Source organism: Xenopus tropicalis, chromosome 1, assembly GCF_000004195.4.
Source record: "Xenopus tropicalis strain Nigerian chromosome 1, UCB_Xtro_10.0, whole genome shotgun sequence".
Taxonomy (NCBI): domain Eukaryota; kingdom Metazoa; phylum Chordata; class Amphibia; order Anura; family Pipidae; genus Xenopus; species Xenopus tropicalis.
The window spans coordinates 159283513-159355601 of record NC_030677.2 but is presented as its reverse complement, the minus strand read 5'-3'; positions in this window follow the sequence as shown (position 1 = coordinate 159355601).

The following is a 72089-nucleotide window of genomic DNA, read 5'->3' as shown; positions in this document are numbered from 1 at the left end:
AGCCTAGAGACAGTTACATGTCACAGCCTGGACACAGGCTGGAAGATACCATTGCAGCCTAGAGACAGTTACATGTCTCAGCCTGGGCAGAGGCCGGAAGATACCATTGCAGCCTAGAGACAGTTCCATGTCTCAGCCTGGGCAGAGGCAGGAAGATACCATTGCAGCATAGATACAGTTCCATGTCACAGCCTGGACACAGGCAGGAAGATACCATTGCAGCCTAGAGACATTTAAATGTCTCAGCCTGGGCAGAGGATGGAAGATACCATTGCAGCCTAGAGACAGTTAAATGTCTCAGCCTGGGCAGAGGATGGAAGATACCATTGCAGCCTAGAGACAGTTACATGTCACAGCCTGGACACAGGCTGGAAGATACCATTGCAGCCTAGAGACAGTTCCATGTCTCAGCCTGGACACAGGCAGGAAGATACCATTGCAGCCTAGAGACAGTTACATATCACAGCCTGGACACAGGCTGGAAGATAACATTGCAGCCTAGAGACAGTTCCATGTCTCAGCCTGGGCAGAGGATGGAAGATACCATTGCAGCCTAGAGACAGTTCCATGTCACAGCCTGGACACAGGCAGGAAGATACCATTGCAGCCTAGAGACAGTTACATATCACAGCCTGGACACAGGCTGGAAGATACCATTGCAGCCTAGAGACAGTTCCATGTCTCAGCCTGAAGGCTTGAAGATACCATTGCAGCCTAGAGACAGTTCCATGTCTCAGCCTAGACACAGGCTGGAAGATACCATTGCAGCCTAGAGACAGTTACATGTCTCAGCCTGGACACTGGCTGGAAGATTCCATTGCAGCCTAGAGACAGTTCCATGTCTCAGTCTGGGCACAGGCTGGAAGATACCATTGCAGCCTAGAGACAGTTACATGTACCAGCCTGGACACTGGCTGGAAGATACCATTGCAGCCTAGAGACAGTTCCATGTCTCAGTCTGGGCACAGGCTGGAAGATACCATTGCAGCCTAGAGACAGTTACATGTACCAGCCTGGACACAGGCTGGAAGATTCCATTGCAGCCTAGAGACAGTTACATGTCACAGCCTGGACACAGGCTGGAAGATACCATTGCAGCCTAGAGACAGTTACATGTCTCAGCCTAGACACAGGCTGGAAGATACCATTGCAGCCTAGAGACAGTTTCATGTCTCAGCCTGTACACAGGCTGGAAGATACCATTGCAGCCTAGAGACAGTTTCATGTCTCAGCCTGGACACAGGCTGGAAGATACCATTGCAGCCTAGAGACAGTTACATGTCTCAGCCTAGACACAGGCTGGAAGATACCATTGCAGCCTAGAGACAGTTTCATGTCTCAGCCTGTACACAGGCTGGAAGATACCATTGCAGCCTAGAGACAGTTACATATCTCAGCCTGGACACAGGCTGGAAGATACCATTGCAGCTTAGAGACAGTTACATGTCTCAGCCTAGACACAGGCTGGAAGATACCATTGCAGCCTAGAGACAGTTACATGTCTCAGCCTGGACACAGGCTGGAAGATACCATTGCAGCCTAGAGACAGTTCCATGTCTCAGCCTGTACACAGGCTGGAAGATACCATTGCAGCCTAGAGACAGTTACATGTCACAGCCTGGACACAGGCTGGAAGATACCATTGCAGCCTAGAGACAGTTACATGTCTCAGCCTGAACACAGGCTGGAAGATTACATTGCAGCCTAGAGACAGTTACATATCACAGCCTGGACACAGGCAGGAAGATACCATTGCAGCCTAGAGACAGTTCCATGTCTCAGCCTGGACACAGGCTGGAAGATACCATTGCAGCCTAGGGACAGTTCCATGTCTCAGCCTGGGCAGAGGCAGGAAGATACCATTGCAGCCTAGAGACAGTTCCATGTCTCAGCCTGGACACAAGCTGGAAGATACCATTGCAGCCTAGAGACAGTTTCATGTCTCAGCCTGGACACAGGCTGGAAGATTCCATTGCAGCCTAGAGACAGTTACATGTCTCAGCCTAGACACAAGCTGGAAGATACCATTGCAGCCTAGAGACAGTTTCATGTCTCAGCCTGGACACAGGCTGGAAGATACCATTGCAGCCTAGATACAGTTACATGTCTCAGCCTGGACACAGGCTGGAAGATACCATTGCAGCCTAGAGACAGTTTCATGTCTCAGCCTGTACACAGGCTGGAAGATACCATTGCAGCCTAGAGACAGTTACATGTCTCAGCCTGGACACAGGCTGGAAGATACCATTGCAGCCTAGAGACAGTTCCATGTCTCAGCCTGTACACAGGCTGGAAGATACCATTGCAGCCTAGAGACAGTTCCATGTCTCAGCCTGTACACAGGCTGGAAGATACCATTGCAGCCTAGAGACAGTTACATGTCTCAGCCTAGACACAGGCTGGAAGATACCATTGCAGCCTAGAGACAGTTACATGTCTCAGCCTGGGCAGAGGCTGGAAGATACCATTGCAGCCTAGAGACAGTTCCATGTCTCAGCCTGGACACAGGCTGGAAGATACCATTGCAGCCTAGAGACAGTTCCATGTCTCAGCCTGGGCAGAGGCTGGAAGATACCATTGCAGCCTAGAGACAGTTACATGTCTCAGCCTGGGCAAAGGCTGGAAGATACCATTGCAGCCTAGAGACAGTTACATGTCTCAGCCTGGTCAAAGGCTGGAAGATACCATTGCAGCCTAGAGACAGTTACATGTCTCATCTTGGGCAGAGGCTGGAAGATACCATTGCAGCCTAGAGACAGTTACATGTCTTAGCCTGGGCAAAGGCTGGAAGATACCATTGCAGCCTAGAGACAGTTACATGTCTCAGCCTAGGCAAAAGCTGGAAGATACCATTGCAGCCTAGAGACAGTTACATGTCTCAGCCTAGGCAAAAGCTGGAAGATACCATTGCAGCCTAGAGACAATTACATGTCTCAGCCTAGGCAAAAGCTGGAAGATACCATTGCAGCCTAGAGACAGTTACATGTCTCAGCCTAGGCAAAAGCTGGAAGATACCATTGCAGCCTAGAGACAGTTACATGTCTCAGCCTGGGCAAAGGCTGGAAGATACCATTGCAGCCTAGAGACAGTTACATGTTTTAGCCTTTGCAAAGGCTGGAAGATACCATTGCAGCCTAGAGACAGTTACTGTATGCTATGTGCACTGTGCATAAAGCAGCATGCCTAAAATAAGCCCTTCCTACAACTATAAGCCATACCATCTGTTATAATAAGCTTCACCCACAACCCCTTTCTGGTTTCAACCGCTTTAAAACCAGTTTTGCTATTTCCTTCTATTGAACAGCTTGATGGCCAATATGCATAGATTCACCAACGGATAGGGCCTGTAGGGGACCCTAAAATTACAAATGGTGCATATTAATTTTCTTGGCTGCCAATTCCAATTTTACAGACACAACAACCTGCCTGTGTATTCTGTGTTGTAACAGTGCACAATCCCCGCATATTCTACATTACCATATTTTATAAAAATAGTCTTGCTGTGTACAGTGACATTTTATAAGATGCATTTGAAACTCTTTCAGTCTGGAAGTACTTTATAAATGAATGACCCTTTGTAAATCATCTATTGTCTTGGGTAATTGACAAGCAATACATATCTTCTACCCATACTGCAATACGATTATTTGTGATCTACTGTATTACAATATATACATAAAACTATTCACTTATAGATCTATAAAGTCATTTTTAAGAGACAATGATCATTGACAAAGGGCTGTGGAAAATCTATCAAGCATTTGTGTATGCAATGCTGTCTTTTAAGTCATTAGAATAGGATGGCATTTTGAAGTTAATAGAAGAAGGAAATGAGCCTTAAGATAAGAAATAGTTTTATATTCTGCACTGAGAATTATCCTCCTCTGTGCTCATGAATTTGTACTTTGTTTCTAGCTGGGTTAGAATTTCTTATTTCTGTCAGGTTTCTGTTTATCCCTTGGTATGTTCATTAAAGCTTCTATTTCAGTGATTCTTGACACATGTTAGTTTGAGTTTCTTATTAACTTCTTTTTATTGTTCAACTTTTGCAAAATGATTGCCAGCCACTACCAACAGAATGTTAAATTATTAATGTACTGATTCTGAACACAAAGGTATTCTACATATTGTACCATAAAGCAATCAGCTTCTACGTTTCTAATGAACAGTGTCCTCATTTCAAATTGAAATATTACATCAAGGTTCCACCTGATTCTTTATACACCTTATTGAAGTCTAAGCATTATCTTTTCTGTAATTGCTGAGATGTGCCATTGTGCTTTTTTTCTTGCAATGATGTTCATTGTCAACCAGAAGACTAGAGGTGTCAGTAATATTTTTCATCATGGGGTTCTCATGTGTCAAGACAAATGTTCATATGCCCTGTTTCTATGGGGTACATTTTAGGGCATGCATCAATTTGAATACAAACCACTATGACTGAACAAACAAACCTAATTAATCCAATAAAACACAGTGATAATTTCCTGCCACTCTTTCTTAGTACAAACCTGTTACTTATGCTACAGGCTTACTTTATACATGCTATATATATTAATTTATACATGCTGGGGTTACCTGGGGTAGTAGAAACCTGTATAAAACCCAATAAAAAGGTGTTTTTTGTTTAGCGTCAAGGCAGGTAAGTTAACTCTACAGGCATGTAGATGACTATAGCAAAATAGGGAAAGCTGTGCTTACCACTAAACTTTAAACCATTAGTGTCAGAGTTCGTCTGTGGCCAACGTTCGGCACTTGCGCATTAAATCACATGCGCACAAGCACACTGTCAAGTGCCTATGCATTAGTTCTCGCACACACGTTTTCAATGCAAGCCCATGTTCGAGTGTGCATACCCATGTATTCATACGCGGTTTCGGACGCATGCGCATCTAGCGTAAATAGATGCCGAGGTCTACGCTCCTTCTGAGCGTTCCTGAAAACTTCTGATCTTTGGACTTCTGTCTTCTGTTTGGCTTGTTTCCTAACCTCTCTTCGGTTTATCCTTCAGCTTGATTCCTGAGATTGATCTTCTGGTTCTGACCCCTGCCTGCTTTGTGACTTCTGCTCTCCACATCCAGTTACCTGCTATTGGGTGCCTACCTGTGTTTAAAGGACTCCATATAGTATACAGGTATTTACGGCACTCCTGCTATTTTTCAGCTGAGCCTGTTACTGTTCCTATATCCAGTTTTTGGGTTCAGTGGAAAGTGCAGAGGAAGCTAGTCACCATCGGACTCATCATGGTACCTGACAATTAGCCAGAGACAAGAGGTCCTCTGTACTCACCCATTAGCAATATGCTAAGGACATTGAGACATTTTGTGCATTAAGCTACCAAGAAATGCCCTCCCCGTTTAACAAAGCAGGGATTGTTTGTCCATATATTGTAATATACTTCAAGCTGGCCAACTAAGTCATTCCCAAATTCTACTGTTTCATAATAGATTTTTTACAGGGACTGAAGTTCTACCTTCAACTTTCTTGCTTTTAAGGTTAAAACTCTGAAACAGTTGGTATTTTTATTGGCCCATTGGGATCACCTGACTGTAGCTGAAAAGGGTGGGAGCTACAACATGGATTTGGCCTCTGCTCCTGTATAAACTATAGCAAAAAAGGGGAAGTTAAAAGTGTTAATGTCGAGGTTGGTAAGAAAAAACGTGCTTTTAAAACATTCAAGTTAGCTGGGACAGCAGAAACTTTCATCAGGTACAAGGAAGCAAATAAAGCATGCAAAAAAGCTATCAGGCAAGCTAAAATAGAGATGGAAAGGGATATTGCAGCTAGGAGTAAAAAGAATCCAAAATTATTTTTTAATTATGTGAATAGTAAAAAAATGAAGCAAGAAGGGGTGGGAACCTTATTATCATGGGGGGGTAAGTTGGTTGATGAGAACTGGGAAAAAGCAGAAATTTTGAACTCTTATTTTTCATCTGTCTATACATCTGAGGAGCCAGCTAATGAAGGCTTCCCTTTTAATATGCCCAGTTCTATTAATTTAGCTGCTGATGCATGGGTCACTCAGGAGGAAATTCAAAAGAGACTTGAACATGTAAAGGTAAACTGGATGGGATTCATCCCAGGGTATTAAATGAGCTTAGCGCTGTGATTGCCAAGCCTCTTCAATTAATTTTTCAGGATTCGTTGAGGTCTGGCATGGTGCCGAGAGACTGGCGGATTGCTAATGTGGTGCCGTTATTTAAAAAGGGATCCCGTTCTCAGCCTGAAAACTATAGGCCTGTTAGTCTGACATCAGTAATGGCAAAGATTTTGGAAGGGGTAATAAGGGATAGGGTACTTGAATACATTGCAGTTCACAATACTATAAGTTTGTACCAGCATGGTTTTATGCGTAACAGATCTTGCCAGACTAATTTAGTCGCCTTTTATGAGGAGGTGAGTAGGAACCTCGATGGTGGAATGACAGTTGATGTCATCTACTTGGACTTTGCTAAAGCGTTTGATACAGTACCTCACAGAAGGTTAATGATCAAATTGAGGAATATTGGCCTTGAACATAATATTTGTAATTGGATAGAGAACTGGCTGAAGGATAGATTACAAAGAGTGGTGGTAAATGGAAAATTTTCTAATTGGACCAGTGTGGTGGAGTGGAGTACCGCAGGGGTCAGTCCTTGGTCCTTTGCTTTTTAACTTGTTTATTAATGACCTGGAGGTGGGCATAGAGAGTACTAAATTGTGCAAAACTATAAGTTCCATGCAGGATGCTGCCGCTTTGCAGAACGATTTGACAGATTTGGAAAATTGGGCAGCAAACTGCAAAATTAGGTTCAATGTGGACAAGTTCAAAGTTATGCATTTTGGTAGAAATAATATAAACGCAAACTATCTACTGAATGGTAGTGTGTTGGGGGTATCCTTAATGGAGAAGGATCTAGGGGTTTTTGTAGATAACAAGTTGCCTAATTCCAGGCAGTGTCATTCTGTGGCTACTAAAGCAAATAAGGTGCTGTCTTGTATAAAAAAGGGCATTGACTCAAGGGATGAGAACATAATTTTGCCCCTTTATAGGTCCCTGGTAAGGCCTCACCTTGAGTATGCAGTGCAGTTTTGGGCTCCAGTCCTTAAGAAGGATATTAATGAGCTGGAGAGAGTACAGAGACTGCAACTAAACTGGTAAAGGTGATGGAAGATTTAAGCTATGAGGATAGACTGTCAAGGTTGGGGTTGTTTTCTCTGGAAAAGAGGCGCTTGTGAGGGGACATGATTACTCTGTACAAGTACATTAGAGGGGATTATAGGCAGTTGGGGGATGTTCTTTTCTCCCATAAAAATGATCAACGCACCAGAGACCACCCCTTTAGATTAGAGGAACGGAGCTTCCATTTGAAGCAGTGTAGGTGGTTTTTCACGGTGAGGGCAGTGAGGTTGTGGAATGCCCTTCCTAGTAATGTGGTAATGGCAGATTTTGTTAATGCCTTTAAGAGGGGCCTGGATGAGTTCTTGAACAAGCATAGTATCCAAGGCTATTGTGATACTAATATCTACAGTTAGTATTAGTAGTTGTATATATATGTTATGTATGTGAGTGTATAGATTGGTAAGTATAGGTTCTGTGTGCTATGTTTACTTGGAAGGGTTGAACTTGATGAACTCTGGTATTTTTTCAACCCTATGTAACTATGTAAGTTATGTACACCACTAAACATTTTTAAACCATTACGTGGAGATGCAATGAGGCTGTTACCACATAATTCATACAGACAGCAACAAGATTCTTCTGCACTCACCTATTATCAATATATATAGGACATTAAGACATCTGTGCGTTAAGCTACTAAAAATTGCCCATGGAGATGGCATGTAGATAAAGTAGGATGTGTGGTTTTGCACTTGATTCAGAAAAAAAATATTTTGCAGTTGTACATATATTAGAATGTAATGCAATTTCACAAAGCTACACCCCATAACAAAGTTATGTTAATGTGTATTGACCTTATCATATAAATTTTTTAAAATAATCCTTTTTTTAAATAGCGTTCTTATAAGTGGTTTTCCCTATTCCATCTCTCAGCATCATGCACTGCTCTCGGCAGTATATTATAGCACATTCCAGAAGAGGTGTACAGCTGACATATTGTCTCTCTGAACAGTATACAGAGATCTCTGCTGGCAGGCTACAGACAAAATGTTCATCATTTATAAATGTTTCATCTAATTCAAAGGATTGTACTGATACATAAAATAATACAATACGCATCGAAAAGGCCAAACTGACTCTGTCTCCACTTAGTAATATGTTTTAGGTTATTCAAATCAAATATTACATTTTAACAATTAGTAAAAATTCCATCCTTCATGTTACACTTCCTTGTGTGATAGCTGAGAACTTCCTAATGTAAAAAGAGCCTTATTTGGCAGAACAAAAAGCCAATAAAAAGACTTTGTTTCTTTGCTTGTGGCTTAAGCATGTAATGGGATCCTCTGGTCACATTAATCACCTAACCACAAGCACAGATCAGTAAAATGAGCCAGTTAGTTTGAAAACTCTATTGATTTTGGTTGTTGTTAGCCAATAAAACACATAGTGAATAAGCAGCTAGAAAACTTTATTCACCAAAATTTATAAATCTCCAAAAAAAAACCCAGAATAAAACAGTGTACTCCTGACATACGTATAATAGATAATTTTTGCCTTTGGCCAATTTATTACATGCTAGTGACAGGAGGAGGTGCTGCCTGAATCAAAGTGGTTTATAGTTATATATGGGCCCTCGTCATCTATTGGTTGCTTTGTATAGCTGCTCAGTGCATACACCCATTTATTGTACAGCATGGTGGAATATGTTGCCCATTTATAAATACATAGTAATAATAAACCATCACTCCCTTACATACCAGTTCTCCATAAATATTTTGCCTAAGGCAACATCTTCCATCTATCATTTAGCAGTAGAAAATGTAGTGGAAAAAGTAGTGTAAATGTCCACTAAAGTGTGAGATGCTGATGAATGACTCCATGTCTACTGGTTTATAGCACATTTTTTTTTTTTTAAATATTTAATATAATGTCAATCAGTCTTATTCAGCTGTATATTTGAGAATTATTTGACAGACAATCAGTAAAATGTATAGAATTGTGAAAAAAAATTCTAAGGTGGCATTTACTAATGTTCATGTCTCTTTTTTTAGATAAAAATCTAATTTTTTGTGTAAAAAAGAGTAAAAACCATGAACACTTATACAAAACTTTGCCATCTAAAAGCTGTTGAGGTTAAGTAAAAGTCAATGGGAGCTGTCCTAGGCAAATTGTAACAGTATTTATTTAGTTTGTGTTTTAGAGGTTTTTTTTGGGTCCACAGAGATTTGTTCTCATGCTGCATTTTAATTCATTTGTGCTTTTTCAATTCAGATCTTTCAATCAATGACTAGACATTCGTGGTTTTAGTGGATATATGTTTAGTTGTGGTTTCAAAAACCTCCAAAACCATGAGATTCAGATTTATGTTAATAAATCTGCCTCCACTTGACCAAATTTAATATACTTCAAAAAAGGATTCTACAATAAGTAAACTAAAATAAGCACCACAATGGTGGCTATATTTTGTGCATGTGTAAACTGCTGCTTTTATTCTCTTTCTTTAAGGTTGATCACAGATGGGTGGATCCATTCATTGAATCACTGAGAAAACCTGTAGATCGCTGGCCAAGTTAGCAAGCACTTGTTAGAACAAATTAGAAATAAAAGCCTTGATTTGTTTTTTTTAACAGTTGCCTAAATAAAGTATGCAGCTCTTCTAGCATGGCAAAAGTGTCTGAAACATATTATTTGTTCAATGTTCAAGCAGCCTGCTGCATGACCGAAGAATATAAGCAAGGTGCTCCATACTAATTAAAGGCTTTACATAACAATATATTATTCAGAGACAAAAAGCTGGTGATAAAGATGGATTGTATTTTTTCCCAAAGTAAGTGAAGTTGCATGAAACCGAAACTGTTATTGACTATGTGTCTTTTAAGGTGAAAAACTACATCTGCATAATAGAACAGACTGCATAATAGAATGGAATTGATCATATATTGATGTGTACAATGCAACCAGAGAGGTAGAATTGTATCTTGAATGTTATACAAGTCATAGTTTAGTAATGTTGTAACCAGTTGGCAAGCCATACTGTCTGCTCACAATAAAAGGAACTGAGGCCCCTGATAAAGTGTAAAGAGGACAGAAAACACCATAAACATTGTTTTCATAGATGGACTTCCTACAGAAACCAAAATTTCCAGGTTGTAGTATTTTTAAACAGCTTGTTTCTATTCGTAGCCTCTTTTTTTGTGAGCCTAGGTGAGTATGATCGTTGTTTTCTTTTTTATTCTGTAATTTATGAAACAAATGAGGCTTATCATAACATTGTTCAGTGTTAAATAACTTTATTAGATTTTTCATTAACTGACTTTTGGACACACTATCCAACCATTCTTCACTGTGATAGCTACTGTATTGCAGGTATCCATTTACTGATGCATTCAAAATCATTCAGGAGATAGGGTAAGATCTGAAATGTCTTTTTTAGATTTAAAGTCTCAAATAATTTAATATAACCCTTTGTTATACTTCAAAATATGTAAAAATTGCTGAAGCATATGAACTAACATTATTTTAGACCCTGGATGCAACTGCTTTTTACATTAGCACTAAGTGATACCCTTTTATACCCCTTAGGGCTCCTGAAATTTCATCTGGGAATTTATGCAAGTGCCAAGCAATAGCTGTGACAATAGTTATGTAAAATCAGGGCTTTTGGTTAAGACAATGGGCCTGATTCACTAAAGGGCGATAAAACGTGGCGATTTTTCACACGATTCACTATAAGCATACTTGCGCTTTTTTACGCGCGATATTGCATGCGTTATTTAACTCGCCAATACTATTTCAATGCGGTATTTGCCGGTACATGCGCTAAATGTGGCCACATATGAACGGTAGCATAGAAATAGTGTATAAAAATTGTCGCCGCATATAAATGGTGTATATAAATATTAGCCACATATAAATGGTAGCATATAAATGGTATCATATAAATAGTAGATGCTTATAAATAGTAGCCACTAGTGATGAGAAAATGTGTTCTGGTTATCTTTAGTGAAAAATTAGCAAATCTTTCGAAAGATCCACGAAACGGCAAAAATGTTGTGCGGGCAAAAAAATTGTTGCCCGTGACTATTATTTTTTGACGCTTGTATAAATTTTTGGATGTGCGGTGAATTTTTGCGTGGCAAATTTTTTCATGCGTTTTGCCATTGGCGGATTGTTTTGCGAAACGCATGAAAAAATTCGCTGCGAAAAAATTCAACGCACGTCCAAAAATTCGCTGCGAATCCATGCCTGCCGAAACATTTCATCACTTGTAGCCAAATATAAATAGTCACGCAAATGAACGCACGCCATGTTAGCCATACACGCCAATACTTGCGGAAAATTACTGTATTAAAAATGAACATTCCGCTGCAAACTGGCGGCTGCGTCACTCTAGGGGAAACACATACTTCAATAAATAACACTGCAAAGTCCATATTTTATTGCAAAAAACTCATTTACTGTACTTTTCTATAATTTTTCGCCTGCCTGTAGTAGGTGTTAATTTTGAGTAAAATTGAGTAAAAAGACACATACTTGAATAAATAACACTGTAAGTCCATATTTTATTGCAAAAAACTCATTTACTGCACTTTTCTATAATTTTTCGCCTGCCTGTAGTAGGTGTTAATTTTCGCATAGCCGAATGCGATATTTAGCGCGCTAAAGTTATAGTGAATCATTCGATCGTATTCTTTTCAGCGCGGAAATTAACGCATGCGGTAAAACTAGCGCAAGAAATACCCCATGCGAAAATGGCGATTTTTCGCACTCGATAATACTATGGTGAATCGCGCGCAAATTATCGCGTCTTTTTTACCGCAAAAAAGCGTGCGATAATTTTTATTGTGAATCAGGCCCAATATATGCTACAATATTGTTAAAGTTTTATATATTATGGAACAAACAGTGCTGTAACCATTGCTCTGTATACATCAATAAAGATCTTGTTAAAATACAAAAAATCAGGGCTTTTTTAAAGCTTTTAACAAAAGAGAAATTATGATTGATGTGAAACTGTAGGCCTCATTTGTAAAGCCAAATACAGCTTGCAAAGTACAGAAAAAGCCTGCAATAGGACTTATTTTGGACTTTGTATGTTGCTTCAGCTGTTGTCTTGTCAATTGGATCGAGTGCAGACTGCGATAATCGGTGCAGGATTGCATGAGGTGCATGGGGGAAGGCACATATGTGTCTCCTTGGCTGTCCTCTACCCATCCCTAACTTGAGTGCCATTCGTGCTTAGGGCAGGTGGTAAGGACAAGGTAAGGTAAGGATTGCACTATGGACTGAATAATTTTTGTATTTAAATGGGTTGTTCACCTTCAAATTAACTTTTAGTATTTTGTAGAGTGCTATTATGGGAACATTTGTGATTGGTCTTCATTTTTAATTATTTGTAGTTTTTAAAGTATTTAGCTTTTTTGTAGAGCAACTGTCCAGTTTGGAATTTCAGCACCTATCGGGTTGCTAGGGTTTAATATGCCAATTTACCCTAGGAACGAGACAGTGGTTTGAAAGAGAGACAGGAAATGAATAAAGGAGGGCCTTAATAGTAAGATATGTAACAAAAAGTAACAATGATAATAAACTTGTAGCCTCATGGAGCAATAATTTTTGGCTGCTAGGGTCAGCAACACCCATTTGAAAGCTGGAAAGAGTCAGAAGAGGAAGGAAAATAATTCAAGAACTATAAAAAAATAGCTACAAAACTTATTAGGAAATCCCTCAGGAAGCCGAATTGGGCTATTTGGATGAAGAAACCATGCAAGAGTTTGGGAACTCCCGCGTGGTTTCAAGTGTTCATAAATGTGCCTCTAAGTTTAGTCTTGCAATAAGCATTTATTAATAGTGCCCCTAAGGGGCTTGAGCCTTCCTGGCTTCCTGAAGAGTTCAGGAACTCCCACATGGTTTTGGGATACAAATGCTCAAGCTTAGAGGCTCAAGTCTTCATAAATGTGCCCCATATTGTAATACAATTAAATGCTATCAGTACAGACCTATAAGTTGGATCTTTTAGAAGTGTCCCTGACAGTTTTGAAAAACTTTTAGGGGCACATTTATTAACATTAAAGTTTGTGATTTGTCTGTGATTCAAAACAAAATTTTGACAAAAATTGTAATTTTGAATTTTAATTTTCCAAACTTAAATTTTGGAGATCAATTATCAATTGAAAAAAAGGATCTCAAACGTGAAGAATTTGACAAACAAAACCTGGCAAGCTTCCATATTAGTAAATGTTTATCAACTTTCAAGCTATATTATTTTCAATGAATATTCAATGCATTCAACTTTTTTTCTCAGTTTTTGTGATTCAACATTTTTCATAAATAAACTGGCAATTATAATTGATAATTGAGTTTATTCAAGTTTTTACAATTTGAAAAAAAAAAATCCTTGAATTTTAATAAAAATAAAATAAAATTCTGCCTATAGTTTTTTAAATGTTCAGAAGGTACCTGAGTGTGTTCCTTTGTATAAGTGTTTGAAAGGCACTGGTGGCTATAAATGCTAGGTTCTTTGTAGTAGCAGAAGTAAGAGTAACATTTTGATTTTGCATTCTCTTCTGTTGTGTTTAAGACATTTTTCTAAAGGGAGAACCAATTTCCATTTTTTTCATTCTCTTTTTTTTTCTTTTTCATAAGATCCCATTGTTGCTACTTGAAAAGAAAATGCATTATGTAAAAGCAGAAAAAAATCAAACATTGGCAAAACATGCTTGTCTTTTATTGATTCTGACTTTTATATAACAAATAGTGACGAACAACTACTCTACAACTTTTTTTGACACATACAACTTTTTTTGAGGTGACTGCAACTTTTTTGACTTATTTGATGCAACTGTTAGTTTTTATGCAACTTTTTCATCACTCATCACATTTTTTTGCAATTAATTTTTGTGGCAGTTTAAAAAAAAACAAAAAAAAACCCCAATAGCGAAATGCAGAATTTTGCAGTGAATCCATGCCTGGAAAAAAAATTGCTCATTACCATTAATAAATCATTTTTGTTCAATTTGTTTTTCTTGGACTGAAAGAAATCTCATTTTAATATGATCTCCTAATGGAAAATACTGAAGAAGGGCAATTCAAAATAATCCCAAAATTTTTAATCCAAAAATTTTTTAATCCCAAAATTTTTAAAATGCTCATTTTGAGGAGTCACATTGGTGCAGGTGCCTTACAGTTCCCTCAGCTCCTTTGCTGAATTGTACCATGTTCAGTGACATTCTGAGAATTATAAATATACAGCATTTTTTATGTATATAGGCACCTGTTGCCCATCCCTTGAAGTTGCAACATAAACACAGGTCCTCAGGTACCAATGTAGAAAATTAAATTTTCCCTGTTTATATTCATATCCTTTCAAACTAAAAAGTCGAAAATAATCAAAAAAATCTTTCTATCAGCTGGTAATGTCCCAGTCATTGAAATGGAATAAAAGTGGATTACAGTAAAATATTACAATTTCAGTCAGTCTGTGATACTTTATACAGAGATTAGTGACGAGCAAGTCTGTTCCATTTCGCTTTGACAAAAAATTTGTGAAACTGCTGAAAAATTTTTGAGCATGGGCATTTTTTCTCAAGCTTATTCACACTCCAAATGCAATAATGTTAATGGGCATTTTAGCTCATTCCAAATGCATTGAAATACACCTGCCGGGAGTGTTTTTCTCACTCCAAATGCATGGAGGCCAATGGCTGTTTTTTCTCTCACTCCAAATGCATTACAGTGAATGGGTGGTTTCTCTTTGTTTATTTTTGCTGTGTTTTATAGGCAATTTTTTCAGTGGTTGCACGAAAAAAAAATTCTTCAATGAAAAATTTTTTCAATGAAAAAATGTTGCTGTAAAATGTGTTTATCAGCAAAAACATCTGAACAGTCACCTACAAATTAGAAATCAAAAGCAAAGACCTAATTGGTTGCTACAGGCAACATCACCGGTGATATTTATCTCCAGTCTTATTAAACACACCCCAAATCTGTAGTTTAGAATCAGACCCTAAATTCTCCAAAGCCCAAAGCAAATACAGTAATTTGGGCAGTGTCGGACTGGCCCACAGGGATACCAGGAAAACTCCCGGTGGGCCCAGGTATCAGTGGGCCTCCTGCTTCTAGCCATTTAGCTTAATTTATAGACATTTCCTACTTCTCTATGGGAACAAATCAACTGAATAAAAAGAAGAATAGATTATAGTTTGAAAAATAGTTTGAAGAGTGGGCCCACCGTCTAAGTTTTTCTGGTGGGCCCTTGGCATCCCACTCCAACATTGAATTTGGGACTTGCTAAACACCTAAATAAAGTGATAAAATGGTTTACTTCATGCACTACATGCTATAGGTGTACTGGGCAATGGAGTTCATACTGGGTATGTAACTTGTCTAATAAAAAGGAGTCTGTATAATATAAAGGAGGACCCAATTATTTTAAAAGCATTTCTAAAAGTGATTTCTTTTAAACATAGAATGGAATTGAGTAGGATGTCTTTTTATTTTAGTCTGTCGTGACTCTCTTTAGCCTGTTACTCTAGAGTGTTGAAGTGATTTTGTCCTGCGGTAATCTTGTGCGTCATTGACCCCAAGAGATTGAGATGAAAGGAGAAAGTCTTTTAATCCTTCTACATGCAAGTCTATCTTAATCTTCTATTTTGCCCAGCAAATCTCTTGCAAATATGCTTTTAAGTTGAGCTGCCCCTCAACATTTGAATGCCTGGTCTTACAAAGATATATTTTAATAACAACATTCCAGCTTTCACTTTCACTGATGCATTTTCTGCTCAATTACATTAACATCCTTTTGGTAAAGTACAATGTCCCTGAAATGAATAAATGAATGTAATGAAGAGAATCATTCATCCTCTGAAATGCAAAGTATATGTAACAATCTGTTTATGCCTTTTTCTATTTTTTTTAGGATTTGAAATGACCAACTGCCAACACTGCATGACTTATAGCAACAGGTAAAAGTGTTGATTATTTCTGTTTTAAATCTATAAAATCAATACAAAAAATAAAATCAATACAAAAGCATATATTAATATATAAATAAAACAAGGGAAGTACAAACTGCATAGAAACGAGTATTTGTCTATTCCATTAAAAAAAAAGTTTTCCAATGTAATTAATATCCCAAACTATGGCAAGCAGTCTCCAATATCTATGTTTCTAGAAAATAATAATCATGTTTGTATTCTTTTTTTATATACCCTGTACGTGGTTAGTAGTTTTCTAATGTGTATTAAATATAATGGAAACACTTCTACATGGAAAATAAAGTTCTTTATTGCTAGAAAATTGCTGAACAATCTGCATTTTGTATCTGACAGTTAAAGACAAAATTGTATGTTTAATACCAGGAAAAAGATAAAGAGGGTGAACTAAGGACCATTAGTACCATCTACCCCTTTATATATAAGGGACACTTTTGACTTTTTAAATAAATTGAAACAAGTCAAGCTCTCTTCTACTGATATCTGCCCCCATAGTGTCATTAAGGCAGGGGTGGATACTACTAAACTTGGGGAACATTGCAAGGACCAAAGACATAATGTCTCATCCCTGAGACTCATGGGCATAGAACAGGTCTCACCCATTCTTGAATCTGTTTAAGGAAATTTTTATTGGTCATAATGTAGGTGATTTTTGACCCTAAGAACATACTTGGTTTCCCTTTTCCCTTTCCCTTATAGGTCCCCAGGGTCAGTATTTCATTTATGTGAATTGTTGTGTGGGTGTTACATCTGTCCTTATCCTGGCATTTTCAAGATTGGTATATATAGTACAGTAATTGGTCTTGCAAAATGACATATGGTTTCCCACCTCGATCTCTTTGGGTAGGCATTGTTGTATAGGGTTCTAATAAGGTTTTTAGCTAGGTTAAATGATTGCCAGAACAGGCTTGATATGACCCCACCATATCTTTATTACTATGTTCTCTTCGGTGTAGTTGTGCAAGTTAGTTTTAGCCAACTTATATATATATATATGCACGTATAGAAATACAGTGATAGACAGGTGACAAAATGTTGTTTGGATCCAAGGACATAACTTATCAGCTGGATGTGACATTTTCCTAATGCCTGAGCACTGGAAGATGCACTCCTAGAGGACGATGCAGCAGCCAGAAGTGACACCCCCACATGTCTGCACACTAGGGGGCACATTTACTAATCCACGAATCCAAATCCGAATGGGAAATATTCAGATTGAAAACGAACATTTTGCGACTTTTTTGTATTTTTTGCGATTTTTTTCCCTCGCTGTTATGACTTTTTCGTAGCCGTTACAACTTGCGCAAATTGTCGCGACTTTTTCGTAGCCGTTACGATATTGTCGCGACTTTTTCGTATTGAGCGCTCGTAAACGGTGGGCAAAACTTTCAGACTTTGCATGATTTTGGAAGCCTCCCATAGGACTCAATGGCACTCTGCAGCTCCAACCTGGCCCAAGGAAAGTCACGATACTGAAGCTTGAATGAATCCGAAACTTTCGTACTCGGCACGACGGCTACGAAAAAGTCGTGACAATTCGCGCAAGTCGTAACGCTACAAAAAAGTCGCGACAATTTACGAAAAAAACGTGAAATACCGATCATTATGAAAAAAACGCATTTGCACGCTTTTCGGACGTTCGTGGATTAGTAAATGTGCCCCCAGGACTGAGCAAATTTGGCACGCCCTGGTTTATGTTACTGGAGGGTATATATTTCTTGTTTGTAGACTGATCTAGTTGATTGCACTTTTTCTATTAGCATGTCCCTATCTAAGGCCCATGCTGTATGGTCTGAAGTATGTTTATTCTATATGACTCTTTGAATAAAAGATTTTTTGCTTTTTTGTTGAGGAGTGACCTGTTTTTTGAATTAGTTCCAAACCTCTAGTCCACAGAGACTTGTATAGTCCAGCATAATGATGATCTGCTTGCACTTAATCATGATATGCTTCACAATAACACAAATTATACGTGCAACCATGAATCATTCATATTGCATTCAATCTTGTTCATATAAAGTTTGAAAAATTTTAAAATTTTATGGATGTTTCCTTTTATAAAAAGATTAATTTTGTGTTCTGTGTCCAGATGTTGCCTGTGAGCTATATTTCTGCACACAACCTTTAATATGGATATAACCTTTGATATGGAATTGCCTGCAGTGGAAACACCTTTACAGCTTTTGCTATGGTGATCTATTGTAATTACCTAGTGACAGCATTAGATAGGTAGAGTAATGGATTACTGAGAATTAGTATTGGTAATATGCTGGATTTAAATAATAATTAAAAAAAAAAAAAAGCAAAACATTAAAACTGAAGAAAATATATCAATCCCACCAACCTGTGTAGCTTACTGAATCTAGTACTCTCCTAACTAAAGAGAGAATTCAAAGAAAGGTTCTCAAGCAATGTGCCCTTGTGTATAGCTTGTGAAGTGAATCAGCAGAAAATAAGATGGGGGGCTACTGGGGTATCTTTGGGGGCACCGATCTTCCTTGCTCTTGCTAAAGGGCTGTAGTTGCCTTGGGTTGGTATGGAAGCCCAAAACAACAAAAGGATAACTAAAAGGAAGTAGGAATAATAAAGGAAATAGGGTAGAAATGTTATACATTAAGACACTTTATCATGTCTGCTAAACTAATGGTTAGTAGGTATGAAAACAACAGTTTGAATTTATATAGTAATAGAAGTAAGGGAAAAGAAAATCATAGCATCTGCTTACTGGGGTGTGTTAAATGATTAAAGGAGAAAGAAAGGTAAAAACTAAGGAAGCCTTATCAGAAAGGTTTATGTAAATACAGCCATAAGCACTCACAGAAACGCTGCACTGAGATCCCTGTCAAAAGATTTGTTGTGTTGGTTTTCCTCTGCCAGAGACACGCAGCTCTCTGCTCTCTCCCCTCTGCTGCTCCCCCCTACCTCAAGAATGCAAAGAACACCCTCCACCCCTTAGGAATGTGGATCTGAGCCAATCAGCAGGAAGATGACTCATAGGGGCACATTTACTAACCCACGAACGGGCCGAATGCGTCCGATTGCGTTTTTTTCGTAATGATCGGTATTTTGCGTTTTTTTCGGAAATTATCGCGACTTTTTCGTTACCAATACGATTTGCACGAAAAAACGCAAGTTTTTCGTAGCCATTCCGAAAGTTGCGCAAAATCTGGCGATTTTTTCGTAGCGTTAAAACTTGCGCGAAAAGTCGCAATTTTTTCGTAGCGTTAAAACTTGCGCGAAACATCGCGCCTTTTAAGTTTTAACGCTACGAAAAAGGCGCGACTTTTCGCGCAAGTTTTAACGCTACGAAAAAATTCGCCAGATTGTGCGCAACTTTCGGAATGGCTACGAAAAACTCGCATTTTTGCGCAAGTCGGAATGGCTACGAAAAACTTGCGTTTTTTCGCGCAAATCGTATTGGTAACGAAAAAGTCGCGATAATTTCCGAAAAGTCGTAAAGGCGTCGTTTTCCAATCGGAATTTTTCCAATTCGGATTCGAATTCGTGTCTTAGTAAATCAGCCCCATAGTCTAGCTAACTGAGCATGTACGCTTGGTCTGGATCTTGGTGCAAGAGTGAGGCATTGTGGGAACTTTATTTGCACAGCTCAGCATTTTTTTCTTCCTGTTTGGCATTTGATCATCTGAACAGGTGAAATATGGGGAGACTTAAGGGCACTATTGAGACAACTGAAGGTATGCCTGCAGCTTGAGATTAACTCTTTACTAGCCTTTCCTTCTCCTTTAAAGTAATGACAGGACTTTGGTGACTTCCGCACTCACAGATGACTCACTAACAAAATGGGCAACTGACTCACAAGCATTGATAGCTTTTCATTTTATAGAGGATTTACACCACTTTGCTCATAGCAGGAAATGGGAGGACTTTTAAGTATATGGGGAGTGACCGACAGACATGCTAATATGTATAATGGTAAAGGAGAACGGAACTGTGGCAAAATACATAGCATCAAATTTGGATTTTACTCAGACATTGGTGCTGTTCTTCTTTAGTTGCAGAGTCAATGTGGGCTCAATGCTCTTTATCTCTGTAACTGTGCCAGTTGCACATATCGTATTTGTGATAGTGTATCTTTTAGTCTTCCCATTTTATTCAGTATTCTATTATCTACACTTTATATGAAATTACATTGCACTATTTTGATTTGTGTTTACTTAAATGGTTATTACTTTCATTGCAAGTGCTGTGTCCCTCATTGATTTCTGAGTTTTATTTCATTTGAAATGACCTTTGTATGTACTGAAATGGTTATGCCTCTTGTTGATTTGTGTGTTTATGCATTTTCAAATTATGATTGCTCCTATTGCAAGTGCTGTGCCTTACAGTAAGTTGTTCATTGGATTTTATTGTCCAGTATTGTATTTTTAAGTACCCCGCATTGCTCTGCTTCTTCTACTGTTTTGCTATAGCACTGAAGCTCCCATAAATAAATTGCAGATTAAAGGGGAAAGCTGCAACAAGCCTCAGTTTCTCCAATCAGTTAAAGCAATACTGTTCAGTCCTTGCTACGCTAAGGTGTGTTTGTTCTTGTTTCATTTATACTGATTTAATTGTTCCAGGGTTTCTACACAGGCTACTATGCCACCCAGCATGGACCTGTCAGATGCTTTTTGCTCCACATGCAAGGTACAGATTGTGCACGGGCTGTTCTAAATTATATTTTTTATTATATAATATAGAAGGCATTTCTAAGATGGATTCTTAGGGGTTTGTGTGCTAAAGTGGCTCATAATATTTAAAAGTATTTAAATTTCCGAAAAAAAAGTTCATATTAACTTCAATCTGGCGTAACTATCATACAGCTGACTCTGCTCCACCACCTCCCCTTGTGGTGGAAAAAAGGACTGCACTTTAATTCTGCATCTCCTGTCCCTATGTTTTCCACAGTGGACTCCAGCTGTGCGAGTGTGGGTTGTATGGGGGTTGGTGTTGGAGCTTAAGATACATGGACAGGAAAGCAAGTAAGTGAGGTACCATGACCATTTTCTTTGCCATGGAAACCCAGTCTGACCATGTTTCATCACTCACTATAGCGAGCTGGGATCTCCTAAGATATTATTAGGGGGCGTATTTATTATGCTGTGTAAAACTAATTTGCTAAAAATCGTAAGTGTAAAAAGCTGTGTAAAATAAATGGAAAAGATCGCCGTCTGAACGCCGGATATTACGCTGCTATTTTCCGTATTTAGTTCCGGTGGAAGAGAAACCGTGTAAAAAAATTAAGCTGATTTTATGCCGTTTTTACACGAAGAAGCCTGTCATTGTGTGGCTCCGTTTGTTACACAGCATAATAAATATGCCCCTAAGAATAGGCATCTGTAGATTGCAAGACATTTTATCAGCTTACTAAACAACTGGTAGGTGGACAGGAAGAAGAGCGGGCCACAGCAGACATTGCCCCCACAAAATAATTAGGATTCCCCAGCTTAATTTGAGTCCCCTAAGAAAAGAGATTAAGAAACACTCATATAGTTGCTGTTGTTTAACATTTAATTAATTGATATGCCAATGGGTGTTTAAAGTGCTTAACTAAGCAAGAAATTTACAGTTTAATGCAGCTAATGTGTTTTTTTTTTAATGATTATATTGCAGGTCCGCAGATCTGCTTAATATTTGGTATGCTAGGCAAGTGCAACTTTAAATGTGAACTGAATAAAATTACCATGAGATTGCCCCCAAAGTGGTAACAGGCTATATACCTTTTCATTTATAAACAATGCTGTTGTGCTTACAATTCATTATGCATGAGTGATATGCCAAGCTCGCTCACAGTTCCACACAGTGTGCAAAAGAAATATAAAACACAGTCTGAATGTGCTTTACATTAATTTACCATTGGTAGGATGCGCCTGGTGAAAATAAATTAACCTGTAAGCACTGACAGCTCTTGTGGGTTATGCATATAAAACAATGTTATATATGATTATACTGCAATGCTTGAAGTGCCAAGTGTAAGCAGATTCCTTAATGTATTGTAATTGGAGAATGTTGGTCCCATGCAATTTATATGGGGGATTCTGTGCATATAAATATGCATTAACTGAGCAATTGAAAGATATGAATATGTAAGGACTGTACAATTATGTAAAATAATCTATACTTGCAATAGCATTACATGTGTTATTAAGTGTTATTTATAGTGCACTTGGGACAAAATGACTCATTTGCCAGTCTGGTTCAATTTGCGACGTGTATAAAATTGGTGCAAATTACTTTTTTTTTACCTATGTAAGGTGGACTGGCAGAAATGTTTGCTGTTGATATATTAGGTGCTGAAGTCTGAAGAGTGTGTGGAAACAACATGCAAAGGGAGCGCTTGAAGAAATACTTCCGGAAGGCAGGTGTTAATGACTCCCTTGCATCTTACCCTTTACTTTGAACCCCACACCTCATTTACCAGAATAGGTTGAAGCTGCACATTGGAATAAGGTGCAAGCAATAGACAGTGTATAATGATGAATTCTGATGGAAACATCATAATATATAATTTAACATTACTGAATTCCTTTTATGCATCTCCTAGCACTATACAGGTATTCACTTCTGGATAGTCCTATGAGATTGAATTGCATTCTGCCATCATAACTCTTTTGACTTAAGAACAATGCAGTGTTTTTTCTCGGCTCTAGTGTCTTAATGTAATGTAAATAATGTGTAAGTATTGCTAGATCTTTCTTCATTAAGAATAGTTTAATACTGGCTAACTAAAAATGACTGTGCATAAGTGCAAGGTCAACTGTTCTAAAACAACTTATAATAAAATCCAAGTTAAGATCTATCCATATATCTCTAAGGCAGGCTAAATGATGGTGTCACAAGATAACATAGTTTTTAGAGCCAAGATGAGGAGATGCCTCTCTGGCTTCTCCTACAAAGGAGAAACACCTGAGGATGATAGCAAGACTGTCTTTGTGGAGGAGTGGCAGACGTATTATAACAGCAGCATGCACTTCTGTAGCAAGGAATGCAAAACAAAACAGAATCGGGATACAAGATCGGGTTCAAGTCATGGTTAGAGGTAGCTAGCAGAGAATCCGAACTGATAACAGACAAGTGGTTAGAAGTGATGAGTGAAACCGTCCCATGTCTCTTCACCGGAAACTTTAAAAAAAATCGGTGAAACATTTGCGAAATATGGAAAGGACACGTGGCAAAAAATTTCGTGATTGTAAAAAAAATTGTCACGTGCCACAATTCAATTTGACGTGCACATAATTTTTTCACCACGCGTCATTTTTTAACACGCTCTTTCCGCAAAATGTGGAAATTCGCTGGGATTCATGCCTTCCGAAAAATTTTGCCCATCACTAGTGGTCAGACCAGGAACAACTATACAGACAAAATCCAAAAAGCAGGCTGAATTCAGTAACAATGTAGATAGCAGAGGTAAGGGTTCAGTGTCACATTGGTAGGCTATGATCACTTTCCAAGGATACTGAGGCCTGGACGTCTATTCAAATGCATTTCACATGTATGTTAAGAGTGTATATTGTGATGCAAGAGCACATGAATGCAGAAAATGCTGCAAACTCAACACTGGAGATCAGAGCACATATGCTGCCGCTGCATTCAAGAGCGGTATGAATTAAGCTTGGTTTAGATGTAGACATCTAGACATATTGTAAATACAGTATATTTTAGATATGAACTGGTTGATCTCCCATGTTTTTGATCAAACTCTGTTAATGAACTTTTATTTCTAACTCAGAATAAAGGATGATTAAGCAGCCCTTCAGCTGAACAATAACAGAACAACAACCGCCTTCAACTTTTGATAGAAGCAAGAGCTAGCTGTAACAGCTAGAAAGATCTTCTCACATGAAGGATGTATGTTCTTGTCATTATCCAGTAGCACATATCAGAAGGTGACCATTCAGCTGTCCCTAGACAACAAAAACTTGCAGTGGTGTGTTGAAAATCCAGGGTTAGGCGCAGAGCTTCCATAACCAGGCATCGATACAGAGTTCCTATTTGCCCATGCATCCCTTGATACTCCACTGTCTTCTGTCTTTATAGTAATAAGCAAAATATGCAAGTTCCAGGTTGTGCCTTTTTTAAAGGTGTACTTTGCCCTCTTTGCAAAACCTGAATATTTTTTTTCTGGCACAAATACAAAGTTATCTTTTAATGATAATCTCTCTTTTTTATATACTGTAATGAATTAAGAATATGTAAAGGCATAATATATATCTATATAGACCTTAGTGTTTATTCAGGGTATATTTGTAGCTGGATTTTTATGTAGGTAGCATTATTCTGTATATGCCTAATGTACATGCAGTGAGTGTAAGCAAAAGGAAGTCATAATGGAAAAGTCTCCCAAGAGGTTTGATCTTGAAGCAATAGTACTTTTAATAGTGAATATTTATGGTGTATACTTATGCTAAAAGAACTTGCTCCAGTTTTTCCTTTTATGATCTTATGTTTTTGAATTTATTATAGTCGAGCAAAATGACATGTAAATTTAATTCGCTGTAGTCTTTCACACTTCATACGTTGTGTATTCAAACAAAACTTTACATAAACATTTATTCACACCTCACTTTAGCAGTTAGCCAAGGCAAGCAAATGAATGTGCCTCATGCATTACATGCTACCACCACTGGGATACACACTATTGATCTCTAGTTCCAGGCAGTGATCTATCATTAGGAAATTGAGTAAAATCACAGCAGTTGAAAAGAAGCATTACTAATTAGCTGACATCTCCAAATAGCTTTTGAGCTGAATTAATTCTTGCACTTAGGTTCCATGTTTTATTAATGTTGTGGCCCAATTTGCAATAAAATCAGTGTGTAATGAGGGTTTATGCATTTAATATTGATTGTAATACTGTGCGGTGACAGTTACATTGCGCCTTGGAGACAATAGAACAGATCATAAATAGAACATAGGAGGACAGTATGGATAATATTTATTATCTAACAATTTCTAATACTAAAATGAATTAAAGAATACATAAATTAAAGAATGAATATAGGAATAAATATAAAGATTATTCTGTCATGTTATATAAATGTACCAGTGATGCCCAAGAGGGGGCCCAGGAGCTGAGTCTGGCCCTTCTGTGTTGCTCCATGCTAGTTGCACAAAATACAGATAATGATGTTTCTTCTGTTATTGTGTTACTCTTTAATCAACATGAAATCTAATATATGGCACATGTCAGGCCCCTAATATTTCAAATGATTAAAGGGTTTTTACCTTGTGTTATTCAGAATATATCTTAATGTAAATATTAAATATAATTGGTACCACTCCAGTGAAGAACATACACTATGCATCCAGTCAGTAGAAAAGAAGTAACTGGAGTGTAATATTTACTATATGTATTTATGTATTTAATGTACACTGCACAGGATTTGTCTTCCGGGTGCCCCTGCATCCCCCCCCCCCCCCCCCCGTGTGCATATGCATGGACGCGCAAGCATCCAGCCACCAGCCCCTCCCTGCGCAGCCACGAGAGAAGTCCCCATTGCTCCGTATGGGAGCCAAATTCCTGCTGCCCCTAAATTTGTGCTGCCCGGCCTGAATGTACAATATAGCCCGACATATACTGTACAAATACACTTCACATTAATACAGAAATATTACCAATCAAAACAGATAACAATACAACACAATAACAATAAGACTACACCATTCACATAGAACAGACCGTGATGTTTTAATCTGCAGTTTTAAACTGATTTATACCACCCTTGGGTAACATTTCAGCTGTGGGTCCTGAATATTTAAATGATAAGATTTTGGTGGGAATAAACTTTTCCCTTCAATGAAGGGAAATGTATATGCTATTACAGGGCTAAAATGCCTTCCCCTTCCCATTGACTCAGGTGGTGCTGCTGCCATGAGGCAAGCTGATAAATAAAGCCCCAGGTGGCAGTGCCCCTGAAGGTACAAAGGATGCTAAAAATCCACTCCTGATAACTTCAGGAGATAAAATTCCATGCGGGGGGGGGGGGGGGGGAGGGCAGCATCCCCTAAGCCCCCTCAGGGCTCCAGTGCATTGCAAAACAGCCCAGTTTTACTCATCACTAGCCTTAAAGCCACAGGTCTAAAGAGTTCTGGATTATTTATTTTTATGTTTATCTTTTAAGAAACATTTCAAGCATTTTCTAATGGGAAAGATGAATTTTTACTTTCACTCTGCATAATATTATTAAAAATGTTAGAAATGTAAACTCCCTAGGATGTAACTTAGCAACCTCTTCATTACATTTTAAAAAAAAAATTCTTATGACTTCCCCAAGCCTAACTAAAAGGCAAAAAATGGAAAGTTCTGAAGCAAAATGCATTGCTTTTTTTCTGCATTTGTGTGAGCTAAGAAGGCCCTTGGGGATCCCCAGAAGGTACGTTAGGGGCCAATTTATACATTTTTTACCTGCCTGTAATAATGGTTACTGCTCAGTACAAAAATAACAATAGTTTTAAATGCTAAATTAATGCTTCCAGCACAGAAAATGTCCAAATTGTTATTCCCTACAGAAATTTGCACTGGAGATTAACAATGTGAAGACACACAGCAGCTCACAGCAGTTGAGCACATTCTGAGAAACTCAAAAATTATTTTGTGTTGATAAATGTGTTAAATCATTTGTGTAAACTTTGTTGTAGCAAAAGCACTTGAATTATCCTGTGTACAGGATAGAACATTTTCTCTCAAATGTTTTAAACATGTTACTTTTATAACTGCTAGGCAAGGTTATTGCTTATGTGAAATTAAAGCCATACTTTCAAAGCTGTCAACTTTCTTGTACTAGCACCCGGGGGGGAGGGTTGTGGTGCGCACAGTGCGCCACCAAAAATTTGCAGTAATGTCACGTGCATGCACGTTTTGCTCTCTGAAGCCACTCAATGCATCCTGCACATGCTCACACGCTTCCATATGATGTCACTGAGAGATTACCACACATCCGCAAAAGAAGGAGAAAATAATAGGGGGAGTTTGACAGTCTGCTTCCCCTCCTTATTCAGCCGCTGTCACGTCTATTGCTTCAGTGATGAAGCATATGATCCCATGCCTGTAGTCCAGCGTCACAAATTTAATCTATACTGAAGCACACAATCCGAAAAAAAAAAGAGATCTGTTATCCCTCTGGTGCCAGAAAAATAATTTTCAAATGGCTATAGTAAACTGCAATCATCTTTTATAGAGCTAATGTTCAGTCTGTGCTTGATGTGACATGCACAAAAGGGAAATATCTGTGGGCATCCTCAGTGGCTTCCCTGGTTGCCAGACATCTCATTTGGGGAACAGGGGGTGTATTAAAAAGTGGAGTGAAGCATTACTGGTACCAGTTCAACCAATCAGCAATTAGATTTCAACAGTTAGAGAACCAAAGCAAAGCACCCGATTGGCTGCTATGAGCAAAATCACCGGTAATGTTTCACTCCACGTTTTACACAGCATGATAAATATACCCCTTAGTGTTAATTGTTCCACCATGCCAAAAGGCTGCCCAAGTTCTTCTTTGCTACAAAAGTCTGTATGGGAAAAATAGTTTTCTACCCGAAACCCAGCATGAGTTAGCAAACTCACTGGGGTTTCCTTTATGATTGCTTTATGATTGCTGGAGCCAGAAGACTTGAGCAATTATAAATCTACCTGTAGTGATGAGCAAATCTGTTCCACTTTGCCATAAAATGTGTGAAATGCGGATACCACACGTCTTTTTTGCACAACTTTTTTGACACAACCTTTTGGATGCGACCACAACTTTTTTCTTACATGCCAAATTTTTGTTGTTGCAAATTTTTGCACCAGTTACCAGCGAATCCATGCCTGCCAGTATACCTTAGTATTCCTCAAATATCACTTTAAAGCTTAGGGGAACCAGCCATTCAGAATGACCTCTGTTTTACTTGGTAGACATCATTATAACTCTAATTTTATAGATTGACTGTAATCCAGTTACTGTAAATCCCATAAAAACTGCAATTTTGCCACCAGTATCATCTGGCTTGCTGAGGGAAATTATTTTAAAAATAAAAATCCCACTGCATGGTGTTTAAGCAAACCCTTTATTCTGTTAGTTTTAAAAGTAGTTACAGGAGTAACGCATCCTCTCCCCACTGCTACGTATGCAAGCTTAGTGGTACACATGTGCACACCCGGGGGAAGGGGGGCTATTCTTAAATCCAGCCCTGACCAAACACATCCATAAAAAATGACCCACCATAAAAATACAGTATTTTGGAAAGCAACCAGAGACTCTTTCATTACATAGTACATGTATGGGATCTGTTCGGAAACACGTTATCCATAAAACTGAATTATGGGAAGGCCATCTACCTTAGACTGTATTTTAATCAAATAATTCCAAATTTTCTGTAATAGTAAAACAGAACCTTGTACTTGGTCCTAACTAAGATATAATTATTGGAGGCAAAACAGTCCTATTGGATTTATTTGATGTTTAAATTATATTTTAGTAGACTGGAGATCTAAATTACAGAAAGATCCCTTACCTGGAAAAACCCAAAGTCCCAAACTCTCTGAAAACAGGCCCCCTATATGTTGCATTCTCCATTTAGTCGACTGATTGTTTAATGATAAACACCAAAGGAAAGTCTGAAGATTCTCATACTCATAGGAAAGACAGTTTAACTACATGACGACAATACATAACAATTGCTCATTCATATCTAAATGTCCAGTCCATGCTACTATATTTTTACAGTACCAACAAGTAATAGCAAAGAAAATGAAAGAAGTTTAAAATATCAATTTTTATTGCTAAAAGAATCCTTCTAGAACAGTTTTCCTATTTCACATTATTTACTGACTTCATTTTAATGCTACTTTGCACACTTATATTAAGAACTGAGCTTTAATTTGAATCTACTTTTCTGATTTATATTGTTTATGCAGCTCTTGATTAGTTTTTACAGTTGCTGTGTCGTGCAATCTTCTTATATATGCAAATATATTCAAATGACTGACATCCTGCTAAACTGTACAATACTCATTACAGTCATTCATATATGACAAAACTGCTATGCCTCACCATCACTGAACTCACGAGCAGGAGAGTCATGGCACTTGCACAGATGTTGTCTGAATACTAAAACATACTCAGCAAAAGGTATTTTAATGGAAAGTTAAAAAAGGAATATTGGCCCTTGTTCACTAAGTTATGTTACAAATGCTATACAGTACTTAAATAATGTTATTCATCAGAATTTTCAAATGACCAGCTGGGGCTCTAGGCATGATTGCGTAACTTTACTAAACACAGTATTTTCCATACTTATGTAATTAAATATACTGAGAGAGATTCTCTCTGAGGCACCACTAGCCCACTTAGGGGCTGATTTATAAGTCCGAATTTTGGACTTTAAAAGGTACGAGTGGTAAAAAAATCGTATTAAATCCAAAAATTTCCGATCGCATCGTGGTTAGACGAAAGTATCGTGGTACGATCCGAAAGTTCCAAAATTTTTGCATCCAAAAGATCGTAAACGGCGCAAAAAACTTTCTGACTTTGAACCTTCAGTGCATGATTTTGGAAGCCTCCCATAGGAATCAATGGCACTCTGCAGCTCCAACCTGGCCCAAGGAAAGTCTCCCATAGGGCTCAATGGCACTCTGCAGCTCCAACCTGGCCCAAGGAAAGTCTCCCATAGGGCTCAATGGCACTCTGCAGCTCCAACCTGGCCCAAGGAAAGTCTCCCATAGGGCTCAATGGCACTCTGCAGCTCCAACCTGGCCCAAGGAAAGTCTCCCATAGAGCTCAATGGCACTCTGCAGCTCCAACCTGCCCCAAGGAAAGTCTCCCATAGGGCTCAATGGCACTCTGCAGCTCCAACCTGCCCCAAGGAAAGTCTCCCATAGGGCTCAGTGGCACTCTGCAGCTCCAACCTGGCCAAAGGAAAGTCACGATACCGAAGCTTGAATGAATCCGAAACTTTCATACTTGTTGCGACAAATACGATTTTGTTGCACAAATTGTAGCAAAGTACGAAAAAGTTGCGGAAATTAACAAAAAAAAAAAACGCAGAAACACGCACAGTTCTAAAACTTAGAAAAAACACAATTTTTTTTGTAATTACCAAATCGTACATTGATAAATGGGCCCAAGAAGAAAGACATTTAAGGCACTCCTGGGTGATTCTAGGTGACCCCCTCTCAGGTTTGGATTAGTGCTTAGAACCTTTCCTGAGATTTCTGTACTGCACATTCCCCCTCATAGATCTGGTACATGGGACACCTGATAATGATGACAGCATGGCGATCTTTAAGCAGTACCCCAGGCTGATTGGTTTTTGAAAAAGAGATGCACCAGTATGGTGTAACAGGTAAACTACTAAAATCACTGGGGGTGCCTAGTGTCTTGAAACCCCCCAATACTATATACTGTTTATATATAAAATAGCTGCACTCAGTTACTAGAGAGAATGCCTGGGTGCACGCCACAAAAGAGTAGTATAGACTGTCATATAAAGCAGGGCACGCACAGGACTTGATAAAGTATTATTAAAAAAAACAAAGTTTATTTGTTATACCAATGTCCTCTTCCTTGAGAGGACACTTTTTTGTGCGACAATTCAAAAAATTTGCAGATTTCATCAAGTTCAAACTTTTTGGTAAATGTAAGACATTCATGGAAACAAGTTTATTCTAATTTTAAAATTGATAGAGTTTTGGTAAATCTGCCCCTTGGCATTTGTTGGCAGATATCGGCTACATGTGCCTGCACCCAAGCAGATTCAGTGCGTCTGGGTGCAGGCACAACTAGAAAGGTTTTTAAGCGTAGGGGATGGATAGTCAGCACTTATCCACAGGCTGACAATCTGTCCTAACTGATGAGAATGTAAAGATGAAACCAATGAAATTGATCCTTAACATGAAAATTGTCTGATAAACATGAGTAACATGGAACCTCTGGCTGCATTTTGTTCATTGTATTAAAACGAGCTTTACAAAATATTTGCATATTAAAACCAGACCAGTTGGCACTGTTGCAGTCTTACTCACTTTACTTTCTCTGTCATTCCTTTTGATCAGATGCACAGTTTCACAGTTCCCTGTTTGTGCTAGATGCAAGGTTCTGCTTATGGAGTCTCACACTCCATTTGAAAATCCTTGCCCCTGATAGAGGATGGAATTAGAAGAAAATTCACCATTTGGGACAATTAACTTAGGGAAGAGGAAAATAACTCTGTTATGGGGAAATGCCTACCAAACTGATTAACTAAGGGAAAGAGATTTGCTGCAGGTAGAGCAGTCAACCACCCACAATGGTAAGAGCATTTCTGGTGTTTTGTCGCCACATATGTTATTTCCCGTTAGGAGAAACTACCTTTCACTTGATTAACAACAGAGTTCTTGAGGTCCTAGACTACGTTTGTGCATATATGTTTGAACTTTTATAATTTAACCCAAAATTCTGCAGTCAAATTAATTTAGATATCTGACTAACCTTCCCATTTCTAGAGCAGCTGGATACAGAATAAATATTTTTGTATAAAGATTTTATAAGGAGCATAATAATGGGGGGAGATGATGACCTGTATAGGAAACAGAATTTTAACCTTAAACTTGAAACTAAAAGTTGAAAGCTTTTTTTTTTTGGTTGTCTGTGTCTGTGTTTGTCCCTGTAACTACAATTGACATTTTATTTTTCTGTACACATTTATGCTAAAATGTTAAATGGAGCTTTGGTCCTACAGAATAGACATATACTGTACTTATTTATATACCTTAGTTTGGGCCCAAAATTGTAAGCTGAATGCCATGTTAAATGTTCCCCTCAACATATTCAAGCATTCTTAAATAAAATAAAAGGTTATTGAAAGGTCTTATTAATTGACATAATCCAATTTGAATAAATTATACACCTCTTCATGATCACTTAACATGAAGTGCTGACATCTTGTCTTTGTGTGCTGTGAGGTATATAAATCACCCTTCCACAGTAATTTGCTGTTTCTATGAAATGACAAAAAATAGCAAGGTCATGTGGAATAGATGCTTAGCACTGATTTTTTTTTTTTTATTAGCCAGTAATATTCTTTCGGTTATTTATAAACACCCAAAGACCATACATGCATACATCCATAAAGCACAGTCTGTAAATTCAATTTAAGGGATGCTTTTATTAAGCCTTAAGGCATAATGTATATGTTTTTTAAAATGTATGTCAGACATGGACAGCTAGAAGCCTTCCAGAGGTTTCAGCATACCCAGTGTTCTTATCCTTACTTTATAACGTTGTACCAGGATGGCATTACATAACCAGAATATGCTTATGGTCTAAAATGTATTATATATATATGAGTACCAGCATAGTCTTTTCCACTTCTCAGCAAGTACCCGACATGAGCTCATATGATAAACGTAGCCCATATATTGATAGAATAGATGAACGCTTTTGTGGCCCATGTAATGGGGAATGATTTTCTCAGCATACTTCCTATTATCTGCCTATTGACAAGTTTCCTGTCTAAATGTTGGATAAGAGCAGCAGACACAAACAAGACAATTCATCCTTTAATCACTTGTATTAGTCACAAGAAAGCATCCTTTGAAGCAGTTCAACTTGCCCCACCTTACAACTAGACAATGTGATACTATAACAATGAACACAGTATGTGGCTTCAAACCATATTCCAGAACAGGAAAGAATAAAATACATTTCCAGTTTGTATCAATTAAGAGGTAACAAAGCCACAGATTTATTTATTTTTAAGCACAAAGCCTAACAGTAGTTTTAACTAAAACAATGAATTTCTTTAAAAAATGGAATAATCTTGGACTGATTACGGTTCACTATAAGCAGTAAATGTTATATAATGAAAAAATGTATCCCCTATTGTAAAACGGAAGGCTATTATAAGTCACCAAGGAATTCCATGACCATTTAAAAACATGACGCTAAAGGCCTTTATACAAGTTATGGGTGGTGACTTCTAATATTCAGCAGGGCGTACTTTATTTATTATGATACACAAGTTTTAGTGAGTCATGTGACAGAAATTACATCACTAAGCACTGATTATAACTGATGACATCACTAAGCAAGTTTATAAGGATATCATTTACAGGATATATTTGGTTTTTGTGTATTAAAATGAAATAAAATAGCACTTTCCTTTTACCATATACAAAGCTAGTCCCATGCACTTTTTCCAGATAAACACAAATTAATGCTAATGTATTGTTACTTAACACCACTCTCTGTTTTTTTTTTATTGTTCAGTTTTAAAAAATGCCACCCACCTCTACATATATGGTTTTTGTGAGTAATTAGCTGCCCATCCCTCACTCTTTGCATGTCCATAAATCCAAAAAGCTAGTGCTATTAATCACAGCGATATATTATGTGTGTGTACTGTCAATTTAGATGGCCCTGGAGATTTTAGGGAATTATAAATGGAACCTAAACAAGTGATCAGTGTATTAAATCACATTTTTAAAGGACATCAAGGTTTCATTAAATATGTTTTAAAGTAATTATAAGGGGGAACCAGAAGAAAAATGAATGTTGTGAAAACTAGCTTTAATAGCTTAAGGAAGGGTGTGCACCCTCAGATGTTTTTACTTTTGTTTGATGTGGGGTAGATTTTTGTGTGTCCCACTGGTTGGCTATGCAAGTTATATTGGATCTCAATCTGTCCTGTGGCTGTACCCATAGCAGAAACATCAATACTAAATGCATGAAAACTGATCAATACCATTTTTTCTGCATTTAGCATTGATGTCTGCTCCCATGGGTAAAGAATCATAGACTTAGAGCAACTAACACGTGTGTGACCTCGTGGGGCTGTGGATGAAACTCTGCCACATGTCAAACACAGGTAAAAACACCCATGGGTATATTTACCCAAAAAAGAACATTAAATGATATGTGTTTATGTAAAAATAAAACAGACATAATAAGAAAGCTATTCACGAAATGGAGAAAAATGTCTGAAATGCTTCACTACTGCACAACTTTTTTTTTTATGCAAGTGAATCCAGACAGCATGTCACACAGGGAAAACCACCACTATAGTGTCCCCTAACATTTACAATTCATTTAACATTCCTTGCATTACATTGTATTAAACAATGTAACAGCAACATATTTTTTTTTTTTTGTATATTCTTTATTTTCAGTTTTGTATATATACAGTACACATCAGAACTGAACCGCTTTTTACCATGGGCATAATAAACACTTCATATATTGAGATGAGACGGATATGCTTAGATTATTTGCAATCATACATGACATTATACCAGTTTACATAATGTTCTGCTTTAACACGATTATTTACAGTAGCTTTTTAGTATTTATTATACTTAGTTAAGCTGTGACGGTGTTGTCTCCTGTTACTGTCTTTATTACCCAGTTGCTGTCTGATATGGTACTGAAGGAAAAAAGAATGGTAAGAAAAGGAGGGGGGGGAGGGGATAAGAGAGAGAAGGGAATAACTTTTTCCTGAAACCGGAGAATGGAAGAGGAAGAAGAATATCCATAACAAGGGGAACAGAACTTGGAAGTGCTCAGTCGCTCAGCCGCTCCGTTGTTGACCTCATATCGTTTCCGGTAGTTAACGTTAGACCTTTTCATGTTTTTCTTAGTAATGCTCCTAGTCCGGTTTCATTCATTTAAACAGCAACATATTTTAATAAATGAATAAATTTCTAGTATAATTGACTGTTGTACTTTTATTACTCATTGTCTGGCTTGCATGAGAAAATCTCTTTGGTTTTTAGTTGTCCTTTATGTGTATGTTTGTAGGCAAAACAATAAAGATTTCTCTACATTCTGCGTGCAGCTATCTGTGCTGTTACTTTAAATTAGTGATCCCCAGTGGCAGTGGCTAGTAAGCATGTTGTTCACCAACCCCTTGGATGTTGCTCTCAGTGGTCTCAAAGCAGGTGCTTATTTTGAATTCCCTGTTTGGGGTAAATTTTGGTTGCATAAAAACAAGTTGTACTGCCAAACAGAACCCCCTGTAGGTGGCCAGTCCACATAGGGTCTGCCAAATAGCAAATAAAAGCCCATATTTAGCACCCCATTAAGGTTTATCATGCTTGTGTTGCTTCCCAACTGTTTTTACATGTGTGGCTCACAGGCAAAAAAGGTTGCCCCCCCCTCCCCAATTTAAATGCTTGGAAACTGGTGCTTTCTGGATAAAAGTGGCTTTTTCTAATATAGATCACCATGCCTTAAGGCTACTAAAACATTTAAACATTACAAAACCCAGAACAGATATTTTAAAATGATAATGGGTTTATGATGGGTTCATTACAATCAGGTACATGGCATTGTATTACTATTATTAATATTATTATCTATATTATTATTATTATTATCTATATTATTATTACAGGGAAACAGCAAATCAATAAAAATAAAGAATGATTATTTCTATATTGTTGAAAGCAGACTCTATGGGAAACTGCAGTGCCATATTTAGGAGTGTTAGAAATTCCGTGCAGATTTATGATAGCAAAAATCTGTTGCTTGAGTTGAGCTATGCTATGCATTTGCATAGATACATCATCTGGAATAAGAAAATGCTTTCTGAGAAGCACAGATAACAGAAAGAAGGCACAGCGCCTAATCAACTCTGCTTCTGCTAATTAGACTACACCTTCACAAGTGGCACCCTTGCTTACCATTCTTAGAAGAATGCTATCAAGTGCCCTGGAAAATAGTAATCTTGACTCTTTAATGGGTTAGTCAAATGCTCATTAGTGCTCCTTGGCAGATTTATGTGAATAAATAATCATCCCTCATCTCCATGACTGTTTATGTTAACTCTAAAGCAAAAGTTTTCATTTTTTTTGTAGATATCTGGTAATACATCTGTGCAATAGGGAGGAGTAAAGGTGGATACACAGAATATTTATATACCTTAGGGGTTATGAAGTATATTGTTATGTTTTCAAAAAATGCTATTTTATGTCCTCTATCTCTCTGAATAGACCAATGTAATATTAGTACTTTATTTTTCCATAAAGGGATTGGTAATTTGATTCTGGGCTATGCTCCCAAGAAATCTAACGCATTTCCCTGTGACATATATCTTAAAGTGAGATATATAAGAGTTGGAAGATATGAAACCTGCAATGGTAAGTACTGAGCCACAAGTAATACATGTATCCATTTCCATAAGACAAATGAAGGGAAATAATATAAACGTTTAGTATGTTTTAAATCACGCAGCAATATTCATGGTCCTAACTGGCTTTTATATTGATATATCAACTAGAAATGCATACAAAATTATGACAACAGATTAGGTAAGTTTTCTTGGATATAATTAAAAAGAGTTTGTTTTCTGAGTTTTTAAATTGGACAGAGGGCATTTTCATGTAATGAGCACTATAGAGATAGCAGCAGGGTTAGGAAAGATGCAAAAGGGCTCTATTCAAAAAAGCTACCATTATGGATACCAGTGTAAACATTGAATGTATTGAAAAATGTTAAACTATACTATGGGGCTGATTTACTAATCCATGAACAGTCCGAAGGCGTCCGAATGCATTTTTTTTTGTAATGATCGGTATTTTGCGATTTTTTTCATAAATTGTTGCGACTTTTTCGTAGCCGTTATGACTTTTTCGTAGCCGTTATGACTTTTTCGTAGCCGTTACGACTGTTTCGTAGCGTTACGACTTGCACGAATTGTTGCTACTTTTTCGTAGCCTTCGCGCCGAGTACGAAAGTTTCGGATTCATTCAAGCTTCAGTATCGTGACTTTCCTTGGGCCAGGTTGGAGCTGCAGAGTGCCATTGAGTCCTATGGGATGCTTCCAAAATCATGCAAAGTCTGAGTTTTGCCCGCCGTTTACGAGCGCTCAATACGAAAAAGTCGCGACTTTTCGCGCAAGTCGTAACGGCTACGAAAAAGTTGCGACAATTTACGATAAAGTCGTAACGGCGACGAAAAAAAATCGCAAAAAATGCGAAAAAGCCGCAAAATGTTCGTTTCCAATCTGAATTTTTCCCATTCGGATTTGAATTCATGGATTCAGCCCCTATGTATAGTCATGTTACACTATAATATATATTTGCTTGTAGGTATCACTGTCATGTTCAAACATTGAATACATTAATAAAACTGTATTGTTTAAAAAAAAAATAAAAAAGAAAACATTCAAACCATGTTTAAAGAATTATCAACACAGTAAATATATTTCCAGATGGAAAGTTGAAGGCATTCTAGATCCCTTGTTTTTAACCTGTACAGATAGATGAGTAAGTAAACAAGGCAGTTCATTTGTTCTGGGGTTCATGGTAGTTCTTAATGCTTAGAACCCCCAACAATCCACATTCTACATTACTCATGCATTTAGTAATTCTGCTGTCTTCCTGGAGGAGAAACCTGCAAACATGGTTTGTCCCATGAACAGATTGACTGGATTCAAAAAATACTATATGAATTTTGATTAACAAAAGAAGAATGAAGACTTATTCAGTGTGAAAGAAGCAACTGGGCAGTGAATTCCTCCAGAATCTGATTTTTTGAAAATGTGTTTTCTTTAAAATAGTTTTGCATTTTTTTTTACCATAAATGCAGTACTTCCAATATCCTTGGTTACGAATCTAACCATTGGTTAATTTATATTAAGTGGCTTATTAAAGAATCTTACCAAACTGAAATGTATATGTCGGTAAATATTGCCCTTTTCCCTTTTGTGATGGTCTGTGTGCTCCCTCAGAGATCAGCTGACAGGAAATAATGCAGCTCTAACTGTAACAGGAAGGAGTGTGGGGGTAAAAGGCAGAATTTTGCCCATTAGTGCTTAAAATGTAATTTTCTATTTAGGATTACTCAATGGCACATACTACTAAAAACATATTTTTATGAAAATGGTTTCATTAGATGCAGGATTTTATGCAATTTATTTTTATGGAGACCTGCATTGTTTTGGGGAAAAGTTTTCCTTTAAAACAAAAGTGACATACTATTTTCTTGTTAAACTTAAGACACCATATTCAACGTGTGCTAAACTTACTATGGGATGTTTCTTCTCTCAGATCTAATATGCACTGCATTGAAAGATAAAAACATGAGTGGAAGTGAGAGACTGCCTGAAAGACAGTGTGCCTTTATGGCCTTTAAGAAGAGAATAATTTGCAAACTGAAGGAGAAACTGAGAATCAGTTGTTCACTAATTCACATACATGGTTTATATGGGGAGGTATTGAGGGTTAATGTGAAAGCTATTAGTTGCAGCAGGAAAAAAGGTGCTGTCTTTCCAGAGGCACTTTTTTTTAACTTCAGGTTGTAGACGTACTGCAGACAGTATAGATCAGAACATCAGACTAAGAAATTCTGAGCTATATATGCTGGAGATTGGCAGAATAGACATTCCAGCTCTACAACAGCTAGACTACCATCTACAGAAGAGTGACTTCCATTCCATTTATATTAAATGGTACCTACCACAGAGTAAGTACAAAAAGAACAATGATACTTAGCGATACGCCCTAAGTGTCAGGGGAGCAAATAAAAAACATACCGTTATTAATAAAATGTTCTATTTACATTCTTGATATTTAAATTGCTCTCTAGTTTTTTTTGATTTACAAAGCCAACAGTTCTTCTACATATGAAATCTCTAAGGAGACTGTGGAGACTTGTTCCCTCCCATTATCACTCTTGCCCCGTTGCACCTATCTGACAAAAGACGCAATGACACCGTTGTGTGGGTGGAGTTTGGCCACAGCTTTATTATCAAATACAACGTCCAAAATTAGTCCTTTCCATGTATATTCAAACTTTTCCAAACAATAAACCATTTTGTTAATGAATGCCGGCCACTGCAGTGGGCATGTAGAAACCATAAGACAACATCAGAACTTAAATGGCCAAGGACTACCCCCCGCCATTTGCTGTGACAAACCACAAATTTATATTGATATGATGATTTTTTTTTATTTTTTTATTTTTATAAACAGAGTGTGCTTAAACAGGGAGGGTGGGAGGGGGATGCCGCTCGGTGGAATCCAGGAAACAGAGTGGCAGGAATGCAGGCACAGAGGAGGGAGGAGGAGCGAGCAAGGGGGGGCTGCCCTTTCCTGACTGCACTGGTAAGTTAACACCTTACAAGCACGGAGGGAACTGGGCCACAGCTGGCTCCACAGTCCCCCCGCGCTTTCATTATTTATTTCAGCGCTCTCTAAGTAGTATACAGATTTTTGGGTTAAAGCCCTCTTTGCAGTTGAATTATTAATTAGGGCCCCACATACATGCATTACAGTTGCATGAATACATTGCTGAATTCATTACTCTGTTATAGTCCCTAGAGTAGCTATGACAGCAAATCTCATCCAAACTGAATTCTATCAATATCTAGAAGTTCACATAAACATTTTCACCAAACCAAGCCTTTTTACCCTCTAGTGGACCAGTTGCATAGTCTAGAAATGGATGCTTTAAGATTGGACTCCCTTACCTAAGTTTTCTGAAGTAGGGGGCCATGACCTTTTGCATTGCTTTGGCCCTATACAATGGTTTCAGTATATAACATAACCAATAGTTCACAGTAACTATGGATGAAATAATCCATACAAGCTGTTCATAAATGTTCATTATTAGGTTTAAATTCATAAACAAAATACATAAACAGATTAATAATTGTTTTTATAAATATATTTATATATAAAATATTTTTAGAAAATACAAACCTTTGTATAAATGTATACTATAAATGCATAGGCAAATATAGGATAGTCATGCTTTTTGTGATGTAAAATCTTCTGGCCTCTCTAGATTTGAAAATTAATTTTGAAAGCTCCCTGTTGCTAGGAGAAACAGCCCCACCATTTACATGAATCTGACAACATGGAATATGCATCGCTCCAATGAGCACAAACAATTTGCAGAAAACACACGGTCTTCTCTGTTTGAGGTTAATACAGTTGGTTATTAGAAAAAAATCAAAACCCTAGAAACTGAAGCAATTAAATAAGGAGCCATACATCAGCATATGTCAGGATGGCTCTGGGTGTCAACCCGCATGTGTCACTCACAAATAGTGCAAAGCCACAAACCAAACTTTTAGTGCAGTGTTTGAAGCAACTTGTCAGTCAGCATTGGGAACCTACTTGCAGTGAAGCTTGAAATCAGCCTTAAATCAAATGTATTAATCCTTTAGAGTATGCCACTGGAACGTGACTACTTATTCATTGCTATTTCCTAAGTGAATCTCACCATTCGGTACCAGTATCAGAAAAAAAAAAATCAATAAAACAGCTGGATACACCAAGATAATGAGGTAACATATTCTAATTAAAGTTTGGCAGCATTAAGGGAAATGGAGCATATTAGAGAACTAGGATATTAATGGAGCCCCCTGGTGAAATATTAGAAGAGCTTGTATAATCATGACTGCTGCTTGGCATCCATTAACAAGACAAGGCCCAGTGTGTCACTCGGTTAATGGTAAATCTTGAAAGTACTATAAATACCTGTTCGTGGGATTTTGAGTACCTCCACAAGTGACAATTAGCTTTAACTTAATTTATAAATAAATTACAAGAATTTATTTTCATCTTCTGTACCATTATACATGTTTTTAGGAAGAAAAATGTTGCAATTATAAACCCCTACTTGTAGCAGACCTCCATTTCCTGCAACTGTAACTATTGGAGTTATAAATACATAGGGCTCAGTTCCCCAATGGTGTCTTCTGTCCCAAACTCCTTTGTGTTAATTACATGCAGCATACGTGTAGGGGAAAGGTTTAGGGAACTACAAAGTCCAGCACAGGTGCACACTTGTCACATGCATAAGTTAAAGGGCTCAAATGAAGTCAAGCTTTGGAGAGACCTGTATAGCACACTTCACTGCCCCCTGCCCTCTCTGCCCCCTATGCAGGATTGCACGCAAGCTCATCCTTTGTACTTACACCCAGAGCACAGGGGACAGGGCAAAGATCTCTAGCCCCTTCAGGTGCAGCTGGGTGGCATGCTGACTCTTAATTTGTCAGGAGGTGAAATACGTTTAATTTTAAAGGAAAAGGAAAGTCACTTGGGGGTGCCAAAATGTTAGGCACCCCTCAGTGACTTAAATTGCTTACCTTTTACCTTGGGCTGGTGCCCCTGTACGGAGAGAACAGCACCAGCCCGGGGTACCTGCAGTGAGCGTCTCCTCTTCTTTTTCTCCGAACTTTAACAAAAAAGTTGGCTTTTCGCTCTACCACACATGCGCCGATCCAGGGATTTTGACACAGAAGGAAGAGGAAACACTCGCTGCAGCTACCCCGGGCTGGTGTGGTTTTCTCCTAACAGGGGCACCAGCCCAGGGTAAAAGGTAAGCGATTAAAGTCACTGGGGGGTTATGCAACTACAGGGACTGTTAATATGCCATGTTTCAGTCAGGAAGTCTTCAGAATTATGAATTCTGAGGTGTGTAGTCTGTCCTCCACCTAGTTTAAGGGATTTGGAACTCATTTACTATGGAGGGCAAGATCCAAAGAACAAAAATGGTGCAAATCGAAAATATTTTTGGCTCCTACTGTCAGGTACATATTGGCCCCTTTATGTATCCATGTAACATTCTTTCTTTTGTAGGTAACTATAATTCTCTTTCTCGTTTATTTTGTTCATTATGTAAAGTAATTATCTTTTATTTTATACATTTTTTTAATGTATTATCCACTGCATGCACCATGAGCCAAATCTAAGCCTATGGTATAAGCAATTTGCCGTGACAGCTGAAGTTACCAAAAAAAAAAAAAAAGATGACTTGCTTTACTAAAATATACTGAAAGAGCCCATGTGTTAGGGCTACTCTGGACCCTCAACACATTTGAGACCCCAGAGCAGACACAGTGTCTGCTGCATTCATTTTTATCACCATAGCATCCACTTTGGATATATCTAAAAGTATTTTCATTAAATGAAACAGAGCACAAATGAATGCTGAAACACTGTCTATTAGGCCTATGAACTTTGACTGCAAAGAGATTTAGACTTGATTTGGTGATTTGGTTCTTGCTGATGAATAAGTAGCTGTATCCCATGGCCAGTCAATAAGCGCCTCAGTGCTCAGATTTGGCGTGTCAGCTATAAAAAGATCTATGAAATGGCATTTATACAATATGTACCCTCCTCTATTTGATCAATGCTTTCCTTGGTGCACATATCAGACATGCTTAGTGAAATGAGCGAAAATTACATTAGTGTCAACATCATGATAGCTAATCAAGGAAATGACTTTATGATTTCTTCTAATTTACTTTTTTTTCCATCCCCAGTGACAGGATTAGTTCTTCACACAGGCTTAGTCCTGACAACTATCCACCCCCCCAAGGATTAAACATATTTGTTATGCAACTAATGTCCATAGCATAAAGATTTGTAAAGAGCAGGCCTCGAGATGTGAGAGCAATGCCTCATCATTTCTGAAGAATGAAATGCTGGCTTCAGCACTCTCTTTGCTTTAACTCCTTCATCTGCAAAACAGAGGCTTGTAACCTGTTTGAGTGGCACACACACTAGAATGTTGAAGTGCTGAATAAATTATGGAGTATAACTGTTAAAAATTATACAAGTACATCTAATGCTGTTAATTGCATTTTATAAATTACTCTTACAGATGCTAAGCATGGCTTGAGATCTTTCACCGGATATGACTGATGAATGTTAGTATTATAAAGGATAAAAGGGATCTATAGAGAATGACAGTCCCCAAACAAGCAAGAGGCTAAGGTAGGAGAACATTAACCAGGCTTGGAAAGAAGGGAGGGCAGATTCAAGTGTCAGACATATGGGGCAAAGGGGTATATGGTTAGTGTGAGGGAAGACAAGGGGTTTTGGGAGTAATGCCTCTTTGACAGCAGTGCCTCAACCTTTTCCTTTTTTTTTTGTTTGGCATGTTTGGAGTGTGGTTGAGGTTGGGATGAAGGCCCCCAGGCTGGTAGGCTCAGGAGGTAGAGGTTTGAAAGAGACTTACCTTGCCCATTATAGTGGGGCTGCATACAGTGGCCAGCATGGCAAGTGACCCTACATTACTGTGAAATTAGTGGCAAGTATGCATGGGGTAATGTTCATTAATATTAAATTAGTCTTGAGCTGCATTTTGACCTGATCACTGTCTGCAAGGAGTTTGTATGTCTGCTTTGTCTGCATTGGTTTCTTCCTGATGCTTTAGTTTAATTCCACACTCCAAAAACTGACCCTAGTATGTTTGAATGTTATTATGATTCTAGATTGTAAGTTCCAATAGGGTGAGACCTGATATGAATGATGAACATTTTCCAATGAATTACATTTCCACCACATCTTGGGGGCAGGTTTATGACAGTTCACTTCTTAATTCTTTTGATAAATTATTATAGATGAGTGCAGAGGATTTAATTTATGAGTTATGAGTTCATACCTCTCGCTAGGCATGTACCAAATACAGGATTTGGTTCAGAACTTGGCTGAATCCTAGCCTTTTTTGGCAGGGTTCATGTTTGTGCAAGCGAAATTAGAATCTGCTTTAGCAAAGCATATGCAAGTTGAGAGCAAATTTTTATTTTTAATTCATTTCTGATGAGCACTGTGTCAGTTTAGGAGTTAGCGCCTGATGCACAGGACACAAGTCAGTTGGTTGTCAGTGCAACCTTGATTTGGGTGTTATTGCCAGGGCATTACTTTTACATTTATGCTTCTTGTACTTTGTACCTTGTGTGCAACGCAATGGACTGCACTACTAATAAAGTCTGCCGTGGAATCTCGATCACATTAATTGGTTAAGACAACTCTGCCAGTTCAGTTTATTCCTTTCTTGGGCCATGGTTTGCCTGGATTTTCCACTTCTGTACCTATTTTCCTCTTATTTCAGATTTTGCATTGAGCTACTCTCCCGCCATCATAGATGAGAGCATCAGGTCACTGTATCATTTTCCTCTGGACTAAAAGCAATATTCAGTATATTTAGTTATGTAATGATTAAATGAGATTCCATTATTTAGATCTCCTGAAGGTCCCCATAAGAAAGTTGGAAGGTAACATCTTGCCTGGATGTGATGATATATAGACAAGAAAATGCTTGAAGATCTGTGGAATATTTGGTTAGGAGCAGAAGATCAGAAAGAATAAAAACTATAAATGGTCCAACATATTCACAGTTGTCATATTCTCTGTTCCCAGTTTCCTTTATAAATCATTAGAATTCTGAAGGTTTCTGTGAATATGAGTCTCTTATTCTCATATACATTTGTTTACTTTTCATCCTAGATATCAACCCTGGGTTTTAACACCATGTCCATAATTGAAAGCTGAAGACTTTATTCAAAGGTAGTGTAAGTACAGTATATAATGGCAAGGCAAAGTGTATCCTGAAGTAGCAAATCAGAGAACCAATCAGATATTAGATTTTCTTGTCTTGTTGAGTTAGTAGTAGTAGTGTAGTAAAATCACATGCCATTGGTTATGTTGAATTATTAGACCACTGCAGACTTTAGTTCTTCTTACTGCATAATCCCCTAAATCACAATTTGTAACAGTTCATTTAACTGAACAGATTTAACAACTCTATCATATTTATTAATACTCCTATAATTCTTAGCCACAACAGAAACCATTTAGCAACACTTCTAAATCATTTACAATCTGTAAAATGTTTTTTTTTTCCTGTTTTCTGACTGCTTTAATTGCATATTAAAGGAAAGTGTAAAAAATGTAAATGTGAATTGAGCAATTAATTATTTTGTCTTACAACTTTATTGTGTCGCGCTTAAAGGGCTTCTTACATTATATGAGTGTGTATTTAGTTCTTGACTGTTCTTTGTTTTTCATATTTATTAGCAGGCTGGGAAAGCGTGATTGCTTTGATGTCATGAGAGGAAGTGCCTCATAAAAGCATTCAGACATGTTGCTGTGGTCCACTTGTACATAACAAAGGGAGATAAATCCATTGTACAAGTCATTTTCATTCCATTAACATATTAATGTGTAGTGCAAAAACTAGTCTTTTTATGATAAGGACATTCAATGTTGCTACCTAACAAACCCCAAAGTAAAGCTTTTCCACATACTGTAGCTACTTATCCCTAATTAAGAAAACCTGCCCCCACACTACATAATAAGAAGTTTCTTACCTCAAAGTTTAGACTCCAAAGTTCTTGAAAAAAAGATATAACTCAATTTGAGAAGCAGCATACACTCAGCAAGGGTATGTGTAATGTCTATGTAATGTTTTAATCAGTAGTAATGGGTAAATGCATGCTAAAAGTCTTCCTACACTAAAAACAAGTGGGATGCTAAAAGCCACCATTATATCAAAGTGCTATTATGGTTGAACTGGCTGTCTTTTAAATCAGTCAATAACTCTTCAGAGGGTTCAGGCTTACTGCAGCTATACATTACCTTCCATGTTTCACTGATACTAGCACAATATTTGAAAATTATGACCTGCAATGTATTCAAATACAGATCAGTGAATAAATTAATACACATTTTGATTCAGCATAAATGTCAGCAATTCAGCACAGCTTTAACCAGTTTTTAGAAATTTTATTCAATATGCATACACATATAATGTTATTAGATTATCTGAAGAATCATAGAAACCCATAAGAAATACAATTTACTGGGCTGCAACGATTGCATTGAATTCTATTAGTTCTGCCCTGCTACAGGATTTTGTAAAAGTGAAAAATATAGCCGCAGCCTTTCTGAGAAAGTGCTTACTTGCAGGCCTCCTGTTTCAGCTGTGGTTGATAACTATTCCCTGGTATATACAGTATATCTATGGCTTGCCTCTTGTTTGCCACAGTTAGGGCTCTTTCACACAGGCTGAGAACGTAAAAAAACACATAAATTGCATGTATTTGTATTTTTTTTAAACACAATAAAGTGCATTTTTGTTAGTTCCAAATGCAACCCCCTATTCATGGAGTCCCCAGTCTTTCTGTACTTGTGAGCCTCATTCAAATGGGAAAAGAGTTGGGGAACAATACAAGATTAAAAAAGCTTTACTAGCGTGCCAAATAAGGGTTGTGATTGGATATTTGGTAGCCCGTATGTTGACCATGTAAACCAAACCAAACCAGATATTAAAAAATGAGCACCTTTTTGAGGCCACTGGGAGCAATATTCAAGGAGTTGATGTTGCACGCGAGCTACTGATTGGCAATCACTGCTCTAATAGATTGTCTTCTGAAAGCATATCAAGTGCTAGAAAATACAGCATGTGGCATCTAGAAAAATGCAATGGAACTCAAATGCCATAGAATGCAACTCCCAGCAGATTATAATGGATTAAATGATTCATTTAAGTGCACTCCAACCTGTGTCTCAAACACATATGTGAAAGAAGCTTTTGTGATACAGGAGATACAGGAGATACAATAAGGGAAGGCTGCTTGGGAGTACATTTTCTCTTTGAATGACATGCATTATCAACATATATTAGCAAGAGGGAACATCGCTTGAGGTTTATACCACTGTCACAATTAACCAGGCCAAGCTGCAGCTCAGATGGGGCTAAAATTGTCTATAATATTCCCATTTGCAGTGAAAGGTTTTACACTTGTCCGCACTTTAACAGATAAAAGGGGTCAATTATGAAAGCAGGTAAAATGCACAACAATGTTGGGTTATCGATGCTTTTCATTAAATGTGCTTGCGTGCATACATTATATAGTTGCACCAGGAACCATTGCAGCCATCCTGCCATAGCTGCAGTTGGGGTCGGTGCATCTTCCCACATGGCCACAATTACTATGAAATTATGAGAAAAAATGCTACATTATGGAAAAAAAGTTTGCAGTTATTAATGACCCTTAATCCCTATAATTCCTAACAAAATGAATAGTCCCATGCATTTACTAGCAAATCATTGCAGTAGAAGGGTAATTGCCCTTAGATTTCCATATTCCTGGACGCTTTTACATATAATGCAGGCCAAAACATACAAGAAAAAAAATCCAAAAAAACCCTGTTGTTTCATACTAGGCAACCCATAGCTATTTGGTTCTCTTAGGTGGAACTTCAAATTGTGGTTAAGTTACTAAACCTTGCTTAGATGAGTGCATTGTTAAAGGGGAACGCTACCCAAACACAACTTTTTTAAAAGTAAACATAACTTCAAGCAACTTATCAATATACATCAATTTAAAAATATGCAGCCTTTTTATGATTTTTAATGTAACAATATGGTTTGTAACAATTACTAAGCCTGCCCCCTGTTCTGCTGATCTGGCTGACTACTTTGAGACTCAAATAAAATGTAACAAGTCCACTGTCTTTTGCCTGTATCCTCCAGATCCCCACAATTCCCTGAACATGTGATGTCAGTAAGGAAAGACACATCCTAGTGCAATGCATTGTGGGTTATGTAGTTCCTGCATACTTTCTATAAGCTGTGGAGAAGGAACAGGTTACAATGATATCAGGGGGTTCTCTGTTGGTTTGGAAGCCAGAGCTCCCCTTTAAGTAACATGCAAACAAAATAGTATGGTGCTGCTGCAGTTACATTATAATTTATGGCTCCAATTTACTGTAACTTTTTATAGTAGTGGAAGCCACTCTGCCATCCTTATGTGATCAGTTGTCCTGGACCCAGGTCTTAGTGGCCTTCTTAGATACCCAGGCTTAGCAGTGGGGATCTGAACTAAATTCCGTCTATTTTTATCCCAGTTACATGTGCCTGCAGGTTCCATGAGCCATATTAGTCTTTTTCTTGGGCTTTAAAATTCTGTACATGTGCTTGTAATACCATCATTTTTCTTTATATTGCTCATTGCTAAGAGGCAAGTAAAATATGTTGTTCTTCACTGTGAAGTAGCCAGGCTTCTGCTCTTCAGGGCTATGACAATAAATCCATCTTTTTTGAAGAGGATAATGTGTTACTCAATGTAGTTTAATAAATAATAGTTATATCTTTATTCAACAGAACATAAACCATAACTAGAATTTTGTTTAATGGTGCATTCCGCTAATTCGTTATAGTCCCTTCTATTCAGTTAGCTTCCCAATGTAAAATGTCTTTTTTTTTTAAAAAAAAATTGGTGTAATCTATAAAGGGCTTGTTTTATTTCCTCTTGTATTTTTCAAGGTACATTTAGTGGCAGAGAAATAAAGTATAATGCAGGAACAAAAACATAACTTTTTTTGGCAAAAGCAAGGTGTAAAAATTGAATGCTATTTGTTATCTGAGCAACATGTACACTATAAAGCAGGAGTACAGAATGTTTAGCCTTTTGGGTGAAGCTGAACTATGTGAACTCTGTCATGAAAGATGATGACTTTTGTTGTTTAATGGCTACAAATACAGCTGCTCAATCCTGGAACTGAGCTTGTTTCATCCAATATTCCCAGCTACATGAGACCCCAGAAGTTACAAACACACATAGAAAAGCACTGGAAACATTACTATACTATATACTAGCAGTTACAGGTTCATACTACTTACTAATTCCAGAGCATATCTGAGTGGTGTCAGCCTGTTCCTACCAGAAAACTCCGTAGGCAGAGCATTTTCCATACTTTAGAGGCTAGTAGAGTCAGTAACAGACTCTGCATGGCTTAGTCCACCTAATAAATATATATTATCTTACCTTCCAGTGTTAGTGTAGTGTGACTTCAGAGGCTGAAGGTTCCTAGTGTGCATATGTATATAATTAAAAGATAATTTAATGTTGGGTCTGGGTGCTAGGCCCAAATTTAGCTTCTTCTATATACCAAACTCCAACAAACAGGTCACGTAGAAAAGTTTAAAGTCTTTATTCATTTAAACAACATGTCAGTCAAGCATATGCAAATACCCTACATCAACTCAGTGTATTTATTAAAGACTGCTTGCAGTCTAGCCATTATAGCTCAGATCACCCTTTCCTAAGGGTGGGGGGAGTGAATTTTATGAATTCTTAAGGGAGGGGGGAGCAGGAGAGAGGAGCGAACTGAGCAGACTCTGGCCCCAGGAATGAAGGATTTTTCTGCACTCTCTACAACATACTAAAAGTTAATTTAAAGGTGAACACTCCATTTAATAAAATAAAAAAACTAATGTTCTTGAGGGGTATAAGTCCCCATGTAATCGAACAATGTTTTATTGCAAAATGAAGTGATGACAAAATTCCCACTCATTAATAGAAATAACAATAATAATATTTTTACAATTTAAAGTAACAAAAACAAATCTAGCCAGTCCAATAAAGTTTGCTGTAGGATTTTACTCAGTCCAATTTTATCCTTTCAGCAGTCTTTGAAATAAAGCATGTCCTGATAAAGGCTTTTTCTGGTATCCTAGATAAAGGCTTTTTCTGGTATCCTATTTACATGTATGATTCCCGTTTAATAACTTTTAGGAGATGATGGGATATGTAGTTTATAACAGCTGGAATGCCATCACTTTGAATTGCTCTACCCAAAGCCAATTCTGCTGTAACACCATCAATCTAGAACTAAGTTATAGTTGTAGAAGAACGTGGTCATGTTCCCTCTGTGCGTGCAGCCCTCCAGCTTGAGAGAATATACTTACACCTGAAAATCTTCCTCCCCAAAGTCCCATAATGCTAAGAGAGCATTAATCATATTAGACAAGGAGAATAAAAGAGCTGAATCCTATTAAAATCCAGAGCCATAAAGAGATAAAAACAAAGGTGGAAAAGCAATCTAATCCCTAAGGGATGAAGTAAAGCTCATAAACATTGAATTTCATGAAGTGGGAAGGTCCAAGGTCGAGCAGCCATCACACAACAAATTTCCTCTCCTATTGCTGATTGATTTGTGTAGAATGCCAAGAGATTCCCATTAGGAGAGAGAGAGCCATAAGGTTCCAATAGTCGCTTGTGCATAATTGATCTTCATTTATGTGACATATTTGCCTGTTACACAGATGCTGACTGAAGGCCTATTCTGAGTTAAAATATGCATATACAAGTCTGTTTATGTAACTGAACTGTCATTGTCTTCTGAAGGTTGCTGCCAATAATCAGGTTTTAAATGGGTAACAGTTCAGGATCACAGCACCAGATTCAGCATCAGCAAGGTCCTGTAGGATTTGAACTGATCATATGAGAGATAATAGATGAGGCTGGATCGGTGGACACTGAAAGAAGAATTAAATAATGACTGGGAGGGTATTGTATGAAGAATGCATTATGTTCTCCTGTCTTTTTTCCTATGGGAAACATAATCGTAAAGAATATTATATATTATTTGGAAATAAGAGGGCTCATTTATGTTTGCAAGTGCGCTGAACAAAGTGCAATTGCGAATGCAATCACTATTTATACCAAAATGTAGAATTTTCACCCAGAATTCCAGCATCATTGCTATCACAAAGGGGTATTGCCCCGTGCCTGACACAATTCAGCAAATCAGACGTAATTGCAAAAGACCTCCTGGTGTTTGGCGTTCAAGTGATGTCAGGAGCCGATTTTTTAGGTGCAAGTGACCCTGGGCGTTAACCAGACTCCATCACAATTGCATCTGATTTCACAATAATTTTGATGCATCGCAACAATGCTGGAATTTTGGGGAAAAAAACTACAGGGCTCTCTGTGTGCAGATGTGCCTTCAGCTAATGAACTCCGACACACCTTTATTACTGTATATTCATATATGCCAGCAGTGTATTATTTATTTAAATATAAGAAAGTTCTGGGTTCAAAGAGAGCGGTTTCAAATTCATATTACCAAAATCATATAGAATTATAGAGAGGGTCCTTTTTAAGTTTGCAGAAGCAAAAGAATGGTTGCCTTTATAGAATGTGAAACATGTCTGTTGTTTCCAACCTTCTGTGCTGAAAACGTCTTTCCTGGACCCAGCTATGGATTAGCGCTACCTTAAGGGTACACTCTTAATCTTAATTTGACCATACCTATAGAACAGCCTGCATGCCTCTCAAACACACACATATTCAGAGTGCTTGGACCTGGGGTTTTCCGAACGACGGGTTTGGATCAACATACATTAAGGGGCTCATTTACTAAAAATCAATTTTGAATTTTAAACTCAATTCAAAAATACAAAATCAAGATTTATTCTGCGTATAAATTCACCAAATTAAACTTGCCGAGTTCGTGTAGAAGTCAATGCCAGAAGTCCCTTCCCTTTCCTTGAAGTTATTTATTTTGTCTCGAAACTTTAGAGATTTTGCTGGGTTTTTTTGCTGGGTTTTGTGCAAAAATGATTTTGTATAGTCAACAACATTTTGATAAGATCAGGATTTTACCAGCGACAATTCGAAAAAGTCGAATTTTTTACAACTTTTCTCACAGCGATTTTTCCTTGTGACTTTTTTTTTTTTTTTAGTAAATATTAGATGAATTAGTCAAATTTGAAAATAAAAAAAAAATCAGAAATTATGGAGTTTTAGTAAATCCGCCCCTAAGTGTACTAAAAAAATGTAATTGAATTAATAAACCCAATAGGATTGTTTTGCTTACAATATGGATTCATTATATCTTAGTTGGGATCAAGTGCAAAGTACTGTATTATTATCAAAGAGCAAAAGAAAATAATTTTTAATCAATTTGAATTATTTTATGAAAAAAAGGTCTATGGCCTTCCTATAATTTGTAGCTTTGTGGATAATGGGTTTCCGGATAACAGATCCCATACCTGTATAATGTGCTTTATATGTACAATAGACAAACACTTGTCGGGTGATTACATGGAACAACTTACTGGAAAGGATTAGAAGGGCACATAACCTAAATGAAATAAAATATATGGAATATATAAATATATATGGAATAAAAGTCCTTCTGTTCCTTTTCAAAGAAATAACACCTGGGTTTTCAGCTGAAGAAATACTGGTGGCTGTGTGTTCTGCATGTGTTTCACTTTTCCGGCTCTTTGCAGGTTTTATATTCCCTGTGAGACAATTGATAGACTTTGTGCGCAGCATCCAAAAGCAGCGCTTTCTGACACTTGATGCAGCACCTTGGCCACAAAAGACCAGTCATCCTAAAAAGGTTTATGCGTTGGTTTTGATCTTTGCGAAAGGTGCGATGTCTGCCTGTAAACACCATTTCTCAAGCAGTAAATGTATTTCTTCTGCTAAGATGGGAGCTTATTCCATCATTATTCTTTCCCAGTACATGTGCATCAAACATGTAATTGTAGATCTGGATGGACCTGGTTATATAAGTCAGGCTATAAAAAGAAAATTGACGGAACATTTTTATACTCTTGTAATACTTTTGAAATGTGTTCTACTCTTGGGATGGGTATCAGAGCTTTTGTCTAATTACCATGTCAATGTAAAACTGTATTTACTGGAATGACGGTTAGGCTTAAAGGGCAACCAAAGCTTGTCATAGGGTTAAGCTATAAATAATGTTTCAAAGTATATCAGGGATAGGTATAAGAATATTTATGAGTAGTTGCCAAGCCAAGTCAACTACCCTTCCCCCACACTTTGTTATACAGCCTCAATAAACACACTGGACACTGACTTTGGACAAAAAGGCAGCAGAAAATGTATTAAAAGGAACAGAGTTTTAGGGTCTCATTTACTTACCATTGATTTTTAATTTTAACCTTGATTCAAATTTTTTTCAACAAAAGTCGCAGAGAAAAAAACGCTGCAACTTTAATATGTGTCTAAACGACTAAAAATCCGAATTGGACAATTCGCCAGATTGAACTTGCCGAGTTCATGAAGAAGTCAATGGCAAAGGTCCCTTCCCTTTCCTTGAAGTTCTTTCCTTTATCTAGAAACTTTAGAGATATTACTGGGTTTTGTCGCAGCAACAATTCAAAGTAGTGATTTTTGAGGCGACAACTCTAAAAAGTCGAGTTTTTCATGACTTTTCTCGCCGAGACTTTTTCATGCGATTGATTGATATTTGACATTTGGGAAAAAAATTTAGTCGAATTTGAAAATAAAAATGTAAAATATGAGAAATTATGGATTTTTTTTAATTAAATCTGCCCCTAAGTGTAAAACCAGTGTACCATAATCAACAAATGGAACAGAATAAAATATAGCATAATATAAAATTAATGTTTGTAAAGATTAACTCCTGAACAACCCTATAACTGAACAACACAACCAGCACTGCCAGCTGCCACACTAGCCTGGAACCTGCCTCCTCTCCAAAAATATCCAAACCTGAGGTTCCATGCCTTCCATTAAAGGAGAAGGAAAGTAATTTTGGCATTTTACTGCCAATAGATTTGCCACATTAGTGCCACCTAGAACAATATATTTATTCTGCAGAAACCATTCCCATACCTGAGTAAACAGCCCTAGAAGCTTTCTCCCTTTGCTTAAGACAGCAGCTGCCATTTTAAGTAGTTTCCTGCCTGTGGTCTAGCCATTATAGCTGAGATCACAGCTATAGGGAGGGGGGTCTTAGCATTCTTATAGGAGGGGAGCAGGAGAGAGGAGAGAACTGCACAGACTCTGGCCACGATAATTAAGGATTTTTCTGAGAGAGGAAGTCAGACACTGGAACATAATGTTACGAAAAAAGAGACAAGAAATCCTGTTTATTTTGATAGAGTGCAGCGTGTGTGTGAGTGCTTATGACTGTATTTAAATAGACCTTTCTGATAAAGCTTACTCACAAACCAAGCAATGGTTTTTATTTCTTGCGTTAAACAGGGCAAACAGACTATTCCATGTATGGTTTTTGCAAGGTAGACAACTAGATTACTTATTGACAGATACTCCCCCTACATAATGAACCTTTGTTTATCTGTAGACCAAACAGTCAAAACATAGGGGTTGTATACTGATAATTATCTACCATGCAAGGGCCAAACATGGATAAGCTGGTTTAGTTCAAGAAACATAGATACCATAGATTTTTGTGATTAACACGATAGGCAAAAAATATACTTAGCACAAACCCAGTTAATTCCATTCATGTTAAACAAAGGGGAACATTTCCTCTTTAATTCCAGGGATTTGGAACTTGTGAGTTTCAAGTTTCTTCAAAATTGCAACTTCCAGCAGGATGCAGTTTTGCTGCCGTTGGAGGACCACGTGCTCCCTAGCTGTCGGTTAAATCATGTGATGATATTTTCTGTTTTGCACTCCACACTAGCATTCGATGGGTTAAATCAAATATACCTGCAGGTCAGATATCAATAAAAGGTTTGTATAAAGTTTGTACAGCTTTGTCCAACATCATGCTTTTTATTATTGTGGCTCCTTAATATTTACAGTACACAATCTATCTTTTGTCAGCTTGTATAAAAAAAAAAAATGATTTCCAAAGCCAGTGACTTCACGAGTTAGAAATGTTCACCTTGCGGCACTAAAAATCTACTTCCACAGCACTTCAGTCATTTTTTAGCCCTTGTTATTTATGACAAGTGCTTATAAAAGTTAAAGACGTGGAACAAAGCCTTAAGGTTATACAGGAGGCCACGGCCGGTGCTTCGAATATTGAATGCGTTATCTGGAACTCTTTAGCATTCATCGCTGTACCTTTTATTACTTTTTGGTTTATATTTAAAACACATTCCATATGCTTTTTTTTGCACTCTAATTTATTTAAGCCAGGCATTGTGGGCATTTTTTTTAAGGTCAAGCTGATTCAATCTGGCTAAATTATTCTCCAGCTGCTTTTAATCTTTTATTGAGCTATTTATTTTTGTCGGCTGGCTTTCCCTGCAATGTTAAAGAGATACTAATGCTAAAATTCTGTACCTTTTGCTCTGGTCAACAGACTGCATTTTATTGTTTTCAGCAATATACTGTAAAGTTTCTGCTCTGGTATTTATATAACCCATATATTTTGAGGTATGTTAATAGTTCCAAAGGAGTTCCTTGGGGAGCATTCACATTGAATGTGTGAAATATGGGCTTTATACTGTAGTATCTGAAGGGTCTGCATGATTCCCTGCCACTATTTTGGCTTTGGGAAGGAGAGAATTGGTAGTAACCCATGAGATATCTAGAAAGATTTGCCTTCCCCTGTGAGTACAGTTTTGAAAAGGTATTAAAGTATCTACTCATCCCCTTTGCTGGAGGCAAGAGTTTGAAGTCAGTGAATGACCCCTGTGTGTCAAGGCCCAACAGCACTTAACAGGTTAGAAGTCTGGACGAAGGAGGGAGCTGAGTTCAAAGAGTCCTATACACGGCATGCAAAGGGGTTAAGAAAGCTCAAGGTTGTATTCAGGTCAGGGCAGGCAGCAATCAAGAGTAGTCAGAATCAAAGCAGGAAGTCAGAACTGCAATTCAGGTGCACCTAGGAATTCACAAAGAAAGGCATTGGACTTGGGTCTTTAGCGTCTATTTATTTTGACCTCTCTTTATTGTGACAACTTTTTGAACTTTTCTTGTAATGGTATAACTAAATCCATGACTGGAATACCTGGGAATCCCCTGTTGATTTATTTTAACTAGAAGATGGGAAAACAAATTTATCCCGCAGTTATTTATATGTTAAGTTTTACTATAGGTGATATTGGTCAAGCATTTACCACCTCCCCAACATATAAGTGGTGTAATTAGAACTTTATATGATGGCAATTATACCACAAACTAATGGGGCACATGCTTAAAATAGGGTGTAATTATGGAGATCAACTACTGCGTATCCTAAGGTAAGTCTATGGGGGGAATTTATACAAGTGGAGGTAGAGGTTTATGAATAAGGCAGAAAATCCAACCAATCTATTGGAAGCACATCACACTGGCAATTGATTACATATCCACCTCCAACAAATGTAGATATCTGCATCCTAGGGAAATGGTCACCAATTCAATGTGATTGTCACGGTCGGTATCCCAAAACTCAGAACAATTCCCAAGGGCCTGGTCTCGGCTCACACTTCTGCCTATAACCGCCGCCTTTCACGTCGGGAGGAGCCCTTCGCTACTCGGATGCCGCCAGGTCTTACAGTGAGGAGCCCAAGGAAGGAGTTCTGAGCAGGCAAGGGAACCAGAACCGTGCTACAGGGAGAATGGGCACAAGAAGACACAGTCGCAGATCAGGCCGGGGTCAGCAACGTGCAGAGAACAAAGTACCAAATCAGAGTCCAAAAGGGTAGTCAGAGGTCAGGCCGGGGTCAACAACAGGAAGGCAGCGCGGTACCAAACAGAATCCAGAAGAGTAGTCAAAATTCAGGCAAAGGTCGGTTCAGGCAGCAGTACAGGAAGGTCAAGGACAGGCAGAGGTCAAAACAGATCAGCAGAACAGGAATAACACACCCAGGAACTCACAGGAGGAAAACCTACGTTGGGCAATGATTCTGCTACAGGAAGCGCTTTAAATATTCAAATTTGGCGCCATAGTGACGTCACACGCCGAGAAGGACCATAGACGCAAGTGCGCATGCGCGCGCAACCAGGAAGAGGAACGCGCATGCGCGCGCGTCAAAAGGAAGAGGAAGATGCGCGCGCGCGCCTAGAGGAGGTAGCTGGCGGGCGTCCCCGCACGGGAAGCGGCGGGCGTCCCCGCCGACCCCCAGGTACCCTCACAGTGATTGTCTCAAATAACAGTTTATTCATTGACATTACTTGGGTGTTGCAATATGTCACGTCTTCCACTCAAGGATAGATCTTGAGAAGAAATTCTATGTCATTCTAAGAATGACTAAGAACTTTTTTTGTCCAACTTGTCTTCATTAGGAAATGTAGCCAGCAGACTGAGGTAAGGTGGGGCATTTCTGTTTTTTAGTGATGGATGAAATGTTTCGCCAGGCATGGATTCGCGGCAAATTTCCGCGTTTCGCCATTGGCGGATTGTTTTGGGAAACGGATAAAAAAAATTCTGCGGAAAAATTCGCTGCACGTCCAAAAATTGTCGTCCGCGTCAAAATAATAGTCACGGACGACAAAATAATAGCCACGCGACAAAATAATAGCCGTGGTCGACGAAATAATAGCCGCGCCACAAAATAATAGCCGCGGGTGACGAAATAATAGCCGCGGGTGACAAAATAATAGCCGCGGGCGACAAAATAATAGCCGCGCAACAAAAGAATAGCCGCGGGCGTCAAAAGAATAACTGCACGACGAAATAATAGCCGCAGGCGACAATTTTTTTTGACGTGCGACATTTTCGCCATTTCGCGAATCTTTTGAAAGATTCGCGAATTTTTTGGCTAAGCGAAACCGGACAGATTCACTCATCACTACTGTTGTTCATAAGTTTGGTTGGTCTATGGTTCGGTTACTGTTATTTTCTTGTAATGTTTTCAATAACAACCATAAGAATCCAGTGCTTCAGAGGGGATACCCCACTATATTTTTTGTCAGTTTATTGTGGATTCTGCTGTATGTCAGCCTTGCCTATAGTGTGTTATAAAGATCTCAGAAGTTCTACCCAAGTAATGTTGTGCTCGATGCACAGTGTTTACTATACCAGGCAAAGCAGATCTGTAACAGTGGGGGTCATTTATAAAATTAGCACAGAATTATTCGCACAGTGAACATACTTGCCCTGCCCGTGTTTATATTTATATAACTGGACAAGACTGGTGCATTTAATGTGCAAACGTAATTGCGAATTTTTATTCGCAGTTCGAATGTCCTTAAAAGGCTTTTTAAATATGGCATATTCGCAAATTGCGAATATTCATGCATCCGAGTTACGCCGCAACTTTGGTGGTGGCAAAAATATCCACTAAACTGATATGCAAAGTGCGAATTTATATTGGAGGAAATATAAGAGGAAATTGTTGCTATATTCATCCAAATTAATCACGCAGAGAGGGCATGCTTACTCATTTGCATTTCACTGTGATTTACAAAAATATTTAACCATTTAGGGGAAAACATGCGCAAACAATAATTTGCGAAAAAATATGCGTTGCGCAAACTTTATAAATGACCCCCAGGGAAGAGCAGTGGCTTCATATCTGCCCCCAACACCTGTTCATTCTCTTTTGGGCTACACGCGATACGCTTGTGAATTAAGCCTACAGATGTAGATGGGCAATGAGCCTATACACACATAATGAGGGTCACTTGTAGTATTGCTCATGGGTGGGGCTCTAGTAGTAAGAGCTGCAATTCAACAAGTGTTGGAGGGACAGAGGATAGACCTGCCTCCATAAGCTTGATGCTCGAGCTATCCTGCATACCTGTGGCCTTCTCTTCTCTCCAGACCCTGATATTTTCGGCAATGCTCAGTGCTTGAATATTATAAAGTGCACAATTTACAGTGACCCACCCTCTGTAAAAGCTAAAAACAATTTATGTTTCAATAGTTTTTGTATTGAGAATTTTTTCATTTTATAAACATGTGTACAGAAAGGAAAAAGAAGGGTTGTTAATACATTTCCACTTATACAATGTTTGTATCATTGTAAAACAATTCATATTCAACAACATGTGAAAACGATAAAAGAATTCTGGGAGCTGATTATTTAAATGTCATTTCTGTTTGGGTGAAATACATATGGGGAAGTTATTTCCCTTACTGTCATGTCACAGTTCCATATAGTCTCTAATGCCTTACTCAACAGTACTCACTGGGCATAAGGGCATAATTGAGATTATAACAAGGAGATAGAAGAAACTTGGTAGACATACATTATAGGGCTTGTGTGCAGTTGTGGCCCTGGAAAAATGCTTTCCTTATTTTCGGATAGTTACTTTTGGTGCAGATCTTCCTGCCTTCTGTTCTAAATTGTATGCTGCTGTGCCTATTGATGCAGGGGCACCCTGGAGCTACTGCCACCTCCTCACCAGGTGGTAGTTTTACTTGTGGATTTACATGTGCCCTTATGTCTGTCTGACTGGGAAACTTTGATTATATGTCCATATGCAGGCTCTCACCAACTGAAGTATGAATTTGTATAAAATTAGGCAAATAAATTCACTAGTTTAGAAATGTTTTGGCTCCTAGGAAAAGTGCAATTAGCTTAATACAGGATAAGGCAAATAAGGGGAGGACTTGGAATCAAGAGCTGATAACCAAATTTACAGTTCCAGAGTAAAGATCTTTTTTAATCAGTGCACTAACAAATTCCTTTTGTCTGCAATCAGAATTGCAAGAAACATTACAGATATATTTCACCTCTGGATGAGAAATAAAAGTATTTTTTTATTGTTTGTGTGAGGTTGCTATTTCTATTTGTTTGCACAATATAGAGAAACGGTTAAGTAGTCTTTATTAAAGCTGGGTAATATAATTATTTCCATTGGCCACTTGGTGTCACTGTTTCCATAACAAAAAACTGCCTGGTAAGAATGGCACAATTTCTCTGAAAGTTTTGAAGACAAAACCTACTTTCACAGAACATATTGATCTTGCCTTTGTAACTATCTTTGATGAATGTGACGCTCATAAAAAATCTATCCAGATACTACAAACTTTCCATGGGGAAGTTTTGCTCCACGAGAACAACTCAGACATCCAATTTTGCAGCGGTTCGGAATATGTTTGATGGGTTGTAACTAACCAATCATAATCTGTCAAAGAGAAGCACTTTAATGTGTAGTATATTGTATTTCCCAAAACTGCACATTTACTTTATCTAGGATCTGCTATCATCATAGAGAGCCGCTGTTATTATTGCCTTCACCACAGAGTATCAACAACAGAATAAAATGTTTTCAGAAAAGAAACTACAACCTATATGAGCAATGCATATTTGTCCATTTTCTGGGATGTTATCCAGTTTCAATAATGTTTTATCTTATATCTTTGGCCACACCAGCTCAGAACTGCTGGTTTCATTGGCCTTTCTCACAAAAGAGTTTAGGTTGTTACAGACACATTTTGATATTCAAATATATTTTCAGATATTGAATTTGAATGGGAAATTCCTAAAGGGGTTACCAGCAGTTTGAATTAAGAATCCAAGGGAAGGGTGCAGAGTGCACCTCAAAGAATGGAGCTTTGTATTTGGGCTCTGTTAAAATTAGTAATAAAATGTGATACATATATTCTAATAAACAATGTTAAACTGTGATATTGAAATTATTGTTCTAATTTGTACAAAGTTGTTTTATTTTGCACAAGCTAACTTAGAAACAAACACAAACATAATTGAGCAGATTCAGTTTCCCAGATTGACTGGGACATGACTTTTATTTTCAATTTCCAATTACCTGTAGTCTAATCAAAGCTGATTGGTTGCTGGTTGGGTAACTGCACCTGTGCAATTTTACCTATGTTGATAAATTAGCCTCTAGGAGTTTAGCATTTTAGAGCTATATATATATATATATAGTAGGTATGGGATCTATTATCCAGAAAGCTCCAAATTATGGGAAGGCCATGTCCCATAGACTTAATTTTATTCAAATAACTGTAATATTTAACAATGATTCCCTCTTTCTGTATAGTAATAAAACATTACCTTGTACTTGATATAAGATATAATGTAAGATATAATTAATCCTTAAAAATGATTATAAATTATAATTATAACAATAATATAATATATAATATAATGTAAAATATCATTATAAATTATAATTATAAATGAATTCATATAAGATATAATTAATCGTTATCAGAGACAAAACAATCCTATTGGGTTTATTTAATGTTTAAATTAGTTTTTAGCAGACTTACAGTAAGTTATGGAGATCCAAATTACAGAAAGACCCCTTATTTGGAAAACCCCAGGCTCCAAGCATTCTAGAAAACAGGTCCCATGCCTGTACATAGAATAGAATACTCACTCCAAAGACCTTTCGGTCTAATTAGAGGAATTTAGCTTTCCCAAGTTACAGAAGAAAATATGATGGTGCTTAAAAGTTGGATGAATAAGGCAGAGAAGTTATGGATCATGGTGTTGATTTATATTTCTGTAGTGCCACCTTTTATTTGCAGGAGTCATCTAATCGATAGCCAAGGGCCAACAAATCAGTCGGACTGATGAGAACCGGTAATAAATCATCGGCTCGGCATACTCACAGACACTCCTTACATCAGCAAATTCTTTTTCAACTTTTCCCCCTTCTTTCAAAATGTTTGGCTGTCTGATTTGCTTCTATCCTGTGACAGAAAGAAGAGACACTAGGGGGCTCTTCTACCCACTCATCCCCCTTAGTGCCTTAAAGCTCAGTTCTTAAATTTGCTCTAACTAATGTGAGACCTATTATATATAGTAAATAGTAAAGATCTTAGTAAACAGATACATACATTTGCCTGGAACAAGTACTTCAGGAAGCTGCTCTCATTCTTTGGATAACAACGATTTACTAAGTATATTGTATATGCACTGTGCAGGAATAATGACAGTCCAGGATACAGGGGGACTCTGTGTTGTGGTATTACAGGCAAGAAGCACATGTAGTACTAATGCAATTAAGGCATATCTGCTTATGGTGTGTATGGATTCAGTTGCTGGCACAGGTGTACATTGCAAGCATTAAATCCCTCTGAATATGTATTTTTATATATTCTCTCTACTGGTAAGGCAGAGACACAAACTCTCAAAGTATCCACATAATATATCATTTATATAGATACAAATATTATATCACTTAATTAGATACAAATATTCTCAAAGTGTCCCTAGATCAGGGATCCCCAACCTTTTTTTACCCATGAGCCACATTCAAATGTAAAAAGGGTCGGGCAGCAACACAAGCATAAAAAAAGGTTCCTATGGTGCCAAGTTAGGGCTATGTTTGGCTGTTTAATAGCCTCTATGTGGACTGGCAGCCTTCAGAAGACTCTGTTTGGCATTACCCCTGTTTTTTATGCAACCAAAACTTGCCTCCAAGTCAAGAATTTAAAAATAAGCACCTGCTTTGAGGCCCCTGGGAGCAACATCCAAGGCGTTGGGGCGCAACATGTTACTCCCAAGCCACTGGTTGGGGATCACTGCCCTAGATACATCAGAGAGACACTAAATGCCTACATAATGCTTTAGAAAGCCCCCACTAAATACCTAAATATGCATTACAATAGCCACTCATGGTATTTACTCTGTTCTTTATTTCTTTATTGCATTGCAGTACCCATCCAGTGCCAGTTATTATTATAATAAGTAGCAGTACTAGTTAATATTTCAGATTACCCATGTTTGTTATTTAATTTACAAAGACTTTATGATGCCCTTATTTAATTTTAACAAGACAGCATTCTTAATAATTGCATGGATAACTAGCAGCAAACCAATGACATAAGAGAAGTACCGTATATACTCAAGTATAAGCCGATCCGAATATAAGCCGAGGTACCTAATTTTACTTAAGAAAACTGGAAAAACGTATTGACTTGAGTATAAGCCTAGGGTGGGAAATGCAGCAGCTACTGCTAAGTTTCAATAATCAAAATAAATACCAATAAAATTACATTAATTGAGGCATCAGTGGGGTATATGATTTTAAATATTTATTTAAAAGAAATACAGTTAACTAGCTCAATCAGCAACCAAGCTAAAACACAAAGAGTTAAAATCCTTCAAATCTATGTATTGTTTATATAGAATATAAAGTGCAATGTCTAGTGCCGAATGGGGCAGGTGAGGATGGTAGATGAAGATGAATTTGGGAATGGGTCAGGGCACTGGAGGGTCTGGTTGCGGATGGCCTAATTTGCACACAAAGGACAGAGGGTGCTAATCTGTAGGGGCCCATAGCACCCGACTCGAGTATAAGCCGAGGGTGACTTTTTCAGCACATTTTGGGTGCTGAAAAACTAGGCTTATACTCGAGTATATACAGTACCTATTGTGTTTACTGCCCTAAATGACCCAATAATATTTGGAGCATCCTGTTGGTGATTGCTATGCCAACGCAGTTCCATTTTGATTATATACAGTTCTCTGGAAAATCAACAGAAAGTGTTTTACTTGTCTCTAATTACATTAACATACAGTAGAAAACAGGATCAGAAAGTAGGTAAAGCAGCGGGACAAGAAAGTTTCAGCCCAGCAATGCCGTGTTAAATGTATTTTGTTCCTGGATCTTAAAATTAGAATGGGGTCATATATACTATATATAATATATATATATTTTTTTTTTTTTTTTAATTATTATTTTTCCTAATACCTCCACTTTCAGTACCAGCAAGGCTGGTTAAGGAATATACATTAGGTTGGACAGAGTGTCAGAGTCAAAGAAATATTCCTGTGGGGACAGAAAAAAAGCACTAGGTCAGGTTTTTCAATAAATGACTCCCTTCTCTTCACTGCAGAGCACAAGGTAACATCCCCCCATTGCAGTAAAGCATAGAAGCATAGCAGCCTATTGACACTTGATTAGTGTAGTGCAGTTAATAGCCTAGTTACAAAGGTTACCCAATGATCTAAAATAAATGATCCTTTGTGCCTTGTCTTTCTTAATTAAGCTAACCCATTTTCAGAGTCTTGCATATATTAATTTGCTTCCAAAATCAACAGTTTCAATGCAATGTGTAAATAATAAGGATGTACACATTTATTTCCTTGTTATGTTTTTGCTTTGCCTTCTTTTCCCACTTTTTCTGCTTCTGACAACATAAGCCCTTAATCAAACTTTGCATAACATTGGGGTTATTGTTGCATTGCATGCTAACAAGCAATATATCTAATCAACTTATTTGCTACAGTTACATGTTACTGCATCTCAGAAATCCACTCATTAATATATATATATATATATATATATATATATATACACAGTATATATGTATATATATATATATATACACAGTATATATGTATATATATATATATATATATATATATATGTCACGAGAAGGATACCACACTCACAGGACTTAATATGAAGAAAAGATGATTTATTGTTCAAAACATAAAACTCATATGTATATATAGGAATAGGGATGTAGCGAACATCGCCAAAAATGTTCGCGGACCCGTTCGCGGACTTTCGGCAAAACTCGCGAATATTCGCGAACTTTGCGAACCCCATAGACTTCAATGGGAAGGCGAACTTTAAAACCTAGAAAAGCTATTTCTGGCCAGAAAACTGATTTTAAAGTTGTTTAAAGGGTGCCACGACCTGGACAGTGGCATGCAGGAGGGGGATCAAGCAAAAATTTCTCTGAAAAATACTTTGTAAAAAAAACGGCAAAAAAAACCGCCAAAAAATAACGCCAAAAAAACGCCAAAAAATAATGAAAAAAAAAACGCCAAAAAATAATGCCAAAAAAAAACCCCCCAAAAAACCCGCGGCGAACCCAAAATGGCGAACATCGCCGAAAGTTCGCGAATTTGCGGACTTGCGAACACCCGATGTTCGCGCGAATTAGTTCGCCGGCGAACAGTTCGCTACATCTCTATATAGGAAAACCCTTACAGCGGTTCAACCCCTGGCGACGGTTCAAAGAGAACCAAAATGCATTTATGTGGGGGGATGTCATGAATTGTTATTAAAATTTGTCTTTCTGCCTCTGTGAGTGCTTCCAATTCATATGACTGTGCCAATTAAGTGGGAAGCACCCGGAACGTACCTGTGACGAGGTGAGTGCCAGTACTAGCTTTATGTGTGGGTGTATATATTATATATATATAAATATATACAGGGGAGCAATAACGTTCAGTCTGGGCATCACATGAACCTTTCATATTTCATAAACTCACCAAACCAATCCCTATGAATAGCTAGCCTGTAATAGATAACTTAGATGTTTTGACTAAATTATAAAAATTCATATTTCTTAGACCTTTTTTTAGTCATACTTAATGGGAAATCAGCATCTTGAACCTGGAAGGTGTGTATACAGTTATGATCTATTACAGGCCTGACCAACCTGCAGTGTTTTAGCTGTCACTAAACTACAATACCAGAATCCCCTGGCAAACATAGGCTGTCAGTGAAGTGGGATTGCTGGGATTTCCTATATAGTTTCTGATGGCTGAATGTTCAACATCCCTGCTGTACTCAGCAATGTACAAGTGAAATTACATTTTTTAAGAACAGATTGCACACTTAGCAGTTTCATCACTGGACAGAGTAGTGGCTTTAAGAGTCATTGTTTCAAGCAACCTCTTTGTCTTATGGAGAAAATCCTTCAGCTTTGACAGCGAGCTCCAGTAGATAAAGGAGGTCTTGGGGCATGGGGAAGATAGTGACCTAGTCCTGCGTAACACAAATTCTCAAGGCCGATGCTTTCAACAATCCCAGTTAATGTCAGGCCATCAGATCAATCTATATAAAAGCATTTGATTTAATGTTCTTTAAGCCTAATGTCGAGATCACTGTGTCAATTGAATCATTTACTATTCTATTTATTTTAAGATTTATAATAGTGAGTTTTCAGTATTGCTTGGGGCAGCAGTCTTTCCTAGAATGGAAAACACAGGAAGCCCCCTTTATTGGCAGCAGGGCCAGAAATGCATGGCTCCTGTGATAAAAAGAACAAAAAGATATTATGCTAAATACCATACACTGAGATAATGAGATTATGCCCTAAGGTCAATGTAATGAATAGAGTTTGGTTGTTTTGAAGTTAGCCAAGCGGCACGGAGAAATGCTTGAATGGCGTGTTGCTGTCACTTAAGATGTATGCTTTAATTTCCTGCTCAAACCTCCGTATTAGATATTGTGTGGTCAAATGCATCGAACATTTCAGCGCAAGATGCCTTGTCATAACTCTCTCTTCTTTGTATTAAACTTACATTACACTTACACAAGCTGCTTTCAGCAAAATCACATCATGTTTCTGTAAATCTTCAACAGAAGGGAAAGGATAGTTAACATCTCTATGCTAACAAATTATGCTTAAAAGCATTAATCATCTTATCACTATTATATATATATATATATATATATATATATATATATATATATATATATATATAGTGGCTTTGGAAAGCACATCAAGGAGGTTTCACTAACTGTCTAATATCCTCAGTTACAATAGCATCATGCGAAGATCTAGAGTTTAGAAAAAGCATTGCCTCAAGATTCTCCCGGAAGGCCTTGCAGGAAAAAGCCCGACATCATTCGCAGATCAGACATTGTGAATACATATTCCCTGGGCGCACTCTATGAAAGCTGTCTAATTCTACTGTGCCTTCAAGCCAGCGTTGCTAATGGATTACAAATCCAGATCTAGGTTATGACAAGCTCATCCAGAAATTACATGTAGTACATTTTAATATCAATTTGAATGCAGCTGCCTCGTTAAGGAAATGGTACGCTTAGAAGCAGACAGAATGAGTGTTAGGAGCATAGTCAGCAGCCCAAGAACTGAATAGTCCTCTTGTTAGCATGGCATCCATGACTTTCAGTACCATCCAAATACACAATACATGGGCTACAATTTAATATTTCTCACCATATCAGTCATGGCTGCATCGTTTGTAATAATTTACAAAATTATTTTGTACACATAAAGGGTCCTATATGAGTGAGGATCTCCCCTGGCTGCCAATCTTACTAATAGGGAAAAAAGGCAAAAAATATAGGAAGGTATAGGAAGGTATTTTGTTCCAGAAAAGGTGGCAGCCCTATATCTGAAAAAGGTTGTTCTGTATCAGATAAGAGAGTGACTTGTCAGCAGCTGATTAACTAATGTAAATATAAATCCTATAAGTGCAAGTGTTAAGGTCTGGATTGAGATTTAAAATCAGCCCTGACATTTCAGGTACACAGAGGCCCAAACAGGCCACACTGGCCCAATAAATAGTGACAGGCTATGGCATATTGCAAACTGCCAGTCCAAGGTGTAAGTGTTCCTGTAAGAACCCTGCCAACAGAGCTTATAGGAAAAAGTCCAGGCTCAAAGATATATGACCCCAGCCATAAGAACATGGAAACAGTATCACCCTATGGAACTTACTCTATTCATTACACCCAAGAGAGCTTTGACTCCATAACTGTATGTACAGTATGGCTCATGTCATATACGGCAACTGTTTTATGCCGGATATATTGTTATCAATATGAATAGCTGCAGTTACTGTAGCAAAGGATTCAGCTACAGTTTGTAAAAACTTGATTGCTTTTACATGCAAATTTACGTGAACAAACATAAGGTAAAAATAAGATAATATTTTTAAAGCTACCTGATCCATCCAAATTGGTGTGGTCCTCCAGATGTTCACCTACGGGTACAATTCTCATGATCCCCCGACAGCCACAACTGTGATTCATTAGTGCAAGAACAGCTGGAGGCTCCCATACCAGACAGCATTGATCTAATTCATATCTGGAGAGAATGTAAATATTTATGTGCATTAAAATGCATTTATTCACCCATTTCTACCAACTGAGATGACAACTGTGAGACCTAGGAATTGGCCCAGATGTACATCAGTCTTCGTTATAATGTGTAAGATGGTGATGCATTGTGGAATAAACAATGAAGATGAAGATAAAGATAAATGTAATGCACAAAATACTCGTGAAAATTAAATACTTTGAAGTTCCAAATGGATTTGTGAGGATATGCATGGGAATAACTCTGATGGATGATCCACACATTGCACATCTCAGCCATGCTCTCATGTTCTTAATTTCATACTTGCTAGTTATGTAAGAGATACCCCAAGGCCATGAATAATTCTGTGTAACCTAAAACTTTCCTTACTATGGGTTCTAGATGTTGCTGGAATACAACTCTCTGCACCCTCCAACAGATATTGAAAGTCAGTGGTCTTTATAGGGGCCTAGTGTGCACCTCCCTGGTCTGAGACTTCTTAGATCTATAGAGGAAGATGACCGGGGCCCCCCTTTGACTGTGGAGTCTGCTTACAGTTACACCACTGCTGAAAGCTGTAGTCTAATAACATCTGAAGAAAATGGCATATTGGCCTGATCGTACCTGTTTGGAACTTTGCAGAGGTGGATTCTAGGAGAGGGATGGTGTTAGGTTGCCTGCTATCATGTCTCTCTCTGAGGCTGTTGCTTAGGTTGACTGCATTGCAAGAGTTCAGGGAGACGCACCCAGTTGTGGGTCCGCTCACCTTCAAGGGTTCTTGCACACAGGTTTTTTATTTTTTAAGCATGTTTGAGATGAAGGTGTGAGCACGCCTCACTGCATCAGGAAATTGATTCTATGTTACTCTTGCCTGGTTGTACCCACCAGCATCCAAATCTGTGTTTAGAACATGCTGCATTTTTGTGTGATTAACCCATTTATTTAAAAAAACGCTCACAAGTAAGTGCTCTTACACACAGGCATTTTCTTTTGAGTTTAGAAATCATGCTGAGCACATAAAAATGCATCGCTTGTTTTAATGAGCTTTTTATATGCACCTATGTAAGTGCACTTGTCAGTTCCATATGCAATCCTCTATTCTATTGTCTTCAGAATGTGTATCAAGAAGAAGAAAATACATCACAAATTTATGTTAAAAACATTTTTTTACTTTATTAAAGGAACAGTAACACCAAAAAATGAAAGTGTATAAAAGTAACTAAAATACTATGTGCTGCTGCCCTGCACTGGTAAAAGTTGTGTGTTTACTTCAGAAAGTCTACTATAATTTATATAAATAAGCTGCTGTGTAGTATGGGGGCAGCCATTCGAAGTAGAAAAGGCACAGGCACATAGCAGATAACAGATAAAACACTATTGTATTCTACAGAACTTGTCTGTTATCTGCTATGTAACCTGTGCCTTTTCTCCTTTTTTCCAGTTTGAATGGCTGCCCCCGTGGCTACACAGCAGCTTATTATATAAATTATAGTAGTGTTACTGTAGCAAACACACCAGTTTTACCAGTGCAGGGCAACAGTGCATTATATTTTTATTACTTTAAAGCTCTTTTATTTTTTGGTGTTACTGTTCCTTTAAAACCATTTTGACCCAAAGTGCTTACCCATGCTTATCCAAAAGTCAGTGTATTTATAGTTTACAAAACACCCCGTTAATGGGGTTATGAGCGAACAGCAAGCAGAAGAGATGAGGGAGGATGCTGGATCTTGGGTGTCAGACGTTGGGTGCCAAATTTATCCTTTATAACCCTGTCTCAAACCATTCAATGATTTTCTAATAGAAAGCCATGTATACAAAACTGACAAATGCCTGCATATCAGATCCTTCCTTACCTCTACAAACAGTACGGGCTTCAGACATCTCAACACATGCCTTGTAAAGCACTGCATACATTTGTGGTGCTTAATAAAAGTTTGATAAAGGGCCCAAAGTGGCCTGAAACGTTGCCAGAATTGGTATCTCCTAACTGAGCCAATAAATCACCTTATGCAACCACAATAACAGATCAATGGATTTTCCTATGGTTTCCTTTTACCCTGGGCAGGTGGGTCTAGAGACTGTTTCACACCCGACACCTGGAAAGGTATTAAGAGAAAAGGTAGAGCATTCTCACATTGCGTGGATATAAATAAATACATACAGTACATACGTGTATAATTTCAAATTTCACAAGAACTTTTCAGAACCAAAAGGCATCTCTCTAATTTATTCATTCCATGCAGATACTGTTTACATTTAGAGAACTCTCAACTCTGTGCAAGTGAAAATAAATACTGTCTAAACAATTCTTACTGCCTTTATAGAAACTTGTTTGTATTCTCTGCACTTTTGAAACAGTGGAGCAGAAGCCGATTGACTTATAGAACTCCAGAAGAACTGACTTCTGCTTCATTGTTTCACTTACTGTTTTGAACTGCTTTCAGTTACTATTACAGTGGTAAAACCATTGAATATATTTAATTAAAAACACTGACAATTTTAAAATAATGTTTATTGGGATGCTTCTTAGAGTGGTACTCCCTGACTGACAGAACCTAAGGAAGGGGAACCATGGCTGGGCAGGGAGCAGTATGTGACACTCCCTCCATGTGGCAGGCAATTGACTTGTGGGAGGAATGGTTGCTTGAGAGGGTAGAGGGTTGATATTCCAGCTGTTACTGTTCAGTAAATTCTATCTTGGTATTTTCTTCCATTATCCCTTAAAAAACACAGTTTTTGGAAGTAGTTTCCCTTTATAGGAGAACTAAACCCTAAAAATGAATATGGCTAAAATGCTCAGTGTGCTCAGGGTGAGAAGCTAAACTTAGGGTTGTCTGTAATATAAACTGATGCTACAGGGCTGATTAATAAATTCAGATGGTAATAGCACTGGTTTCTGAGCTGCCATTTAGTAATTATCTGTATTAATTACTAATCAGCCTTATATTGTGTCATCTGACAGCAGCACAGAGCATGTGTAGGGAAGCAGCAGAAAAGAAGATGGGGAGCTACTGGGGCATCTTTGGAGGGACAGATCTTCCCTGCTAAAGGGCTGGGGTTGCCTTGGGCTGGAACAGAAGCCCAAAACATAATGTACAACATTTCTGCCCTATTTCTTTAGTTAGGCATTAGTTTTCCTTTAATAATCTGTGTATATGTTATTACATATAACATATATATATATATATATATATATATATATATGACCTCAGACATTTTATATTACAAACAGGTTATAACATATCTCTGCTATAATATTACACTTATGGCATAGCTATTGCATTTTTAATACCCAACCCTTTCCCTCCCAGGCACAAGATAAAGCTAGTTCCCCTGACAAAGATATGGATACAATCAACATAGACGTGGCATGACATAGATCTAACAAATCAGAAACATGACTTTACCATGTCAGTGGAACATCTGATGTCAGACTCTGCAATCCTTTTCAAAATACTACATATTGAATGCATTCTTTTGATGGAAAAAATGTGTACAAGTTGAATACCAGAGACAGAGCGAGGGGCCTCGCGGGATTTAAAGCTTTTTATTTAAGACCGTTCTTGAAAAGAGCCTGCGTCTCTTACTGCAGAATGGCTGTAATGAAAACCATTGCTCATTATCACACATACTTTTCTAAAACACAGCCGCATTTTTTCATTGGAATAAAGAAATTGAGAGAGACCACGATGGATAACTAATGTAAGATGTTATATATAGAGATTATGTAGTGCATTTGGAACAGCGATAGCATAAAGTCCTATTGGGTGATCCCACTTCCATGGCGAGACTTGATGGATAAAAAGAAGACAAGAATTAGCAAAACAAACATATTATTTGAATATTCTGTTGTTTCTCTAGGGTCTATATATGGCATTAACCAGTTTGCAGGAGCTGTAGTACTGTACTCCAATCCGAACCCATGGAAAACCATGCTATACAACCCTATCTTTGGAAATTTGGCATTTCAAATTTATATTCTTATGTACATTGACATGACTCTATTTGTACTTCATAAGTACTCCTAAACCTGATCTGTACTATGTATATATAGCAAGGCAGTATATAGCTAGGCAATGGCCTTTTGATCTGAGATGGATTAATTACCTGAAGGATGAAGTGCATAAGGACTCCAATAGTGTAGAATATTGCAAACACAAGTTCTTATCACCAGTAAGATGCATACAGAGTTTAGTGCTGGCAGATTAATTGTTGCTATGGGTTATATGACCTGTAGCAACTTAGCAAATACATTCCCTACCTACACTTTTCAAAACACTTGAGAGGAAATGTAATGCAAAGTTTATGTAGAAGCCTATACCAAGTGAATGTGTAACGGTACCTGGTGGTCTAGGAGGGCAGCGGGACGCCCACCATCTTCTCTGCATGTGTGCGCATGTGCACGTCCTTCTGGTTTTGATGTGCGCACACGCCTTTTCTCTTGGAACACACTGTACGACGTCATTTTTGGCGTGAAATTTAAATATTTAAAGAGCCTGCATTCCTGTAATCATTGCCCAATGTAGGTCAATTCTAGATTATTCATGGGTGCGTTCTTGTTCTGGTTTCCTGTGTTTTGACTCCTGCCTGTTCCAGACCATTGCCTTATTGCTGCCTGAACCGGCCTGTTTCTTGGCCATTTTCACCTTCCAATTTTGTACTGCACTAACTGATTTTTGCCTGTCCTTTGACCACGCTAACCTGTTCCCCATTCCTCCTGTCACACGATTTGGTTCCTCTGGCTGCTCAGAACTCTCGCCTTGGGTCTATTACTATAAATCCTGGTGGCATCTGAGTAGCGAAGGGTTCCTCCCGACGTGAAAGGCAGCTGTTATAGGCAGAAGCGTGAGCCATGACCAGACCCTTGGCATCTGTTCTGGGTTTTGGGATACAGATTGTGACAGACTGTATGTTTTCTTTCCCTGGTGGGTAGTGATGGGCGAAATGTTTCGGCAGGCATGGATTCACGGATGGAAAAATTCGCCGGGCGACAAAAGAATAGCTGCGTGACGAAAGAATAACCGCGCAACATTTTCGCGGGACAGATTCGCTCATCACT